Source organism: Nuphar pumila, chromosome 2 (genome assembly GCF_984573655.1).
Source record: "Nuphar pumila chromosome 2, dmNupPumi1.hap1.1, whole genome shotgun sequence".
Classification (NCBI taxonomy): domain Eukaryota; kingdom Viridiplantae; phylum Streptophyta; class Magnoliopsida; order Nymphaeales; family Nymphaeaceae; genus Nuphar; species Nuphar pumila.
Genome location: NC_143250.1, coordinates 61,739,023 through 61,799,970, shown reverse-complemented (window position 1 = coordinate 61,799,970; position 60,948 = coordinate 61,739,023). Strand labels below are relative to the sequence as shown.

Sequence of the window (60,948 nt, the reverse complement as noted above, 5' to 3'; positions counted from 1 at the left end):
CCCGCCTGTTATACAATGTACCATTGGGATTCAAACTTGTAACGTCTCAACACAATGTGACATGCACTAATTTGTCCTGCCACTCAAGCTGAGCCCCAATTGGTCTTTCCTAGGGGTGGCAAAACCTGACCCGACCTGTCAACCCGACCCAACCCATTTATTAAACGGGTTGGCGGGTTGTGTCGGGTTACCCGTTTAATAAACGGGTCGGGTTCGTATTTGCCACAGCCGACCCATTTAATAAACGGGTCGGGTTTGGGTTGAGGTATGCTGACCCACCAACCCGACCCGATTCCCACCCCTAGTCTTTCCTTCCAAGCTTTGCATTAATCTTCCTCATTAAGTGTTATTTTATATATTTTTTGTTAACCTCACCTCTTATATTTGTTAAAAATTTATCCTCCTTCTATAAGCGGTGTGCTCTTTCTTTTCACCTTTTAACCATGGCAGCCTGACAGATATGCTATTTTTTATGCTTCTTTTGTTAGCTTTTAACAGTAGTAAAGTTTACTAGTTTTTTTTATCACATTAAATAAATGGATAAGGTGTAGTTTTTCGCATATTTACCTTGGTAAGCCTGCTCCTTTTAATTAACCTTTTTTTTCCTCCTTAGATGAATGCATAAAAAAAATGAGATTAATATTATTTTTTTACCAAGGGTCTCCGCTTGTCTGGCAGGAGCATTTAGTGCATGCCACCTTGTGTTGGGACGCTGCAAGTTCCAATCCCACTGGAATAATTGTATAACTGGTAGTAGGGGTCTGCCTAACCCCAGCTTTCTCTGTTGAAAAATTCCTTGTCAAAAAAGATGAGATAAATTTTTGTATTATTTTTCTCAAACTGCCATTTGATTTTTTGGTTGCTTGTTTTAACTTGAAAATAGATTATGATGAGTTAATGATGTTGTATTCTATGCCATTGTTCACTTTATTTGTCACCAAAAAGCAATTAAGAATTATTATTTTGAGATGCATGTTTTTAGTAAAAAGAGTAAAATATTTTATTTTCAATTTGCATATATACAATTTTTTTTTTGGGTTGTCAACCAATATAAATGTTGACTCCAACACTTTATAGTCACCAAATTGACTTGTCCAAAATGATATTGTTTGCTCAGATGTGAACTTGAAGTATCATCCGTATAAGACCCAATGTCTTCTAGTCATGAGAGAGGAAAAACCTTTTTCATAAAACCCTTCAAGCATACAAATATATTTCAAAACTTACTTTGGGCAAAACTCAGTTCTTACCGTACTTGATTTTCAAAATAACATATTCTGAGCATTTTCATGAAAACTAGAGGTTTCGAGCTCTCCCACAAAAAAAAAATGATTTAAGTTATAAGTGAAACAAGTTTGAGTTTAAGAAAATAGTTTTGAAAAGTAAGGTCCACTTTCAACTTATTTTTTTTTTACCTAACCAAAGTAAGGCCGTCAGACTATTCTAGTTTTATTATAAAGAACTTTTTGCAAAGGGATGCAACAATCCTTGCTCCTCAAACTTAGCAAGATACATGTTTTGCTATGATATAAAGGCCCACTGAACCGCACTTGATGGCAAATATAGGACCAACCAGAATATTTGTACTGAAAATGCAGGACCATTGGATCAGACCACTCTGGCCATACTATCAAGCCACGGTAGGTCTGGTCAAGGGCGAGCCCCACACTCCCCGGGCCACACCACCCAACATGGACACATGCCATATGCCAATGCACATGACCAAAACAAAGGGGAAGAGATCACCATTTTGTGGGGTAACAGATTGGGGGCACATGTAAACGGGTCGGATTTAGCCATTACCAAGTCCGACTTAATCAGACCTAACATAATTGAAATTGGATTTAGATTTGAATTCAGATGAAATCAGAAAAATTGAATCCAGACCCGACTAGCTTAAAATCCAACATTTACACATAATCAGATTCGGATTTTAACGGAATCGGATCCAGAGTCCGATGCAATACCCAATACTGAACTCGGATCCGATTTTGGTTACGGAATCCTACTAATCGGATCCGGGTTCGGTCCGGATGTAGGATTACATCCGACTCGTTGTCATCCCTTATATTGAGACGCTTGTAGAGAGAGAATCACAGGGGGAGCAAAGCAAAGACAGAAACGCGCACAGAAGGGACTCCTGCAGAGATGGCAGAGATCTCTCTTCTCCATCGTCCTCCTCTCAAGGTGGTCAATACCACCTTCAGAAGCCCAATACCCATCTCGGTTTCTTCCTTCATTATTCCTAACAAATCTCTCTGGCACTCTTCTGCTTCTTCTTCCCGTTGCTGTTTAACGGGGTTGAAGAGGCACGATGGAACCCGAACGTTTAGAGCGTCGGCCGAGACGACGTCGTCCTCATCCTTCGGTTCTCGACTCGAAGAGACCGTCAAGAAGACCATTGCAGAGAACCCCGTCGTCATTTACTCCAAGACTTGGTGCTCGTGAGTATGGAGGGATACCCACCTTGTTTTTATATCAATTTACCATTTCCCATCCGTCCTTTCATTGTATTCAGATGCATTTCTTTTCTTTTTGGTAGTTTACCTATCGTTTTACGAGGAAAATCCATATTGGGTATCTGGAATTTATGCGTAATTAGGATTATTTGATATAGTATTCACCTGCATAGCCATTTTATCTGATTTATGATTGCATTCACCCCCTTTTTTTGGCTGTTTTAATCTTAGTTATTCGATGGAGGTGAAGGCATTGTTTAAGCGGCTCGTGGTGGAACCACTTGTAATCGAATTGGACGAGTTGGGTAGGCCTTTTTCTTCTTATTTGCCTTCTAATTCAATTAAAGAGATGATGGGCAAATATTTCGATGAAATTTCAGACCATCTTTCATTGTATACACGTTCTGTATTCTCATCTGATAGTAATTATGCATGTGGGCGCGTTGAGATAGAGCATTCGTGTTTTTTTGTTTCCACAGAAATACTAACTTTGCTGATTGCTGGTACTGAACACTGAAGGATCGAGGTAGAAGGAGTCGACTGAGAGATCTTGATAACTTTGGTGTTTATGTCCTTCTTCAAGGGGGGTTTAGCTCACTTAGATGTCTGTTTGGTGAGTGAGCCCTCTCTTCTATTTATATTTATAGTAGAAGAGAACTACCTCTCCTTGGGGAGCCGTTTACCTTAGCATGGATGATGTTATGCAGTTTCACTTAGAGCTTATCCTGGATAAGGCCCTCAAGCAGGGTGGTTTGACTCGTTAGAGGGAGGGTGGGCCCACCTCTCTTTAATGGGTGAGATCCTCTGTGAAACATGGCTACGGTGATTTTTAACTTATCAAGATCTTCCAGTTGGCCATGTGAAACAAACTAGATGTAGGATTTAGCCTCCTACTATTGGAGTATTTTCCTTTATGCCCTTTGTTAAATGATGAACAATCATATTAGATGTAGGTAAATAGCTGACTTTGATTTCATTCATTTCAATCATATTATAAATATAATGGTACTTTACCATTATATATTTATTTTTTGAATTATCAGCTCCACTCTTCATAAGAGAGATGACAACCTGATAAATCTGGACTGACCCATTGGTTATTTCCTGCTTCAAATCATTAATAAACGGCTTATCCAAATGACATACGTTGCAGTTGCATTGCATGCAATATATTGAGCTTCTTGAGTATGTTGTGCTATGCAACCTTGTTTCTTACAAGACCAGGAAACTGCTCCTCTTTCGAGAAGGAAAACATATTCAGAAGTTGATTTAGTATCATCTCTGCTGCCAGCAAAGTCAAAATCAAAATATCAAGTTAATTCTAAAGGATCAACTTGAAAACATAGTTTCAAGTTTATAGTCTTTTTCAAATATCGAAATATTCTTTTTAATGCTTGAGAGTGTGGCCAACCAAGATTACTCTGGTAGCGATTAACGAGGCCAACAACAAAGCTTATATCAGGCCTAGTGCATACTATAACATACATCAAGCTTCCAAGAGCTTGAACATAAGAGACATGTAGTCTTTCCTGTCCATCATCTGGACTATTATTCTTACTCAACTTGACACTTTTTACTATAGGTGTTATAACTGACTTACAATCACTCATTTTAAATTTCTTGAGTATCTGATTTAGATACATTTATTTGCTCAGGCTTAAAAGTTTAGAGTTTCTGTCTTGAGTGATTTTAATTCCAAGAACATAGGATGCTTCTCTCATGTCTTTGATTTCGAACTGAGAATTTAACCATGACTTGGTTTTGACAATCATATCGTTGTCGTTTTCAGTTAGAAGAATGTCATCTATATACATCTACATACAGTGAGAGAATAACAAATTTACTCTCACTTTTTCAGACATAAACACAGTGGCCAAATATATTTGACACAAAGCCTAAAGATGTGATAGCCTTATGAAACTTCGAGTACCATTGACGTGGTGATTGTTTGAGTCCGTATAGGAATTTTTTCAACCTATATACTTTATCTTCTTTGCCTTTAATTACGTACCCTTCAGGTTGTTTCATAAATATTGTTTAAATTAGCCCACTATTAAGAAAATCAGTTTTAACATCCATTTGATGAAGATCTAGGTCGTAGTGAGCTACAATTGCAAGAATTATCCTTATCCAGACGAATTTTGCAACAGGTGGAATATGCGTCAACATAATCTAATCCTTCTTTCTGAGAAAAACCCTTAGCAACTAGTTTTGCTTTAAATTTGTCAATGCTACCATTGAACTTGAATTTATTCTTTAATATTCATTTACATCCAATGGTTTTTCTTTTTTCAGGTAACTCAGTCAATTCTTAGACCTGATTTTTCTCAATAGACTCAATTTCTTCGTCCATGGCTTTTACCTAGTCTCTTGACTCACGTGAGCTTATTGCCTCACTATATAACAGGTTATCTACCATGTCATCCATATCTAAAGCATAACAAAGTTCCTCCGATAGGTAGACGTAATAGTCATCTAAGTAAGACGAAGGAGCTCTAGACCTTTTATGCCCAACCTGAGACTGTTGAGATAATGTGGAAGAAAAGATTTCAAAAGATTCGTCGTTAATTATAGGTTCTTGCATATCATCAGAGTCATACTGCAGATCAAGAGGATCGTTTCCATTTATTTCTGGAATAACCTCTTCCATGTTTTGATCTTTTAAGAAGATTACATCTCTACTTTCAATTAAACCCTTATTTGGGTGGTAAAATTTATAGCCTTTAGATCCTTTGGGGTATCCAATAAATATACACCTTATAGATTTGATATCGAGTTTATCTTTTGACCGCTCTATAACTTTTATATGAGCTACAAAATCTTATTTGCGAAGGTGACTTAAATTTTTTTTTCCTTCCACAATTCATACGGTGTAGAGACAATAGCCTTACATGAAACTCTATTTAGAACATGTGTTGTTGTATGTATAGCCTCTCTCCAAAATACTTTGGGTAATGAAGCGTTAGATAACATACATCTAACCATATCAACAAGAGTCCTATTAAATCTTTCAGCCACACCATTTTGTTGAGGTGTGCGAGTAGTAGTAGTTTGTAGTATGATCTCATTGGCTTTGCAATATTCAGATAATTCATTTAAGGTATATTCTCCTCTCCGATCAGATCGTAAAACTTTAATTTTCCTACCAAGTTGATTCTAAACCTCTTGGTGATATTCCTTAAATTTATCTAATGCTTGATACTTATAAGTGATAAGATATATGTAACTGTATCTAAAAAAGTCATCAATAAATGATATAAAATATTGCATTCCTTCAGTGTTTTAAAACTCGCCGAGTCAACTCGTTGACTCGGCTCGGCTCGCCCCTCCAGCGAGTCAACCCGGCAAGGCAAACTCGGTTTGCCAAAACTCGGGCTTGACCCGGCCTGACTCGGCTTGACTCGGGCGAGTTTTGGGATGTTTGAAATTTGTTTTTTGAGTTTCAAATTACAGTTTCGAAATATATAAGTACATATATTTTAACAAGGGTTACCCCCAGATTTTGTATAAAAAAGAAAATAAAAATCATTTAAAGATAAAAAAACATTTAAATCCATAGAATAAAATCACCATGTTGTTCGAACTACTGTTCACCCTGTGTTATCAACTTATTCTAGCAAAATATTTTAAAGAAATGATTCTCACTATATATGGCGGGTCAACTGTGCCTATGGGAAGTCACATTTAGGTTTCATCATCCATTTGTTATGTGAACAAGCATTGTACATATTCAAATATTAGTAGTCTTTTTATAGTTGTGCCATTAATATATTTCCTGCATAGTTTTATACATGAGAAAATTGCTTATTTATGTTGATATTGGGCATTCTGTAAACTTTCAATATGCACATATATCCCTGTTTTACATTTATGGATTTGTTAGAGAGGGAATTAAAACTTTTAAAACAAGCTAGCATATATGATTGGCCATTTTAGGAACCTTAGGTAGTAGCAGACTGAACTCATGGTGACCAAATCCTCTAATTCAAGTCATGAATTAGTCAAAGTGTTTGTATAGATATCAAATTCAATTATTCAAGCAAACCTCTATAGCTCTTTGCAGTTGTTTTTATATTCTTACAGACATTTGGAGACTATGTTTACTCAAAAACATGGTTTTAGACAAATTATATATTGTTTTTCTTTTAAAATCAAAAGTTAACAAAACCCGGTCCGAGTCATCGAGTTGACCCGCCGAGTCACGAGTCAATAAAAAACGAGTCGAGTTCCGAGTCACGGGTTTTAAAACCTTGCATTCCTTTATGAATTGGAGTCCTGAAGGGACCATAAATGTAAGTATGTATGATTTCTAATAATTCTGATGCTCTAGTAACATTTTGTGAAAAGAGTTTCCTTGTCGTTTTTCTATAGATACAAGGTTCACATATATGAAATGAAGACTCATTAAATTCAGGGATTAATTTTAAATCAACAAGTTTCTTCATCTTTTTTTAAGTTAATGTGTCTAAGTCTTTGATGCCAGACATTTACATTCACATGGAAGACAATATCAACATAAGCAGAAAGAGATGAATCTTTATTTATATAAGAATCATTGATTTTATACCGTCCATGATTTTTTGTCAAAGATGCCATCAAATAGAACGCGTCCATGTTTTCTCATGGTGACTTTCTTGGGGTGAAATCTAACCTCAAAACCTTTGGCAACTAGGTCCAGGATAGACACTAAATTCCGCCTCATGGACGGTACAAAAAAAATATTGGAGAATAATGTATTATTTCTGAAAGTCTCAATCCTGTAAGTCCTGATACCCATAACATCTGAGTAAGTGTTGTTGCCTATGTACACTCGATGTTTACCAGACTGGTACTTGATCATGTCCACAATTTCCTCCTTAGTCATTGCTATATATCGTGTTGCTCCAGAGTCCACCCACCAACCGAAAAGAGCTTAGTCCACATACGAGCATTCTGATATCACACAGATTATATCTCGCCTCTCCTTTTGCTGGTTATTTTTGTTGTTCCTGCCAGTGTTGTTGTTTGACCGACTTCTGCAATCTTTCTTGAAGTGTCCAGGTTTTTTACACTTGAAGCACTTCACTTGTGAGGCGGTTGCCTACAACTTGCAAAATGTTTGTCCTATTTTCTTATCAAATTTGTCATTTCCTTTAAAGTATTTCTTCTTAAATTGTGGGCTTCTAGAAGGGCTATAGCCTCGACAAGGACCATCATTAGCGAAGTATAATTCACTCTTCCGTTCTTGTTGAATATGTTGCTGCTCAAATTTTAATTGAGCAGAAAGTTTTTTCAAGGTTAGGTTTTTAGAGTTTAACATAAGAGCGGTTTGTACCATTTTCCAAGAGGATGGTAGACTATGTAGAATGATAGATATCTGCATCCGGTCAGGAATTACATTCTAAAAAATCATCAGGTCCTTGCCCATAACTAGCATTTTGCTAACATGGTCAACAACATTATCATTTTCTTGCATACGACATGTATTGTATTGTTCTAGCAAAAGTTGAATGTAGGTTTCAGAAGTTGTGTCATATTTCCTAGAGATGACTTCAAACATGGACTTAGCTGTAGGGTAATCGTCAAATACCCTCATAAGATCATCATCCATATAAGTTAACATGATGTTCTTGCCAACATGTTGTCCCTTTTGTATTTAGTATACGAGGCTTTGTCCTTGTCAAAGGCTGCAGTGCTAGGATCTCTCATTTCAGTAGTGAGGGCATTCTCGATGCCCTCTAATGTTAGAACAAGAGGAATCCTCTTCTTCCAAATGTGAAAGTTTGTGTCGTTAAGCTTATCGGTTTTGGCTATTTCAGTGGCACACACCCTATTTGTCATTTTTCTATTTTTGATTATTTTAAAATGACAAGATATGATAAGAGTAGATTCACATTCAACAAGTAGATAATCTAAATAACATTAGCCAAAAAATACATTATATATGACTTTCACATTTAAAAACTATAAGTCAATAAGTGCCAATGCTAATATGACAATTAAATACTTAATTTCAGAATAAATGATGTAATCTGCACTTTTAAACCCTTTTCTGAAATTTCAGAAAGGTTTATCTGCAGGTAAACTGATTTTTAAAGTAAAACATGTCTTTTTTGGGAAAATGACCGTGTTTCAAAAAAATTGACCCTGTTTCAAAAAAGTTTTTTTGAATGCAGGTTTTTTTCGAGAGTTTCTACAATAAACAGGGATTGCCGCTGAAATTTAGGGATGCAGAGGTAAATTTCATCAAAGATTAAGGACTCTACAATAATTTTATAATACTCGGATAGAACATGTAATTAAAGTAATAGGGGTAAATCAGTAAACAAATAATGGGGAATATGGCTATAAATTTCTGAAAAGACCAGAGGCAACCGGTAAATTTACCCGTCTGGGGATAGGATTGGAATTCTCATTAAAGAATAAGGTCAAAACTGTATTTTTGACTGAAACCGGGTATAAATACCTTGATCTCAAGAAAATCGAAAGCTTCTAGATGAAGCTTTCGTCGGTTTTCCCCTTTTGTTTTGTTTCTCGATCAGCGAAAAATCGCTGATTTGATTTTTTTTTGTTCGCCTAAGAAGGGATAGAGGTTGTCAGCACTCAGTCGGTTCTGTGCCTGTGTTTGCTTGTGTTCTCCCGTGTTCTTTTGCCTATTTTTGCAAAAAAAAGATATGCAGAGCTAGTTTGGGTCTCCTGAAAAGTAGCAGCGACCGACACTCTGCCTGCGTTCGGTTGTGTTCTCCTGTTCTCAGCAGGAAAATGGTGGATTCAGAGCCAGTTGGTGCTCTACGTGTGTTTGCTAGAAAAGATAGCAGGCAACCAGTGTTCTGCCTGTGTTTTTGTTCTCAGTCGGCCAAAAGAAATGTTGATGTTCTCTGGCGTGCTAAATCCGGCCTGGTCGTCCGATAAAAAAAAAGAAAATGCGATGAAGAAAAAAAATGATGATTAACCCCTTTTTATTTTTGTGTTTTGTTTTTCTCTCTGAGGTTCGATCTTGCGGGTGGGTGGGGTGGGGGGGTAGGCAGACGACCACCAGTTTTTCATTGGGGTGGTCACCAATGTCAGAAAATGGGTAGTCAGTCGAGCAAAGGGCCAACATCTGATGAGAAAAAAAACCAAGGTAATGCTATTGTCCCTTGTTTTTGATATATTGTCCCCTTTGCCGAAAATGATGAGATGATCGAATTCTGAAATAGAGATCGATCGAAAAAAAAGATTGTTTGTTTACCGTGTGTGCCCCTTTGTACGATAAACCATCCAGTTTAAACCTTTAGCCGGATGGATTGCCGGGCAAAAAATAAAAATTCTTCCACTAGGGCAATAAAATAAAAAATGATTTCTTCTGCTCCTCCCCTTCCCTTTTATTTATTTTAAAAAAATGTTGCACTTCGGTTCGATTCCTCTTGCTATAAACCATCCGGTTCTCTATGCCAGATGGGTGACAAAAAAAAGCTTGCTATACAGGGTTCGCCGAAATGAAAATGCGATACAGGGTGTCGCCAAAAAATAAGGTTTGCCGATTACTGGTGACCCCCCGCCCCCCCCCCCCCCCCCCCCACCAAAAAAAAAGGGAAAAAAAGAAAGAAAAGGAAACCTCCCCTTTGTGGAAGGCGTCTGCAATTGGGAAGCAACAAACCCTGTACTGGGTCTGTGTCCTCCTGAGAAGAATCAATGAAAGTAGAGGTCTTCGGAATCCGACAACCTCCTAAGAAGGGCTCACCTCTCTTTTGTCGCTGTGCCCCTTGGATGCTGAGTTCGACTGTCGATGGCGCTGCAGAGGAGCTTCTGTCTGCAACTTGCCTCTGATACCACTGAAGGATCGAGATAGATGGAGTCGACGAAGAGATTGGGATAACTTTGGTGTTTATGGCCTTCTTCAAGGGGGGTTTAGCTCACTTCGATGTCTGTTTGGTGAGTGAGCCCTCTTCTATTTATAGTAGAAGCGAGAGTTATCTGCTTGGAGTTTTACCTCCCCTTCGGTAGTCGTTTATCCCAGCATGGATGTTACGTAGTTTCACTTAGCGATTATCCAGAATGAAAAGCTTAATTCTGGATAAGGCCCTCAAGTAGCACGGTTTCACTCGTTAGAGGGAGAGTGGGCCTACCTCTCTCTTTAACATGTGAGATCCTTCGTAAAACATGGCCACAATGATCTCTAACGGATCAACAAACACCCACTAAGGCTTGGATCCATCGGACTCTAGCTTGTTTCTTGCTACACGACGTGTTTGAAATAATGCTCTGGACCTTAGCGAGTATGAGTGTTACTTAGGTACCAACCGATATATTCTCACTTATTTATCTATTTTTGGTATGAACTGTTAAAATGTATTCTAAATATATATATATATATACACATATATATATATATATATATATATATTATATATACACATATATTATATATATATATATATATAGATATATATTATATATAAATTTTATAATACCTTTAAGGGTAAAACTGTCACTTTTACATTTTATGCATATTCCACTTGGAATATGATTATACTTTTTCTTCTATTTTCTATTCTTTCTTTTCTTTCTTTTTCTTTTTTATTTATTTTCTTTCTAGCCTGGGGCCCCACATGTAGACGTTGGAGCCCCTCCAACGGTCACCATTGGAGGGGCTCCAACGTCTATATGAAGCCCCTCTAAGGTCTCCTTTTTGTGTATTATAAATAGGGGTTAAACCCCATTGTATTCTTTAAGCTTTTAGTAAAAGCTCTCTCATTTCTGCAATAAAGTTTCATATTTTTGTGACTTTGTGCATTTGTGTTCTCTTGAATGTATTGTGCCTTTGTGCACATTTATTCCAAGTGTTTTTATTGTGCTTTTGTGAAGGTATATCTCCTTAAGAACTTAGTGTTCTTATGTATGTTGTCTCTTTGAACACATTTTCACATAATATCAAAGCTTGGTCTTTAGAAGAAGAGCTCAGGTATTACGTTATATTGGTGGTCGTCTTGAAGAACATGCCCATATCTCCTCAATATTTTGGCACAAAAAGCTCTTGCAAATCATTTCAAGAAAAGCACAATACATCAAGTAAGCTCAAAGAAGACCCGTTGTGGTAAGATTTCATCTCTTCTTTCTCATAAAGGCACTTCCACGAGGGAAAAGGATTTTCATTTTTTTTTTCGGATTTAAACTCAATGGGTCCAACTATCACGTTTGGACCGGCAATATGGAATCCCACATTAAGGGAAAAGGCCTTTGGAGCTATGTCAAAGGCACTATTCTCCAACCCGAACCTAAAATCACCACTATTAAAAAAGGTTAAATTAAGGTTCTTGATGGGGAAGAAAGAGAGAAGGCTTTTGAAGAATATAATAAGAAGCATGAGGAGTGGGAAATGAAGAATTACAAAATCCTTTCATGGATTTTTTCTTCCATTGAGACCCGAATCAATGCAAATATTTTAAAATTTAAGAAGGCGTCTCAAGTATGGGAATACCTTGAGAGGATGTATACCTCAAGGGATTTGTCACACAAATATTATCTTCAAAAAATGGCTTTGATCCTTCAACAAGGCAAATTAACTATTAGAGAATATTTTGCCGAATTATCCTCCATTTGGGATGAGTTTGCTATGCTTGAACCAAAATGGAGTGGAGAAGTCATTGAGTTTTGACACAAGCAATTGGAAGATGGTCGATTTTTTAATTTTTTGAACAGGCTTAGACCCGAGTTCGAACAAATAAGATCCTCTCTTCTATCTTCTTTCACTTCTTCACCACTTTAAGATATTCTTACTAAGTTAAGTGAAGAAGAAACTCGTGTGAGATTGAGCAAGATCAATCCAAGTGTGCCCTCAACTAAAGAAGAAAATGAAGGAACATATGCCATTTCTAGACCGGAGAATAACTTGAAAACATACAACCCCCCTCATTTTAAAAATCAAAATCAAGGAGCGAGAGAAAATGGTGGTCAAAATGGAAGAAACGACTATAGTAAAATTATATGTTACTTTTGCAAAGAACTGGGACACATTGAATCGGTGTGTCCAAAATGGAAGAAAATGGTGGCTATGTCTACTACATTTCAACTGCATGTGGAAGAAGGTTCATCTACTTTCACTCTTTGTCACAGGGACTCGACAAAGCAGATGCCGCACCCGCGTCGACGCGACGCGGCTGCGCGTGCGGTCAACACGACCCTGGGTGCGGTCAACGCACCCAGGGTCATTTTTGTCCATTGTTTGGGCGTTAAAAAAAAAATTCCCCGATGAAAAGGAGGATTAGGGCAATTTTTTTTTTGCCCTAATCTCTCCTCTCCTCTCCCCTTGAGCTCGAGCTCTCTCCCATCGCCACCTCCCAGGCTCGTCCTCTCCTCGCAGGTATGTACCCTCTCTCACTCTCTTCTTGGGTCAGCAGGGGAGGGGCCGACCACCCCCTTCCCTTCTCGCTCTCTTGTTGGGTCGACAGGGAAGGGGCCAAGCCCCCCCCCCTCTCGGTCTCTTGTTGGGTCGGCAGGGGAGGGGCTGAGCCCCCCTTGCTCCCTCGTTTTTCGGCACAGGAGGGGTCGAGCCCCTCTGGCTCTTTTTTTGGGTCGACAGGAGAGGGGCCGAGCCCCTCCCCCATCTGGCTCTCTTTTTGGGTCGACAGGGGAGGGGTCGAGCCCCCCCTACTCCCTCGTTTTTTGGCACAGGAGGGGCCAAGCCTCCCCCCCTCTGGCTCTTTTTTTGGGTCGACAGGAGAGGGGCCGAGCCCCTCCCCCCTCTGGCTCTCTTTTTGGGTCGACAGGGGAGGGGTCGAGCCCCTTCCCCCTCTGGCTCTCTTTTTGGGTCGGCAGGGGAGGGGCTGAGCCCCCCCCCTGCTCCCTTTTTTTTCGGCAGGGGAGGGGCCGAGCCCCCCCTCTCGCTCTCTTGTTGGTTCGACAGGGGATGGGCTGAGCACCCCCTGCTCCTTCTGTTTTCGGTAGGGAAGGGGCTGAGCCCCTCCCTGTTTTTGGCAGGGGAGGGGCCGAGCCCCCCGCCCTGCTCCCTTTGATTTCAGGGGAGGGGCCGAGCCCCCCTCACTCTCGCTCTCTTGTTGGGTTGGCACGGGAGGGGCTGAGCCCCCTCTTCTCCCTGTGTTTTCGACAGGGGGAGAGAGTCGAGTATAATTGATTTGAAAATTTTAATGTATTTTTTGTGTGCGTTTTTAGGATAAAAATGACGGATAAAGGGAAAGGACTTGCGTCATCCTCATCCCCACATGTGAGTTCTGTTGCTAGTTTTGCTGATAGTTGCAGTGAGATTGATGATGTGGGGCCACTATGGGTACATGTAGATAAACTTGCAAAAACTGGAGAAGGAGGTGGTGGAAACAAGAGATTTCGATGCAAGCTCTGCGAGAGAGATTTTGTTGGGTCTTACAGAAGAGTGAATGCTCATTTGTTGAAGATACCAGGACATGACATTTCAGCTTGCAGAAAAGTTGATAAGGCAATGCGAAGACAATACAAGAAGAATATGAGAAGAGAAAGGCAATGGCTGATTCTTCTGCAGTTAGTGTGCCATTTGCAAGCCACCAAGAAGATGCTGAAAAAAAAAAGAAAAGTCAATGTAGGAGGTAGAGGAACGATACAAGCAACATTCAATACATATGGAAGAGAAGAATTAGATAGAAAAGTTGGGAGGTATTTTTATTCTGGTTCACTCCCATTTAATGCGGCTAGAAATCCTTATTGGAATGATTTAGTAACATCCTTGGCAAATTGTAATTTGAGTGGTTATGTGCCTTCAAGTTCAGAAAAAATACGAACCACACTTCTTGCAGAAGAGAGGGCAAATGTGGAGAGATTGCTAGAGATTAAAAAATATTCATGGGAGCAAAATGGAGTTTCTATTGTGTCTGATGGATGAACAAATATTCAAAGGCGTCCATTAATCAATTTCATTGCTTGTTCGCTTAGTGACCCAATATTCTTGAAAGCAATTGATGCATTTGGGGAATATAAAAATGCAGAGTATTTGAAAGGATTGTTTATAGAAGTGATAAAAGAAGTGAGTGATTAGAAAGTGGTACAAATCATTACAGACAACGCTCCAGTTTGTAAAAGTGCAGCGTTGAGTTTGGAGAGTGAGTACCCTCATATTTTTTGGACTCCCTGTGTAGCACACAACTTAAATCTAGCCCTAAAGAGCATCTGCAACCCCAAAGAAGAAGAAAATTCACAGGCATATGCTTTATGTTCATGGATTGAAGATTTAGAAAGAAATGTCAAAAGCATTAGAAATTTTGTTGTTAACCACCATTGTGCTAATGCTATATTTAATAGGCATTCTGATTTGAAATTGTTGAAGGTCGCTGAAACACGTTTTGCGTCCATCATTGTGATGATGAAGATGATTAAAAGAGTGAAGAATGCTTTGATTAACATGGTGACTGATGAAAATTGGACATTCTATCGTGCTGATGATGATATCAAGGCTCAAAAAATTAAGAAATTCATTCTTGATGATGAGTTTTGGGACAGAGTGATATACTTCCTTCAATTTACGCAACCTATTGGGAAATGTTAAGACAAGTTGATAAGGATGAGCCCATGCTTCACAAAGTTTATGAAATGTGGGATAATATGATTGAAAAAATACAAGCTATAGTTTTCATGCATGAAGAAAAAAATCCTGCATTGGATGATTCAGATTTTTTTAATCATATTCATTCAATTTTAGTCAGAAGATGGGATAAGAGCAACACTCCTTTGCATTGCATGGCACATTCTCTTAATTCAAAATATTATGCAAATAAGTGGCGGGCTGGTGGTATTGGTCGTGTCTCTCCAAATTTAGACCCAGAGCTATCAAGACATAGAAATATGTGTATGACAAAACTTTTTCCAGAAGCATATCTTCTACATCAAGTCACACAAGAGTTTGGAAAATTTTCATCTTCGAGATTATATGGACCGACATTATTCGCTAGAGAAGATAATATAGATCCTATCACATGGTGGTCAACATTTGGATCAGAAACACCCCTTCTCCAACGTCTTGCATTAAGATTGCTATCGCAGCCTGCTAGTTCATCTTGTTGTGAAAGAAATTGGAGCACGTATTCTCAAATCCACAACATGAAGAGAAACAAACTCACCAGCAAACGTGCAGAGGATTTAGTATATGTTCATTCAAATCTTCGATTACTTTCGCGAAGCAATGATGAATACAGTTACTAATTTGCTCTCTTAGTTATTTAATTATTTCTTAGTTTTCATTTAAATATACTTGTATTGTATTTATCATTTTCAAATTGGGTTTATAACGCAGACAAGGAACATCCAAATTTTGGGATGTAAACCCAGAAGAGTGTGACTTCGAGGGAGAACATGATTTCAACATAACAAACATGGATTTAGCTGAGCCCAGTATTCCTTCTAATGATGCATTTGATGATGAAGAAGAAAATTATTAACATCCATTACTTCATCGTGATATACTTTGGTATGTAATTTAGTTCTTTTATACTTATTTGATTGATATTTAGGTCGATTTATGTAATTGCTTTACTTATTTGATTGATAATTTGATATTTAGGTTGATATACTGCATGCATGATGAATCATATTATGACAATGTTTACTGTTAAATGTTAAACTGTTAAAACTTCAAATATATATATATATATAATTTTTTTTTTACATTTTTGCCCCTGCCGCACCCCCGCACCTGGGTTTTTTGGAAGTGCCGCATCCCCGCACCCGCACCCGCACCCGCACCCGCACCCGCACCCGCACCCGCACCCATGTGACATAGCTTTCACTAATAAAGCTCTATCTCTAATTCAAATCGTGGAAGCGCTTCAACTTCTTCTCAAAAGAGCAATTTTCGGGGCCACCATGTCAACCTTCTCTCCTCTCGGTAAGACTTTTTGTCTTTTAGATTCGGGTGCCTCCTTTCATATGACTCCAAATATTTTCTCTCTTTTCGAATATTCAAAAAATGTATCTTCATCTTTTGTTTCAACCGTGGATGACACTTCTCTTGAAATCAAAGGAATTAAAATTTTTTAAAATCAAAGACTTTTTATTCCTAAAAATAGATTTATACTAAAACTAAATTTAAATTTGTTTTCGGTCTCTCAACTCTCGGATCATGGGTGTGATATAAAATTTTCATCTAACAAATGTTGGATACATGATCGCCGGTCCGGAGAGTTGACTGAGAAAGACTCTAGGAAGGGAGATCTATACTACGTGGATTTCCTTCAAATACCAAAGAACTCTTTTTGTAATATTGCCCAACATAAAGATATAAATGTTTAGCACAAAAGACTTGGGCATCCTAATGTCATCAAGCTTTCTTATTTACATTTTGTCAAAGATCTTTGTAAAAGTGATTTCACTTTTAATGAATGTATTCTTGGGAAAATGAGAAGCTTGCCTTTTGAACAAAGATCTATGTTTACAATTAAATCATTTGAACTTGTTCATTCGGATGTATGGGGACCGACACCCATTATATCAAAAGGAGGGTTTGCATATAATGTTATTTTTGTTGATGATTACTCTAGATATTGTTGGATATACTTTCTTAAACATAAACATTTGGTTTTTATATCATTTAAGATTAAAAATTAATTTAATGGAAACTTGAAGATTCTAAGAACCGACTTCAGAGGTGAGTATCTCTCAAGAGAATTAAAAAATTATCTTGAAAATTACAGAATTGTTCATCAAAAGTCTTGTCCTAAAACACCTCAACAACAAAATGGTTTAGCCGAAAGAATACATCTATTATTGAAACCACTAGAACCTTACTTATTTCTCAAAACATTCCAAAAAGATTTTGGGCCGAGGCGGCCCTTGCATCCATTTATCTTATAAATCTACTTCCATCCAAAAATTTAAATAAAATTTTACCTTTTGAAACGTTATATAAAAAAGAACCCGACTACAATAGATTGAGAAATTTTGGATGCAAATGTTTTGTTCTTACCGATAAAATGACAAACTCTCACAAACAACTATTCCTTGTGCATTTCTTGGATATTCTGAAACTCAAAAAGAGTTTCGATGTTATGATGTTAAGAATGACAAATTATATGTGTCTAGAAATGTAACCTTCTTGAAAAATATTAGTGGTTTTGAAAAATGTGAGCCTAATGAAGAGAATGTAGACTATTCTTTCTTGTTTGAATTATTGTCTAGAAATGATGATGTTTTTAGTGATGATGAATTCACATGTAATGATCTTGGTGATAATAAAGTAGAAGAAAATCACAACTCTCCTCATTAATCTATCGATCATCATAGTGAAAAGAGCATCTATTGATCACTTATACCCATAGAGATAAAAGCAATTTTAGAAGTGCAATTCAAAAATATAGTGAACTTAGTGAATCTACCTCTTCACAAAAGATAAATCCTCGAAGAACCGAAAGAACTAGAAAAGTTCCTTCTAGGTTTATATCCTATGATTCATTTTCACCTAGATATAGAGCTTGTCTTAGCGCTAATCACTCGTATGTGGAACCTAAAATCTTTGAAGAAGCCAAGAAGAGTGTTGAATGGAGAGAAACTATGGATAATGGACTTAAAGCTCTTAGGAAAGCTAAGACATGGGAATTTCAAAAACTTCCTAGTGGTAAGAAAACTATAGGGTGTAGATGAGTTTTCAATGTCAATACCATGAGTGATGGATCTCTTGAAAGATACAAAGCACGCTTAGTTGCCAAAGAGTATAGTAAAGAGTATGGAATAGACTATGATGAGACATTCACCCTCGTTGTGCGTATGGTTACAGTTAGATGTCTCATTGTTATTGCTTCAATTAAAAAATAGAACATTTATCAAATGGATGTCAAAAACACCTTTTTGAATGATGACCTTAACAAAGAAATGTATATGGATGCCCCTCCAGGTATGGAGATTTTTAAAGATAAAGTGCTTCGCCTACGAAAAACTTTTTATGGTTTGAAATAAGCTCCCAAAGCTTGGTATGATCGATTTACCATCATAATGATAGAAAATGGTTTTGTCTCATGCTACACTAATACTGCATTATTTGTCAAGAACTCTGATGCAGGTATTTTTATTTTTTTATTATATGTTGATCACAGGTAATGATGTAGTAAGAATCAAGAGTATTAAGTCTACTCTAACGGAAAAATTTGAAATGTCGAACTTAGGATTTCTTATATTTTTTGGGCATTGAAGTTGCTTATTCATAGAGGGGTTATTTTTTGTCCCAAACTAAGCTTACTTGTAAGGTCATTGTCAGGTCAGGTATTTCAGATGACAAAACCTGTGAAACTCTTGAAGTAGTAGGGACAAAGGTGAAGATTGGTGATGGAATTCCTCTAGAAAATCCTACTCCTTACAGACAACTGGTTGGTTCATTGATGTATCATAGCATCATTAAACCAGATATCTCTCATGCAGTGCATGTTGCAAGCCAATTTAAACATGCACCTACATCAGTTCATATGAGTACTGTTCTTCGGATTATCAGATATGTGAAAGAGTCTATAAATAAGGGAGTATTTTTATCTTCATTTTTTGAGTTAAATTTGATTGCTTATATTGACTCTGATTGGAGATGTGACCTAAATAACTGTCACTCCACCATTGATTTTTGTATTTTTTAGGTGAATCTTTGGTTTCATATAGATGTAAGAAACAACAGAAGGTGTCCCTATCTTCTACGGAGGCTGAGTACCGAGCCATGACAACTACAACCCATGGTTTTAAAACTCGCCGAGTCAACTCGTTGACTCGGCTGACTCGGCTCGGCTCTCCAGCGAGTTAACCCAACAAGGCTAACTCGGTTTGCCAAGACTCGGGCTTGACTCATGCGAGTTCTGGGATGTTTGAAATTTGATTTTTGAGTTTCAAGTTACAGTTTCGAAATATATAAGTACATATATTTTAACAAGGGTTACCCCCAGATTTTGTATAAAAAATAAAATAAAATTCATTTAAAGATAAAAAATCATTTAAATCCATAGAATAAAATCGCCATGTTGTTCGAACTACTGTTAACCCTGTGCTATCAACTTATTCTAGCAAAATATTTTAAAGAAATGTTTCTCACTATATATGGAGGGTCAAATGTGCCTATAGGAAGTCATATTTAGGTTTCATCATCCATTTGTTATATGAACAAGCATTGTACATATTCAAATATTAGTAGTCTTTTTATAGTTGTGCCATTAATATATTTCTTGCATAGTTTTCATACATAAGAAAATTGCTTATTTATGTTGATATTGGGCATTCTGTAAACTTTCAATATGCACATATATCCCTATTTTACATTTATGGATTTGTTAGAGAGGGAATTGAAACTTTTAAAACAAGCTAGCATATATGATTGACCATTTTAGGAACCGTAGGTAGTAGCATACTGAACTCATGGTGACCACATCTTCTAATTCAAGTCATGAATTAGTCAAAGTGCTTGTATAGATATCAAATTCAAGCAAACCTCTATAGCTCTTTGCACTTAAAGACATTTGGAGACTATATGTTTACTGAAAAACATGGTTTGAGACAAATTATATATTGTTTTTCTTTTAAAATCAAAAGTTAACAAAACCCGGTCCGAGTCACCGAGTTGACCCGCCGAGTCACGAGTCAATAAAGAACGAGTCGAGTTCTGAGTCACGGGTTTTAAAACCTTGCTACAACCATGAAAATTGTTTGGATTCAGCGGTTATTGAAAGATATGGGAGTTCGTGTTCAAGGGCCTACCAAACTATGCTGTGACAACAAAAGTGCAATATATATTGCAAAAAATCACACTTTTCATGAACGCACGAAGCATATCGAGATGGACTTTCACTATGTTAAAGAAGAATATCTAAAGAATGTCATTGATCTACCTTATGGAACATGAGAATACCAACTGACAAACTTTTTCACTAAGACGCTCTGTTCTCCTAGATTCAATTTTCTTCTTGGCAAACTTTTGGTCATCACACCTTAAGTTTGAGGGAGGATGTTAAAATGTATTATATATATATATATTATAAATTTTGTAATACCCTTTAAGGGTAAAATTGTCACTTCTACATTTTATGCATATTCCACTTGGAATATGATTGTACTTTTTTTTCTTCTATTTTTTCTTCTTTCTTTTCTTTCTTTTTTATTTTCTTTTATTTATTTATTTTCTTTCTAGCCTTGGGGAGCCCACATATAGACGTTGGAATTGTGACTGTTGGAGGGGCTCCAACGTCTATATGGAGCCCCTACAAGGTCTCCTTTTTGTGTATTATAAATAAGGGTTAAACCCCATTGTATTCTTTAAGCTTTTAGTAAAAGCTCTCTCATTTCTTCAATAAAGTTTCATATTTTTATGCCTTTGTGTTCTCTTGAATGTATTGTGCCTTTGTGCACTTATATCTCTTTAAGAACTTAGTGTTCTTATGGATGTTGTCTCTTTGAAGACATTTTCACATGAACACTTTTGATAAAGGCACATTCTCGAGACTCACGGTTTTGATGAATCAATGTGGTGGAAATACAATAAAACATTGTCTCATAAATAAATAAATGGTTGTGTATTTAGAGAGATCGAAAATGGATGGCTCATATTGCACCAAAACTTGGTGAAATAGAAATCAAGGTTTCTCATCGAATTAATTCAACCCAAAGCAAGGTTTCTCAATGATGAACACATCTGCAAGTTGGAATTAAACAAAAACACATACAACTATGTATTCTAGAAGCATTTAGGACATAAACTGTTTAGGAGCTACCCATCATTATATATCATAGTCACCTACATTTTGAAAATACCGTGATATTATCGTCATTTTCAGCTTGGCTGATAATATCTGAAAAATATTGTGATAGTGTTGCAGTATTATCCCGATATTTTGAGAATTAAAAAAATCTTATCTTTGTATATTTTAAGTGCAGTTTTTTTATTTTTTGGTTTCTTTTGTATTTTAAAAACTTCAAAACTTATTTCTTTACATTTATTGCAAGAAAAATAATAGGAAACCTATTATTTTCCTATCTTTCTTATTATTATTTATATTTTTTCAATTTTTAAAGCTTCTAAGATTTTCCCAAGAACAATCACTTTTTTGAAAATATCTCCAACAAAAACCCTCACCGAGAAATTATTTTGAACAATACAGGTGACTATGCTATATATATATATATATATAGTCCCTTATTTAAAGTTTCATATTAAAAATTCCAGGATAGAATAAATTGATTTCCTGTACTTGTTGGAACCAAAGGGTAGGTTTTTTACTGGATTGATAGCTTGGCTATTCAACCTGATTTGACAGCGAATCCAAGCACCCACATCCGGAATAATATTAACTGCTTGATAGGCTACGTTGCTGACTTAGTCTGGGAACAAGAAAATAAAACTGTCAGATTCCTATATTAAGTTATTTTCAGTTGTGTAATGACTCAACTATGTCATTCAATGTTGTCATTTTCTCCAGTTTGAAGCAAATCATTCAGGTTGATCTTTTCAAGTCTAGAAGTCCTTGAACTAAGCAATTGGCAAACTTTCACACTAGAAGTTGACTTAGTGCTTTTGGAGCAAAGCAAAGTGACAAAAAATATTTAGCAAACAAAATTGTGGCATATATGTGCAATAATATTGACATTTTGTTGTTTATGTATTCTATTTCTGTAGGTCCACAAGGCCCCCAGCTGCAGAAAATATTAGAACGGCTTACTGGACAGCATACAGTTCCAAATGTTTTCATCGGTAACTGATACTTTTGAAATATGTGGATATATCATGCTTAAGAGAGTTTTATTCAAAATGATGGTTTCTTGTGCTCAACTTTTAACCCCATGAAGGCTTTCATTGTGTGAGTATGTAGTCATTTGCTGTCCAAAGTAATGTGTAAAAAGTATAGGGAGTTTCATCTGTTATTGATCCATGAATGGAATTAACAGTACAAGGACCTGTATGTAAAAGTAGTATCTATTTACACGTGTAAGCAACCCATTCTCATAACAGTATGTGAGTGTACATTGTTAAATTATGTATATATAAATATATATACATATACTTATATATATATACATACGTGTATATATATATATAAGTATATATATACATATATGTATATATATACATATTTCTTTTTTGTTTTTTTTGTCTTATTTCTCCAAATACCCAATAGGGGTATTTTGGTAAATCCCCATGTAAACTCTTCCGTTTTCCTTTTCTCTCCCTTTTTTTACTTTTTCTTTTTTTCTTTTGCTTTTTGTAAGACCACGCCCCACTCATCTTGTCGTTGGGGCCCCAACGGTCATATTTATGACCGTTGGGGCTCCCAACGACTAGATGGGAGCCCCCTTGTGGTCCCTCTCTCTTGCATTTGATCCTCTATAAATAGAGGGCTTTCCCTCTTGTAATGTATTGGGTTTTTCACCCTCTTCTTTCTTTCTTCAATAATATCCAACTTATGACTTTAAGTCATTTTTCCTTTAGTTGGTTTTTTGTATACACTTTTAGTGTTTGTGTTCTTGGCTCTTGAGGTCACTCTTAAAGAGTGGTTTGCTTTATCGGTGCTTCCGCCCCTCCTTATTACATGGTATGAGAGCAAGGTTGGTGATCGGGCTTCTCTTTTTTGTTATCTTGGGACGTGTGCCTCTCAAGCTTTTGAAGAAAGGAAGACTATTCGACACCTATGAAACACGATTCTAAAGTTGAGCTTTCTTTTAAGCTCAATGGATCCAATTACCTTATGTGGGCCTCCGCTATGGAAAATCATCTAAGAGGTAAGAAACTTTGGGGTTTTGTTATGAGAACTACTCTCGAACCCTCTCTTGTTCTCACTAAAATTGAAAATGGGGTTGAAAAAGCTTTAGATGACGATAAGCACATCAAAGCTATCAATGACCATCAATCCAAAGTTGATGATTGAGGAAGTAACCATGCCAAAATTTTGGCATGATTTATGAACAATGTGAACCTCAAAAATTGTGCAAACATTGCAAAATTTAGAAGAGCCAATGAGGCATGGTTCTTTCTTAAGGGTATGTATACCCAAAAGGATCTAGCTAGACAATTTTTTTGTCAAGAAAAAATCCGTTCCACTAGACAAGCGGATATGAGTGTCCGTGACTACTTTAGCTCTTTAACCCCTCTTTGGGATGAGCTTGTTCTTCTTGAGTCCTAATGGGTGGCTCTGGAAGATATTGAGTTGAGAAGAGAACAAATTGAAAATGAGCATTTTTTCCAATTTCTCCATGGCCTTCGACTGGAATTTGAACAAGTTAGAGCATCCCTTCTCCATAGAAGTAAAGCCTTACCCATGGAAGACGCCATTGCCGAAGTATGCCAAGAAGAAACTCGACTTGGCCTAAGTATTAAGAGTGATGAAGTTTTGGCCGTTACTAGGCCCGGATCAAATGTAAAAGCATATAGACCTCCCCACTTTAACAAAAATAATGGATATAGAAAGGGAGTGATTTGTCACTATTGTAATGAACCGGGACACATTAAACCAGTTGAAGAAAATTCTCCAAAGAAGGAAGAGGAAAGTGTCAAAGATGGAGATATTAAAGAAACTCTTAATCATATCTCTGAAGTTCTCCAACATCTTCTCAAGACTTCTTCATCTTCAACATCCGGAGCCGCCATCGCTTATTCTTCATCACCTCCAAGTATGTGGATACTAGACTCCGGTGCTTCTTTTCATATGACATCTTATAAAAACTCTCTTTCTAATATTTTTTTCGAACCCATATCTTCTTATGTTTCAACGGCCGATGGGACATCTTTAAAAATTGAAAGTATTGGAACACTTGATTTTAAATCTTCTCAAAACTTTTTCGTTCCTAAAGTGAGAGTCGTTCCAAAAATTAATCTAAATTTTTTTTCTGTTTCCCAAATCACCGATCATGGATGCCAAGTCTCTTTCTCACCTAAAGATTGCACCGTGCAGGATCTCCAGTCAGGGAAGTTGATTGGGCAAGACCATAGAAGGGGTGATCTTTATTTTATGGACTTTTTGACTCTTCCACCAAAGTCATTTTACAATCTTATAAAGGACAAAAGTATTGAAATTTGGCATGAGAGACTTGGTCATCCAAATTTTGTAAAGATGTCTCTTTTTCCTTTTTTGAACAATACTTATAAAGATTGCATTTTTGGGAAATCTAAAGCTATTCCATTTCCTCAAAGAAATTATTTCACCACTCGGCCTTTTGAACTTGTTCATTCCGATGTATGGGGACCTTCTCCTATTTTATCCAAAGGAGGATTTTTGTACTATGTGGTCTTTTTTGATGACTTCACTCGATTTACATGGATTTACTTCTTAAGTCGCAAATTCGAAGTTTTCTTCTTCTTTAAAGAATTCCATGCAATGGTTAAAAATCAATTTCTAGGAAATCTATCAATTCTTAGATCTGATTCGGAAGGCGAATACATGTCCAATGAATTTCAAATCTATTTGAAAGAAAATGGAATTTGCCATCACCGTTCTTGTCCAAATACTCCGCAACAAAATGGTTTTGCGGAAAGAAAGCATAGACACGTAATAGAAACCACAAGAACTTTATTAATCTCAAAAAATATTCCAAAATCTTTTTGGGCCGAAGCGGTTCTAACCTCAACATATCTTATCAATAGAACCCCTTCATCTTTTTGAAAAATCTTTCTCCATTTGAGAAACTTTACAATATGTCTCCCGATTATAAATGACTAAGAATTTTCGGATGTAAATGCTTTATTCTTACTCACAAAAATGATAAACTTTCTTCTAGGGCAATTGAATGTATTTTCTTAGGATATGGCGAAAAACAAAAAGATTATCGATGTTTTGACATATTAAAAAACAAACTTTATATTTCAAAAGATGTCACATTCTTAGAAGAAGAAAATGGTTTTTCGCATATACCAAATGAAAATATTGATTATTCTTTTTTATTTGACTTGTTACCTCAATAAAACGTCATAGATGATCATGTTGAATCTAGTGAATCTCTCATAGAGGATCATTTTGAACCTCCAAATGATGACCGAAATTTAGAAGAAAATGTACCAAGGCAAACACAAGTCTATTCTAGAAGAAATGAAAGTAATCCTCCTTGTGCAAATGAGTCGATTGAAGAATCCTCTCAAAGAAGATCAAATTGTATTTCCAAAATACCAAATAGATTTGTATCTTATGATTTTTTTTCTTCAAATTTTCGAGCATGTCTGCTAGCTCTTCACTCAATTCATGAACTGACTCATTATAATGATGCTAAACAATATGCTCATTGGAATGAAGCAATGAAACTGAAACTTAATGCACTTAAAAGGGCACAAACTTAGGAAATCATTGATCCACCCAATGACAAGAAACCCATTGGATGTAGATGAGTTTTTAAAGTAAAAACTAAGAGTGATATCTTTAGAAAGATGTAAGGCTAGGTTAGTGGCCAAAGAATATGCCCAAGAGTATGGGGTAGATTATGATGAAACTTTTGCCCCAGTTGCTCGAATGACTAGTGTTCGAGCTCTTATTGCAATAGCCTCTATTAAAAAATGACCAATTTTTCAACTTGATGTCAAAAATGCTTTTTTAAATGGAAATTTAAATGAAGAAGTTTATATGGAACCACTTCCGGGTATGAATTTAAATGGTAAAATTTTAAAATTAAAAAAGGCCTTATATGGACTTAAGCAAGCTCCTAAAGCTTGGTATGACAAGTTTAGTAATGTATTGATCAATTTAGGATTTACTTCTTGCTATACTGACACTGCTCTTTTTGTTAAGAAGACATGTGATTTCATTGCTATTCTTCTGTTATATGTTGATGATATGATCATCACTGAGAGTGACAAAAAGGGGATAAATGATGTGAAGTCTATGTTAAAAGAAACTTTTGATATGTCTGACCTTGGATTTTTGAGATATTTTTTAGGAATTGAAGTGGCTTACGAGGATACATTCTATCTCAAATGAAATTAGCAGCAGACATTTGTACCAAGTCAGGAATATCCGATGAAAAGAAAGTTGAGACTCCCGAAGTTATCAATGCAAAACTGAGACTTGAGGATGATGTTCTTCTTGAGGATCACCTACTTCAGTTCATATGGCGGCCGTAATGAGAATTGTGCGATACATCAAAAATACCATCTCCAAGGGACTCTTCTTATCCTCTTCCTCGTCTCTTGAATTAACTGCTTTTATTGATGCTGACTGGGGAGAAAATCCCAATGATCGTATCTCAACTACTGGTCTTTACATTTTTTTAGGTGAATCTCTTATTTCGTGGAGATGCAAGAAGCAACAAAAGGTCTCACTATCATCCACTGAAGCTGAATATCGGGCCATGACAATGACAACTATGGAAATCGTATGGCTCAGAAGTCTCCTTGGTGACATGGGCGTCCTCATTTCCTCTCCCACCAAGCTCTGCTGTGATAACAAAAGTGCGATCTACATTGCAAGCAATTATACTTTTCACGAGCGGACCAAGCATATCGAAATGGATTGCCATTATGTTCGAGACGAATACCTCAGAGGAACTATCACATTACCATACGTTACTTCAGAATATCAACTGACTGACTTTTTCACCAAAGCGCTCCCAACTCCACGATTTATGTTTCTTCTTAGCAAACTTTCAGTTTTCTCTCCGTAAAGTTTGAGGGGGCATGTTAAATTATATATATATATATATATATATATACATATACTTGTATATATATATACATACGTATATATATATAAGTATATATATATACATATATGTATATATATACATATTTCTTTTTTGTTTTTTTGTTTTCTTATTTCTCCAAATACCCAATAGGGGTATTTTGGTAAATCCCCATGTAAACTCTCCCCTTTTCCTTTTCTCTCCCTTTTTTTACTTTTTCTTTTTTTCTTTTGCTTTTTGTAAGACCACAAGGGGCCCCACTCATCTTGTCGTTGGGGCCCCAACGGTCATATTTATGACTGTTGGGGCTCCCAACGACTAGATGGGAGCCCCCTTGTGGTCCCTCTCTCTTGCATTTGATCCTCTATAAATGGAGGGCTTTCCCTCTTGTAATGTATTGGGTTTTTCACCCTCTTCTTTCTTTCTTCAATAATATCCAACTTATGACTTTAAGTCATTTTTCCTTTAGTTGGTTTTTTGTATACACTTTTAGTGTTTGTGTTCTTGGCTCTTGAGATCACTCTTAAAGAGTGGTTTGCTTTATCGGTGCTTCCGCCCCTCATTACATACATAACCCTATTTGGTTAACATGGAATAAGTTTCTAATCCGGCGGCAACAAATGCTAGGCTTTGTGTCCAACATGATTTCCTCTCTCTTGGGATTGACGATTCTTTTTTCTATTGCAAACTTTTGTGACCATCAAGCTTCCTATGTGTAGCACTTTAATATTTGCTGAAGGGAATTTTTATGCACTCATATAATACCTGCTTTTGTGTGACCAGGTGGAAGGCACATTGGTGGTTGCACTGGTATCTTTCCCTTTGCTTTTGAAGCTACTAAATGATTGAAGAGAATTCCGGGCATCTTATATATTTTTACTCAAGATTGAAGGGGCCTTGAATTGAAAGAATGTGACAATTAGCCTTTTTCTCGAATGTCTTAAATGTTTGATGTGGTTATTGATCACAAATTTGTAAGATTAACAAGGGGACAAACTTAGTGGGAATTTGTGCAATTGCAAAAAAGGCTCTATCTCACTTTTCTCAAAATTCATGTTTTTTCTGTTTAATCATTCTTGTTGCATAAAACTGTTAAAATTTTTATTTATTTTTCTGTGCAGATACTGTAAAGCTACACCGGAAAGGTGAACTTGTATCTTTACTGGCAGAAGCTGGCGTTGAGAGCACCCAAGGCTTGCAACCTTGAGTGGAAGTGGATAAAAACTAGTAATGGTAAAGAAGGGGAATCTAAAGGGTCAACACTTCTGGTACCTCCATGGACCGATTCTTTGGTTCATTCCACCCTACTTATGATCTGCTGTTGTTATATGCCTTTATTGCCAATTACTCTGTTCTTTTGTAAGGACATAATGTCTTTGATTTTCAAACTTACTATTGAAATGTTCCATACATAAAAAACTATAATTTATTAAAGTTTTCAAGAAACTTTGATCTTGTTTATGTTGATCTTATGAGAGGTGCTTTTAGCACCCTCCTATCCAGGACTGCATTTTGGAACACAATGCAATTTCCCAACTTATCCTACTTTTTTGGATGAACATCAGCCAACAACTCCCATAAATTTCCATTAAATTTCTGTGTAATGTCCCAATGTGCATGTGTTGGTAGCACTGAGCTATTTGGTAAATGGGACGTTCCATTGCCTGTATCTTTGCCAACGGACTTTGTGTTCAAATTCTGCACTAGCTGAAGAAATTTATCATAGAAGTTCATCCTTGCCATGAAATCAACAGTGTAATGGTTTTTAAGTCAAGATGAGGGATGGTTCTTTGGGAATTGAAAAGGAGAACAAAGACAATGTTGTTTGGTAGAAACTGCATATTTTCCTCCATTGTTGTGAACGAAAATGGTCCATGTGTTCATTTTTTGGATAATCCAAGGGAAACCACCCTTGAGGTCCCCCATGCCCACTGGGGAGCACACCCAGTTTTGACCTTGCAGCAAGGGATGCCACCTGTGGGTTTCGAATTTGTGATGCCATGTCAACTTGGTGACATTCACAGTTCGCCCTCACAGTTCGCCCCTATAAGATGAATGGTGTAATATCATGTATTTTCATACTTAGTTATTTTATGATTTTTTCAAAAATTTGGTTAAGTATAGAAGAAAGATCGTTTTGACATTGTTATTAGACCAATATTTTTGAGTTTGAGTTTGACCTCGGTCTCATCGATAAGGTCGATACAAACCAATCGAAGCGTAAGAAATAGTTTTATTTTTTATCTTTAAATTCAAGCGAAATTTATGTTATTTTCAGGCAAAATTCAGAATTTGATATTCGTGTAATATGTCGTTAGATTCGTCTTGAAATGTCGAGCGCAATGGTATGTTACATTTTCAAATTCGAGTTTCGGTTGCTTCGAAAATTATATTTTTTTGAAAAAAAAAGCAATTTGGTGGTTTAGATTCGAATTTGGGTTAGACTGGATCCAATAGTTTTGATTTGAATTAATATGGATTTGGACTCTATCTAAGACCCACATTAATCTGGATTTGGCTTAGTCTAAAATCTATTTGAATTTTTGGAGATGGATTTAGATCTTGGATCTGGATCCAGATTCAAATCCATGCCTAACAAATTTTCAAGTTTTAAATTCATTAAAAAACTTTAATTTGGAGTTAATTAAGGTTAGGAAGTCTCAAATTAATTTAGCTATTTTTGGAAACTTTTAGATAATTATTAAGTATTTAATACTAATTAATTAATTAATTTTTATTAATTCTGAAATTTTATTGTTAGAGTTGCTTAGGACTTCCTAATGAAGTCCTTATACATACCTAAAGAGACCTAAGAGAGAATTTAGAAAGGACTTCTAAAGAAAATTGAAAACTTTCAAAAAGGTCAAAATAAGAAAATTTTGAAAAGTTAGGAAAGGGTGAGAGGGAGACCCTCATTCTCCGGCCCATCTAGACATGGCTGGAGAAGGGGGGGGGGGTGGGGGGTAGATGAGCTGGAGAAGGGGGGGCGTCACATTCTTGTCACTCTATGTAAGAAAAAATAAGAGGAAGGAAAGAAAGAAAGAGAAAAGAGAGAAGAAAGAGAGAATGAGAGAAAAAGAGGGGGAATAAGGAAGAAAAGGAGATTGGATCTTCTTTAGCCATCCACCCACGTTTTTCAACTTTCACCATTGTTTTTCTTCATTTTATATTCACGGTACGAGTCTCCTCTTTTGAATCAAGTGAGAAAACAAATTTCAATTAGATTTTCATTCAATATTTTGATGAAAATTCATACAAAAAAATGTTTATATGAATGTGTTTTTGATTTTTTCATTATTTCAAAAATAAAATTTCTGTACATGTTGATCTATGTTAAAACAAAAATTATATTCATGGTAGAAATAGCTTAATATGTGTTTTCTCTTACGCTAGGTTGGATCTCCATGAATGGTACATGAAATGTAACGGTTGACATGATCATGCTAAGGATGAATACATGGTTGAATATGTGTTTGCTTTCATGAAAGTATGTTGAGTTTGAATTCCTGTGATTATACATCATGCTCATGCGTATGCATACCTAAGTAGGAATGCATATGAGATACATATATTGCTTTATGCTTAAGTCATAATCTGTCCAACCCTTACAGAGGAAAAAAAAAGTTAATTACATATGACTGTAATGTTGATGTAGTCTTATCTCAGATGTTATTAGAGATGATTCATAAAATTTAAAACAAAGATCTGGAAGTATATAAGTATTTTTAACCCTTGTGGCTGGTATAATTTTAGTACTCTTTTATTGATTATTATTATTTTAGCTTATGAGTATCAACATGCTATCAGACATGGTTCAAACTTCAGACAATGTAACAATATGGTAGGTCATTTTACTCCTGTTTGACCCTAGCCGAGTGGGCTCGGTTGGGGCTGCACTCTGCCTTTAAAAAAAAAGACATTTTTTTTTAAAATTGAAATTCAATTTTTTTAAACAAGGTGATTTGTGCTGGCTGACAGCTAGCTGAGTGGAGCTCGACTGACTGTCAAACCTTGGCAGCCGTGACCTGTGGTGCACATGCCTAGCTAGGGGTGGCAATCGTGTCAGGTTGGTGGGTCAGAACACCTCAACATGAATCCGACCCATTTATTAAACAGGCCAGATGTGGCAAACATGAACATGACCCATTTATTAAACGGGTAACCCGACCTGACACAGTTAACCTGTTTAATAAACGGGTCGGGTCGACCCGACACGCTTACACGACATGGCGACCCGTTTATTAAACGGGTTGACCCGATAACACGGGTTGCGGGTTGATGGGTTACGGGTTCGTGTAAACGGGTTGACCCGCCCGCTTAACCTGTTTATTAAATGGGTCAAACGGGTTGGCGGGTTGGCATACCCCTAACACGAACCCGAACCGTTTAATAAACGGGTTAGGCGGGTCGACCCATTTACGACATGAACCTCTTTAAGCCAATCCCGAACCAGGCTAAGAAGCGGGTTGGCAGGTCGTGTAAGATTTTGCCACCCCTAGGCCTAGCAGGGCCGAGTGTCACCCATGTCAGGCCCAGCCGACTCGATCGGCTAGGTGATGGCCTATTCAAGTTACATTTTTTTTTTATTTCCATGGTGCTAGTCTATGAAAGTGCAGTAGGATCGAGGCAACGAGCACTAGAGGGGGGGGGTGAATAGTGCTTTTAAAAATTGTCTGCGGAATTATTGACGGATTTTGCAATTCACAAAGCAAACACACAAAGAACACAATAATTTATCCTGGTTCAGTCTTTTCCGACCTACATCCAGTCCCCAAGCAAAACCCACTTGAGATTTCCACTATCAACCTTGTGTAACTACAAGATCATACAGACCAAATCCGGTCCCACTTTCAGTAACACACCTACTGAAAGCAAACAACTCCTTTAAACCAAGGAGTCTTTCCTTTTACAGAAAATTAAAACAAGTAACAACTTACAATACAACCTATGAGCTCTTCTTATGAATGTAAATGAGATGCAATTGGCTTTTGAGGTTGTTGAAATACTCTATTCACGAATTCACTATCTCTCAAAGGAATTTGAGTGAAAAACTGAAGTGAAAAATATCACGTGAGTGAGAAAATGAATATGAGTGAAAAGCAAATAGTAATTGATTCAAATTGATTGAATTGCAGTGCTTTTGAGTGTAAAATGCACTCATATTTATAGTTGAAACATTTAATACGTTGAGGGTATGAAAGGGTGTCAAAACAGTCCATTTTGAACGATCAAAACGTTTGAAAAATGAAAAGACACGCCTTTTTAAAGTTTCAGGAAAAACGACAAAATTAGTCGACTGAAACAGTAGTTAGTCGACTAATAATTAGTTATTAGTAGATTGACAGTTATCGTCAGTCGACTGATCTGTTTATCGAGCCGTTTGAAAATCTGAACTTTTGAAACTTAGTCGACTAGAGAAAAGTTAGTCGACTGATAATATCATCAGTAGACTGAAAAACCTTTCAGTCGACTGCTGCTAAAATATCCTGAAAAACATACGTTCTGTCCGATGGACTGATAAAAGCATTAGTCGACTGCTGCTAAAATTTCCAGAAAACAGATGTTCTGTCCGGTCGACTAATAAAACCTTCGGTCGACTAATTTGATAAAAATGACATTTTGGAAAATATGGCGCTAAAGGGTTAGTCGACTTGTGAGTCTATTGGTCGACTAATAAACACGAAAATTTAAGAAAAGAGTTTTCTAAAAAGATTTTCATGAAGGGTTCTTTTAGAAAAGTTTTTCTAAAGACTTTTTAGCCGAAATGCAACCGAAATATGCACTCTAAGGCTCTTACAAGAATCTAAGACTTTTAATAAATTTAACATTTACACACTAGTCTTCAAAGATGCTTCATCGAATTCTTCAATTTCTTCATTGCCTTAGCTGAAATGTAGTTGATTCACTTGCTCATCATTAAAACCTTGTACTTGAAGTATTATGTACGGCTTTATTGTCGTAACAATCTCCCCCTTTTTGATGATGACAAACTTAATCAAAGATGAAGCATTTAGATGCATAGATGGAGATTTTACTCCCCCTATCAATATGCTGCAAAACATTAAAAGTTAGTACATTTAAAGCACATATATCACATATTGATTGGTTTGCATTTTCATCATTACTTCATGCATTTTTAAAACTTTTTCAAGAATGCAATTTTCAATGCTTTCTCATGATGTAATTTCCATGTCATAATGCAATATTCAATTTCTATTTTTTTCTCTTAATTTCGCATTTTTCATGCAAGGTCTATCTTTTTCTCTTGCAATTTCTATCATGTGTCTACCAAGAGACACCAAGTACTATCTTTTTCTCCCCCTTTGTCATAATAAAAAAAGAGTAAGGGCAGAAATAGCATAAGCAAAATGTAAATTCAAGTTCAAAATATTACAACCCTTAAAATATCAAAGTTCAGTAAAGACAGAAAACAAAGATCAGAAAAGTGAGTTAAGCAAGTCCTTGATTGCAGTAATATCTTTTTGAATCGAAGAAAGTTGTTGAGTCACATCTTCACGAAAAGTGTGTTGATGCAGCTCCAAAGCTTCCAGTCACTGCAAAACTTCATCATTGTCTTGACTAGTAGAAAATTTCTTTCGTTTTGCTTAAGATGGTGTCACAGAAGATGGTGAGGGTTCAGAAATTGATGGTTTAGTAGGATCAAATGGTTCAGTTTGATCAAAGTTTAAAGAAGACAGATATTTGATTTTCATTTGTTTAAAAATAGTTTGATCAAAGAACTCCTTTTGCTTAATATATTTTTCATTGGTTAAGGGAACTTTGAAATGTCTGAAAATATGAGTAAGAAGACATCCATACCGAAGAAATGGTTTTTGTTTCCACAAATTAGTAAAATACACGTTAGCCCAATTTACAAAAATATTTCCAAATAAGACATAAAGAGCTGTAGAAAGATCTGTGGAATAATAATCAAAAGAACAAGTTTTAGGTAGAACATTGTGGGCAAGAATTCGTCCAGCAATGCGTGCACGAGTTTGAAGATTGGTATTTTTGAAAGGAGAACAATGAGGTGCATCGGGAAGAAGAATTTGTTCAAAAATTCTTTCATCATTAAGTTCAATAGTATTGAAAAGAGTGTCTGAGGGTGGAATTTCTAGGATTTGTCCAAGTAGTTTAGAATCAAACTCAATTTCAACATCACGAACAAGAGAGGAAAGAACTCCAGTTTCATGATCAATTTATAAATTTGTATAAAACAAGTGGATCAGAAAAGGATAATGAAGGGTGTCTGCACAGGCATCAAAAAGATGTGAAATACCTGAAAATAATTCTCTGATTTTGTAACGAGAAAACAAATGAAAGAGGACATTTCGACCTGGTAAAATAGGAAGTGCAGAAACCGATCCAAAAGTATCATATAAAAGAGGATTTCGGAGTAATCTGAGAGAAAATCTGTATTTTGCTAAAGGTGTAGGAGGAGGAGAACCTTTTGCAGATACAGTCTTCTGATGAGGCATGGTTGAAACAAATTCACCCAAAAAAAATTTTCAGTTGCAGAGAATGATTGATCAACACAGTTGTTGAGAAGAACAGTTGATGTCGGCTTCCAAATGACGTTCGACGGGAGGAAAATGTTGTCGTGCAACAGAAATAGAGGAGGATACGGTGGTTGATGACGAGTGAGAAGGCTGCCACAAGGGGATTCCAAGAACTGAAGATGCACTGATCACGACAAGAGGATTCCAGCAACTCCCTGTCACGGCCAGAAGATTCCGGCGAGGAGGGGTTCGAACGGCACTCCGAGGGTTTTTTCGGAAGAGAGAGAGAGTTTCATTTTTCAAACAAACGAAAAGGTGCGAAAAAATGAAACAATGCCCTTTTTTAAAAAAAACGGGTGTTAAAAAAAATCCAAGGGGTATCGGGTCCCTTCAGTTGAAATTTTAATTTTTTTTAGTCGACTAAAATTTTATCGGTCGACTAATAAGGTGCGACTCATTCTAAAAATTTTAAAGCATCAGTCGACTATAAATTTATCGGTCGACTAATATGGTGCGATTTTGAGATTTTTTTTAAAAAATCAATATTTTATAAATCCAAAAACGAGCAAATGCCTAGTTCTCTCCTAATTCTCATAAAATCTTCATTTTTAAGTGGTTTAGTGAAGATATCGGCATGTTGTTCATTAGTGAAAATAAAATTTAACAAAATATTTTCTTTTAACACATGATCTCTTAAGAAATGATGTCTAACTTCAATATGCTTAGTTCTTGAGTGCTGAACAAGATTTTTCGAAAGATTTATAGCACTAGTGTTATCACAATAAATAGTTGTTGTGGAGTAATTCAAACCAAAATCTTTTAAGGTCTGTTTTATCCATAGTACTTGTGAACACGCTAAACTAGCTCCTATATATTCTGCTTCAGTTGTTGAGAGTGACACTGAATTTTGCTTTTTACTAAACCAAGAGACTAAGGAATTTCCTAAGAAATGACAAGTTCCGCTAGTACTCTTGCGATCAGATTTACTTCCTGCAAAATCTGCATCACTATATGAAACTAAATCAAAGGAAGATGATTTTGGGTAAAACAAACCAAAATCTGAAGTATCTTTCAAATAACGAAGAATTTGTTTTACTGCAGTTAAATGAGATTTTTTTAGATTAGCTTGAAATCTTGCACACATACAAACACTAAACATTATATCAGGTCGACTAGCAGTTAAGTATAATAGAGATCCGATCATACCTCTGTAGAGCTTAGTATCTACATTTTTACCATTTTCATCTTTATCAAGAGAAGTAGTTGTACTCATAGGATTTCTTCTTGATTTCGATGAGTCCATCCCAAATCTCTTAAGAAGTTCTTTTGTATACTTAGCCTGATTGATGAAGATTCCTTCTTCAGTTTGCTTTATTTGAAGTCCAAGGAAGTAGTTTAATTCGCCCATCAAGCTCATTTCAAACTTTTCCTGCATAGCTTTAGCAAATTCTTTAGAAAGAGAATCATTAGTAGAACCAGATATTATGTCATCAACATAAATTTGCATAATAAGAATATCTGAATTAAGATTTTTAATAAATAAAGTGGAGTCTACCCGACCAATGGAAAAACCAGATTGTTCTAGAAAATTTCGTAGTCTTTCATACCACGCTCTTGGTGCTTGTTTAAGTCCGTACAAAACGCTTTTTAATTTATAGACTTTTTCTGGATATTCTCATTTTCAAAGCCTGGAGGTTGCTCTACATAAACTTCTTCATTGATGTGTCCATTTAAGAATGCACTCTTAACATCAATTTGATATAACTTAAAATTCATGTAGCTAGCAAAAGCAAGCATCATTCAAATTGACTCCAATCGAGCCACTGGTGCATAGGTTTCATCAAAATCTATGCCTTCTTATTGATTATAGCCTTGTGCTACTAGCCTTGCTTTGTTTCGAATGACTTCGCCTTTTTCGTCCAGCTTATTTTGGAAGACCCATCTTGTTCCAATTACTGGATGATCATTTGGTCTATCAACTAGATCCCATACATCATTCCTAGTAAATTGGTTAAGTTCTTCAGACATGGCCAAAAGCCAAAATTTATCATCACAAGCCTCATTGATATTCTTTGGTTCTATTTTAGATATGAAAGCAATATTTGCAATATATTGCAATTGCCTTCTAGTTTGGACACCACTCTTTATATCTCCAATAACTTGTTCATGTGGATGATTGAGAATTTCTTTCCAAACCGGTTGAAGAAGAACATTTTCTTGAGAAGTATTCTCTATCAAAGGTTCTTCTTGAAGTATTACTTCTTCTCCTTCACTTAGAGGTATAACCTGCTCACAATTTTCATCAAATGCAATATGTAAAGATTCTTCAATGCAAGATGTTCTTTTAATAAAAACACGATAAGCTTTACTTCTACAAGAATATCCAAGAAATATTAATTCATCTGATTTTGAATCCAAATTATCAAGATTATCTTTGGTATTTAACAAGAAGCATTTACTACAAAAAATTTTGAAATATGAGATCTTTGGTATATGACCATAATACAATTCAAAACATGTTTGATGTAAGATTGATCAAATAAGAACACGGTTTAAAACATAACATGCTGTATTTATTGCTTCAACCCAAAAGTATTTTGGTAAATTTTTATCTTGAAACATGGTTCTAGCACATTCTTGCAAAGTTCTATTCTTTCTTTCAACAACTCCATTTTGTGGAGCCGCTCTAGGAAAAGCAAAGTTGTGAGATATACCATGTAAATCACAATACTTTAGAAAAGATTCATTTTCAAATTCACCACCATGATCACTACGAATTTTAATTATAGATGTAGATTTTTCATTTGTAATTCTTCTACAAAGTTTGAAAATTTAAAAAAAAAACATCATTTTTGCTTTTTAGAAAAATCACCCATGTAAATCGAGAATAATCATCTACTATAACAAAAGCATACTTGCTACCATTTAAACTTTGAATTCTAGATGGTCCAAATAGATCTAAATGTAAGAGTTCAAGAGGACGTTTTGTTGAAACTATATCTTTTGCTTTAAAAGAACTCTTGATTTGTTTACCCCTTTGGCAAGCATCACATAAGTGATCCTTCTTATATGGTATTCTAGGTAGGCCTCTAACAAGATCATTCTTGGATAACTTGGAAATAATTTTAAAGTTAACATGTCCAAGTCTCTTGTGCCATAACCATTGAATTTCATTTGAAACAATAATACATTTTTCATTAAAAGTGGGTAACTCATCTAGATAAAGTTCATACACATTGTTCCTTCTTTTACCTTTAAAAATGATATTTTTAGATTGAAAATCAGAAATTAAGCATAAATCATGTTAAAAAAAAACAAGAAAACCTTTATCATATAATTGACTAATGGATAATAAATTATGCATTAAACCATCTACTAAAAGAACATTTTCTATCAAGGAAAATTTTGGATTACCAATATTACCAATACCTACTACTTTTCCCTTGTTATTGTCACCAAAGGTGACGGTTCCTCCATCCTTATTTTGGAGGGTGGAAAATAACTCCGGCCTTCCAGTCATATGTTTGGAACAACCGCTGTCCAATATCCATTTGCTCCTTATTTTGTGTACCTACAACAAAATTAGAAGACAAAGCATTTGACCCCTTTCTATTTTTGGGTCCATGAGAGTTAGTCTTAGGAACCCATATCCATTTGGATTTTGGTTTCCTTGTATAATAAATATTCTTTCTATAAAAAGATTTAGCATTTCTAGAGTAATCATGTCTAGGCTTATAAGCATTATAAGTTTCATGATTAGATGCATTTCTATTAGAACTAGAAAAATTAGTTCTATGAACAAATGGTTGAGAATATTGTCTTTGATTCTTCACCACATAGTTTGGTCTATTTTGAGTATCAAAGAAGCTATATCCCAATCCAGTTTTATTAACCGAGCATCTTTGAGAACCAAGAAATCTTTCTAGATTCTCTTGACCATTTGTGAATTTGGTCACTATAGAAAGAAGATCATTTGATTTTTCTTTTACACTAGTTATTTCTTTTTGTAAGAGATTGGTTCTAATTCCAGTTTCTTTTATCTAAAATGCTTGAGAAGAGTTTTCCTTCTTGAGATCTTCTATCTCTTGAAGTAACACTCTATTTTGAGAGTCAAGAGTTGAATTTTCAGTTTTTAACTCTTTGTTTTTAGAACTTAGACTTTTAAATTTAACATATAAGTCATTAAATGCTTCTAATAAATCATCATATTCAAATTGACTTACTGAATCTTCTTGTGCTACAAAGCACATGTTGGCGACTTCTTCATTTGATTTTTCATCGAAAGAGGAGTCACTATCATCCCAACATGCTTGAAATGCCTTTTTCTTCTTGAATTGGTCCTTGGGCTTGATTTTGAGAAGAGGACAATCTTTCTTGATATGTCCTGCCTTTTTGCAGTTAAAGCACTTGACTTCATTGAGATTTGAAGAATCCGCTTTCTTTACCTTTCTTTGAAATCTTCCCTTTTTGATGAATCTTCTGAATTGCCTTGTGATGAGGGCAATATCTTCATCTTCATCTTTTTCTGAATTTTCAGAGTCAGAAGTAGCCTTAAAAGCAAGAGATTTCTTCTTGGGTTCTTCTTCTTGTCTGTCTTGAAGTTGAACTTCATATGCCATTAAGTTACCAACCAAATCTTCAAGAGTGAGAGTGTTTAAATCATTTGCTTCCTCAATAGCTATATTTTTTCTCTCCCATTCAGGAGTTAAAAACCTTAGGATTTTTCTGACTAAATCCACTTGTGGATATTCTTTTCTAAGGGATTTCAGAGTGTTAGTGATATCAGTCATTCTTGTTACTATGTCCGATATAGATTCATTTTGCTTCATTTTAAACAATTCAAATTTATGAACTAAAGAAGAAATTTTAGATTCCTTTACCTTTGACGTACCTTCGTGAGTCACGAGAAGAGTATGCCAGATTTCATTTGCTGTAGAGCATTGAGAGATGCGATTGAACTCTACTTTGTCAACGACACAATACAATGCATTCATAACCTTGGCATTAAGTGAAGCAGTCTTCTTTTCTTCATCAGTCCATCGACTGAAATCAGTTGATGGCATTTGGTACTTTTCTGAAACGACTCTCCAAATTTCGAGATCCATGTATTGTAAGAATATTGTCATTCTCACTTTTCAGTATCCATAGTTTGTTCCATCGAAGAGAGGAAGACAAACAGAGGAGCATCCTTCTTTGTGCTGCGATGTTGTAGTTGCCATGCTAGATGATGGTCAAATAAAAATAATAGCAAACCTGCTCTGATACCAAATGAAAGTGCAGTAGGATCGAGGCAACGAGCACTAGAGGGGGGGTGAATAGTGCTTTTAAAAATTGTCTGCGGAATTATTGACGGATTTTGCAATTCACAAAGCAAACACACAAAGAACACAATAATTTATCCTGGTTCAGTCTTTTCCGACCTACATCCAGTCCCCAAGCAAAACCCACTTGAGATTTCCACTATCAACCTTGTGTAACTACAAGATCATACAGACCAAATCCGGTCCCACTTTCAGTAACACACCTACTGAAAGCAAACAACTCCTTTAAACCAAGGAGTCCTTCCTTTTACAGAAAATTAAAACAAGTAACAACTTACAATACAACCTATGAGCTCTTCTTATGAATGCAAATGAGATGCAATTGGCTTTTGAGGTTGTTGAAATACTCTATTCACGAATTCACTATCTCTCAAAGGAATTTGAGTGAAAAACTGAAGTGAAAAATATCACGTGAGTGAAAAAATGAATATTAGTGAAAAGCAAATAGTAATTGATTCAAATTGATTGAATTGCAGTGCTTTTGAGTGTAAAATGCACTCATATTTATAGTTGAAACATTTAATACGTTGAGGGTATGAAAGGGTGTCAAAACAGTCCATTTTGAACGATCAAAACGTTTGAAAATGAAAAGACACGCCTTTTTAAAGTTTCAGGAAAAACGACAAAATTAGTCGACTGAAAGAGTAGTTAGTCGACTAATAATTAGTTATTAGTAGATTGACAGTTATCGTCGGTCGACTGATCTGTTTATCGAGCCGTTTGAAAATCTGAACTTTTGAAACTTAGTCGACTAGAGAAAAGTTAGTCGACTGATAATATCATCAGTAGACTGAAAAACCTTTCAGTCGACTGCTGCTAAAATATCCTGAAAAACATACATTCTGTCCGGTGGACTGATAAAAGCATTAGTCGACTGCTGCTAAAATTTCCAGAAAACAGATGTTCTGTCCGGTCAACTAATAAAACCTTCGGTTGACTAATTTGATAAAAATAACATTTTGGAAAATATGGCGCGAAAGGGTTAGTCGATTGGTGAGTCTATTGGTCGACTAATAAACAAAAAAATTTAAGAAAAGAGTTTTCTAAAAAGTTTTTCATGAAGGGTTCTTTTAGAAAAGTTTTTCTAAAGACTTTTTAGCTGAAATGCAACCAAAATATGCACTCTAAGTAAGACTCTTACAAGAATCTAAGACTTTTAATGAATTTAACATTTACACACTAGTTTTCAAAGATTCTTCATCGAATTCTTCAATTTCTTCATTGCCTTAGCTGAAATGTAGTTGATTCACTTGCTCATAATCAAAACCTTGTACTTGAAGTATTATGTACGACTTTATTGTCATAACAGTCTAGTTTACAAAAATAAATGTATATAGATTATATTCATGTCGTGGCTTGTTTGGGGTTTTCGAAACATATTATGAATGAAAGAGTTTCATGTGCCTAAATCGACGTGTTATCATTGAGCATTTGGCCATATGCAACTTGTTTTAAGTACATGTGTGTACAAGAAATGATATATGTTTTGCAGATGTATAAATGTTCACATTTTTAAACTGAGGTCTCATGAAGAATGCATATATGTGAATGGTTACACATAAACACATGCACATGAATGTTGTGAACATATGCATATGAATGTTTTAACTCATGCACATTGTTATTCGACATATGTGAGCGTGCATCTTAAAAGCATGTCGATATCATTGTATTTATATTAGGATTGTTATGGTTTTTACATATGATGCATCGATGATCAATAGATCATCGCAGGCCTGGTGAGCCCTGAACTTGGATTGCTCATTTAATTATTTTTATGCATCGCAAAAATCATATTTTGACATTTTTCTCTATATTGTACTGTTTTACATTTTTCACAGGCCGGGGCCCCGTGATGAGCCTCGCATTTGGAAATACAAATTTATGGTATTAATTTGGTATGCTGAATTGCAAATTAATGAAATAACTATTAATAATAAGATAAAAAAATATAACAATGTAACATACCTTCTGAGTTGTCTTATCGGGAGTATGAGACTCTTGGAGTTGCAGTTTTGCGAAATCTGATAGGATACTAAAACTTTATGTGTATTGTTGTTGCCCCTAACCTGATATTGAAGTTCTTTCTCCTGACCACAATTTTAGGGAGTTTCTGCCACTTTGCTGGGGGTGGTATGTAGACACAACTGTTGTTTTGGTATACCAAGAAAACTGACACTTGTGGATGGGTGATCCCTGGTGTCCCGACATTAAATGGATGATCTAATATTTCGAAGACTGTTTCGGTCGAGGGTTGAGTTTGAAACCTAGTAATAAAATACAACTTGTGTGCTAAGTTACCCTGAGAACCTTACTTGACCTCAAAAATTCTTATCTGTTTTGAGTATCTGCGGAGAATGATAATAATAAAAAATGAAACTTAAATGTGTATGCTTTTTAATAAGGACATGCATACGAATGATAACTTGATTAAAGATAATAAATTACTCATGCATGTGCACTAAGATCATGCATTTTCTGTTATGCATTAGATCATGCATATTTACTTGCTTCTTTACTTGTCTTGTATATTAATTGAATGATATTGCATCTTGTTTCATGTTGAATATTCTTACTGCTTGTCATTGTGCAATTATTCTAGTAGCATATCTCTTAATTATTGCATGAATCTTATATATATATTTTATGCTTATTTGTTTCATTAGAGGAATTCATACACAAGATTTTTTGGATTCTGATACCCTACTTTTAGTGTTTTTCGCAGTCGCAGATGCCCGGTGATGCGACTTGCTCATGAGAAGAGTTATGAGGGGTTCACATGACTGTTTGACAAACTTCTATGTACAATGAAGCTCTTTCTATTTATTTTCTTTTATGTACTTTGATGTTTTTATTTAATTGTCTCGTGACTCTATCATTTCTGAATTAATAAATGTTGGTTTGTTATGGTTTGGATGATGGGTGTAAGATCCCTTGTGGTTTGTTGAGTTTTCTAGTTGTATAGAATTGTAAAGGCCCTAGGTTTCTGGAAAGATTTCCGTAATTGATTAAAAAAAATTTCTATATTTTTTCTTGTGTATAAGTGGGGTCGTTAAAATTGGAGCCCTTGTGGGTTGGTCCATGTGTTCATGCAGATGTAGTCTAGCATGATCGAGGTTAGGTGGGCTGGGTTCAAGCCCAACTTCTAGGGTCAATGAGCAGGCTGGGCTCTAACAATTTGGCTTGTTTAGCTAATGCAGTCTGCATGGTCAAATGTGAATCCGATGAGTTCTCTTGCAATTTCACGACTGGCATGAGCAAACCGGACCATAAAGATTGGCCTGATCAGCCTAATTGGTGAACCAGCCGAATGATACAGTTGGATGGTAAAGCCTCACCGTCATAACCCAAAGGTCTAGGGTTTGAATCCCGTAGATGCTGCCTTGTTCCACTAATAGATCCAAGTGGGTTGCAAACTTGAATCTTGGCATTGCAGCACCAAAGTAAAACAGGCTTAAATGCAAGGTTTTTGAATCTCAAAGAAGAAAAGAAAGTTGGTCGGATCTGATCCATGCAATCTGAATCCATTGAATATGCCAACTCGATTCTAAATTCAGATCCACATGGCCCATCGATGATCTCAATGGATTCCGAAAAAGAACACCATGAAATATGAAAAACACCTCAGCACCAAGGAACTTGAACTGCTAAATCTGTTTGGGATTAGGTAATGGGGAGCCAGAATTAGGTGCCATCACATGGCACACTTTGAAGTGTGCCGCTGCATCTGATGTCCTCCATCTTTCGCTGACAGTCTGTCTGTTGTGGGGCCCAAAACTAGATGAAGGACAACCCGATGCAGAGGCACACTCAAAGTGTGCCATGTGATGGCACCTCATCCTCGCTCGGTAACACGAGGGAGATGGGGAACCTTTACATGGTGGTTTTGGAGACTTGGAGTTGGTTCACAGAGTTGCCATCACCATATGCCGTTTGGGTGCACTTATATCTGCCAAATCCGGGAGATGGGATGACAGTTTGTCCCCTCATCTCCCAAATTCAACTAAATCCTAGAGGTTGTTGTTGCCAAATAAGGAGGCACAACTATTTAAATATCTTCATTTTCTCATCTCTCAAGCTCCTCCTAATATTGTCAAATCAGAAGTTCCTAATATGCCAAAGGGGGGGGAGGGGGGGGGGGTGGTGGTGTTCTGCGTGGTTGGTAGGAGCTGTGAGTGCACGTCTCCTTGTGGTGGGATGCTGCAGGTTCAAACCCCAACGTTACATTGAATAATAACTGGTGGGGGTCTGCCTAACCCGAGTTTGCCTTTAAATTTTTTTTTTTTTGAAAATTATCTCATAATATACTTTTCTATATGAATTTTTGAAAATTATATCTCATAATTTACTTTTCCATGATGTATAAAATTAAGACTAAGAATTAGAAACTATGAGTAGCTATCTATTGGCATATGTTTCAATGTCTACAACCACTAAAAGAATAAATGCATCTCTATGATTGCACATCTAATATTCATATGTCGGATCATAATTTTAAAATCTTTTGTGAAGAAAGAAATTAGTTTCCTAAGAATTAGGAACTCAACCAAGCAGACACTAAGGCTGCTATGACTTCTCAAGGTTAAATGTGAACCCCAAAAGATTGACCCAGGTTTCTCACTCAAGTTTCTAAAAAAATCAAGTTAACATGCTTAAATGTGTTCACCAAAACATTTAGAGAGAGAGAGAGACCATTTCAATTGAGAGGTGAAACATGTTTCCTGCTTAACTAGAGACACATAAAAGGTGACACAGGAACACGTTTCTCACCCTTTTGAGACGTTAAATAGCAGTACCCGATACTGGTTTCGTACCAGTACTTGGTACGGGTATGCCTAAAACGGGAAAGCGAAGGGGTAAGTGGTGTTTTGGGCGAGCAGGTTATATGTTACCCCCCGAACAGGACATGTAGATACATCTCATGTTCGGGGGTCCCAATGAGCGCCACGTATAAGATCTAGCCCGGCTAGTATCCCCATGTGTGTCCGCATCACATAGCATCGGAATTTGGTGCCGTCACAAAGACTTAAGTACCCTTTACCGCCATTTTCTTCCACTTCCTGGAATGGACATAAATGCCCTCCATCTAGAAAACTGAATCGACGGTTCGTGAAAAGGATAAAACTGCCCTCCATCGTGATCGCGCCAAAATTTTCAGCAAAGTTTGCATATGTAGCAAGCTTTATCTGTAGGATTTAATTAGTTCAAACAATCTATTTTCGCCCTAAGCAGAAAAGTCTACCGGAGCATACTTTGCCTTCATCTGTTGTCGCCGGATTATCTATTGCCTTCTTCTGTTGCCGCTAGATCATCCTTTCCTTTCTTCTGCTACCGCCAGAGCATCCTTTTCCGTCTTATGCGCAGTTGCAACATCGTTGCCACCATCTGTTGCGTATACCTTTTAAGTGTTTCTTACTCTACAGTTGGATTACCCAAACTCCTATTGTTTCAGTGAGTTTCATGTAAGGTTTCGTTATGTAATTTGAAGGTTGCGATTTATACAACGATTTATAAGTTTGAATCTGTGACGATTTATACATTCAAAGCAATAGCGATGTGTATTTATGAAGATACCTCGATTTTTACATAAGTTTGCTAAATCTTACAATGATGTGTACTTATAAAGCCAAATATTGTGACGATTTGTAATCATGATGATCGTTTAACAAATGGGATAATTTGTATTATTAATGTGTTGTGCAGGTTAGCAATGTCTGCGGCTCATCAGAGCAGAAATATACCCCATCATTCTATGGGTTGTGTATTAGAGAAGTGATCCGCCAGTCCCATCTATCTGAGTTTTTTGAAAGGTATCAAAATATACTTAAGATTGAGAATGATAAAGACAGGGAAAAAGCGTTGGAATTGTATTATGCGGATGATTATCCATCAGATATTGAGGCTGTGGACCAAAGGAAGAATGCTGAAGAACTAAAGATGCAGAAGAAGGATGACCAAGAGAAGGCAAAGCAAAGAAATAAGGAGGAGAATGAAAAGAAAAGACAAAGGAAGAAGGAAGAGGAGAGGAAAAGGCAAAAAAAAAAATGAGGAGGAGAGCGAAAGGCAATTGAACAATCTAAAGGAGGAGGCTAGGAGGGAAATGCCAAAGATGTTCATGGAGCATAAAGCTATGCGAATGAGGGTAAAGCAAATGAAGGAGGCGGAGGAGAGGCGAAGGCAATTGAATAAGGAGGAGGAAGAGAGAGAACAAAATAAGCTTCAGGATGAGGAAGAAAAGGAAAGGCGAAGGAGGGAGAAGGAGTTTGAGGAAGAGAAGGAAAGGCAAAGAAAGGAGAAGGAGTTTGAGGAAGAGAAGGAAAGGCAAAAGAAGGAGAAGAAGGATGAGGAAAAGAAGGAAAGATAAATGAAGCAGAAGGAGGAGGAGGAAAAAAAGGAAAGAGAAAGAAAGAAGCAAGAGGAGGAAGCGGATGAAAGTAGGAAACAATATGAGGAAGAGAAGAAAATGCGATAGAAGGAGAAGGAGGATGAGGAAAAGAAGGAAAGAGAAAGAAAGAAGGAGGAGGAGGAGGAAGAAAAGAAAAGAGAAAGGAAAAAGCAGGATGAGAAAGTGGAGGAAAGAAGGAAACAACATGAGGAAGAGAAAGAAAGGTGGCAGAAGGAGGAGGACGAAGAAAAGAAGGAAAGAGAAAGGAAGGAGAAGGAGGAGGAGGAAAAGAAGAAAAGGGAAAGGAAGAAAACAATTGAAAATCAGATGATATTGGTGATGAAGCTAGGGACGGTAGAAGTGGAAAAGTAGTGGGAGGCAGTGGACCAACCAGAAAGGCCTAGGTTGGAGGGATTGATTGAACATGAGAAAAGTGCGACCAAGGTAAATAAATCCGTCTTGTCTGTGAAGATTTAATACTATGTTTAGCGAGTTTTGTATAGCAATTACTGTGATAGGTATTAATATGTTTAGCGATTACTGTGATAGTGTGTGTGCAACCAATATTATTTATAGCGATTAGTAGAATATTATTTATAAGTACAAATGAGACTAATTTATAATTGGTACGAATAATATGTTATTGTGTGTTACAGGGAGGTCAGAAGAGAAGTAGAGCACCAGGTGAAAAGCTCGGAGGTCGGTGTCAGTGGCCTGTAGTTTTGTCATGGTATGGTCAGCTAAGTGTATATCAGAAGGACCGATTACGAAGTATGCACTTCGATGGCCTTTTGGACTAACAATATTTTGAAACTTGCTGGAAGACCATGACCCACCTGGTAAATAAGTGGAATGATAAGACGAACACATTCCAATTTGATTCTTTTGAGATCACCATGACCCTAGAAGATGTGGCGCGGATAACTGGCCTTAATTGAGTTGGTAGTGCTGTCCTATTACGGAATTCAAACTATAACGCAAGGGAAAAATGCATGGCCCTTTTAGGAATGTCGATGGACGAATAAAGTCAATGTATTTTTTGTGAAATCAATTCCACATCAATGAAAGTCTCATCTTTTCGTAATAAATGAGAAGGTCGCTTCGCTACTTGTGCATCTGAAAGAGCTGACCAAGAGTTGCGTGGCTTCCTTCTTTATTTTTTTTGTCTTACTTTATTTTCTGATTGTTCTGGTTCGAGAATAAGTTACATGTGGCTGTAGTACTTGGAAGACTTAGACGCAGTCGACAACTATGCATGGGGTGCCGCTATGCTCGCACACTTATACAGTCAACTCTACCGTGCAAGTAAGAGTACGAAAACAGTCGGGAGATTTTGGCCATTTGTTCAGGTATTTATTTATTATATACTTAGTACTTGTAGACTAAGCTCATTGAAGGTTGTAGTGTTACTAATATATTATTTTTGTTAGGCTTGGGCGTGAGAACATATTATCCCATTGCGTCCTCATTTTAGCCCTGCGATTTATGGTTTTCCAAAGATCGGTCGCTGGGCTAGAATAAACGTCACAATTCATAATGCTAAGTCCATTTTAGATGAGCTGCAACTAAATGAGGTAAACGTTCTAAAATTGTTTACAATTGGTTCAACATTTATCATTCAGTATTATAAATCGTTGAAATGTTAGCATTTTTAAGTAATCATCATTGCAGGATTTTGTCTTCCTTAGTAAAATCGTTGTCGCCATAGTATTCTTAAGTAAATTGTAATATGTTTTTCACTCGTTGTTGAAAAGAATTACCAATGTACAGGTTTTGCGGAGACCGTATGGAGATGGGGAGGACGATGACCAAGACATTGTTGCCGAGGCTGCTAGATTGTCTGACCACGATATGTGGCTGTTTTGTAATTATGAAGCCGAGTTGCAGCATAGTAGCCGAGTTCTCCTACAATCTGGCTTGGGGTAGTCTATCCCAAATAAGCCTTTGGAAGTGAGAAGGAAGATGAATAATGGTGGGGGCAGAAACATGAATTGGCATGAACGCTACAGAGACAAATTATTAATTTGGAACACAGGAGGTGTCCATGCCGTAGTGTATGATTATAAAGGGCGACAATTTGAACCCTTCTATTTCCAAAGGTATTGGGAACCTATGCGGCGAAATCTGGAGATTGAGAAAATTGGGAACCCATGCCTCCCAACTGCCCCCTTTCATGTTGCATCCTAGCATCTACAACCCGTCCGTCGTCCCCCTCCGGCTACAACAACGATTTCCTCAGTAACAAATCGCGATGAAGAGCGAACACATCTTACAAAAGAGAACGTTGTCTCTGCCGCAAGGTTCAAACTGATGAAGAGGGAGAATAAGAAATTACAGACGGATGTAAGCAATACGGGTAGACAATTGAACTCACTGGTAGATATGATGACCATTTTTTTTAATCAGATGGACGAAACCAAGAGGCCACCGAGGATAGACAGTCCACCAAGAAAAAGAAAGAGACGAGTTCTCTATCATATTTCATCTGATTCGTCAAGTGCCACGGAATAAACCCTAGCTATTTTTTTATCACGATAATTATTTGTTGTAATTCTATAAGTAATTGTCGTAACGTGACATTCTTTAATTGTTTAATTCTTTTTTATTACATCTAACAGACATGTTTCGTCTATAGATCTCGTTGTAACACAAGATCCATAGATTATAAGGAAATGAACGACGCGATCCATCGAGGATTAATATGATGTACATAGATTTCTAACAGATTTTTTATAGTGTGTAAACCAATTTTTGTATGAAAAATTTATAAAACTATACAAAAGATTTAAATCTTGAAAACTGTAGTAGACCAAAACCTATGTAAATTTAAATCGCAGTTTGGAATATCGATGTTCGCGGTGAACAAATGCGTTGATTGTTCGCCCCTCGTAAATAAATAAACTTTAATCGATAATAGATGTTTGTTGTTCAGAAATTGTGGCATTGCTTAACCTCCTTGATTGAAAATCACAAAATGAGGTTTGCGATTCATCCGGACAACAAAGGCTTTTAATGGTCGTTGTACGTAAGCGATTAAAGTCGTCAGCTATAAGATTTTTTTGATATTCAGTGATCGCTGTATTGCTTTCCCTCCTTGAAAGAAAATCACACATGAGATTTTTGATGTATGCGGTCAACAACGGCTGAACAAGTTCGCCAGTCTTAAATGATAATAGTAAACATCGAAAATAAATGTTTGTTGTTCACAAATCGTAATCTAACTCGTCGTTATTGAATGAAAATCGCAGAACACATATGCAATTTATGCGGTCAACAAGGGCCCGTAATCGACATTAGAAAATGATTAAGGTCAACATCGATATAAGAGATCATTGCTGTTCAACAATCACTGTATTTCTCTCCGTCTTGAAAAAAAATTGCAAAAAGGATTTGCGATGTATGCGGTAAACAATGGTTGAACAAGTTCTGACGTCTTAAATGATAACAGTCAACAACGATAAGAAAAGTTTGCTGCTCAACAATCGCTATTGATGATCATCAGTAAATTCAAATCGCGCAATAGGTTGGCGGCCAACAATGACTTGTAATATTCGCCCTTCAAAACTGCCGTCATCGTTAAAAAAAATTTGATGTCCCCAAATCGCCGTATTTCTCAACCTCCGCGAATGAAAATCGTAAAATAGTTTTGCGATGTACGCGTTCAACAATGGCTGGCCAATTCTCCAGTCATAATATGGTCAACAAAGGCTGTATTAGATTTGCGATGTATGTGGTAAACAAAAGGCTGTTAATGTTCGACCGTCTTAAATGATAAAGGTCAAAAGCGGTAAGATATGTTTCCTACTCAGAAATCGCTCATTTGCTGGGACACCTTAAATGCAAACCGCAAAATAGGATTGCAATTCATGAGGTCAACAACGGCTTATAATATTCAGTTTTTGTAAACGACATCATCGATAAGAAAATTTTGATGATCGTAAATTGCTGTATTGCTCAACAACGTGCACAAAGCACTAATCGAGGTCATAAGACATTCTCATCCAATCGTCGTACTACTGACATGCCTCGCATGTTTGAGAGTATACTAAGTGGGAAGGGATATAGGTCATCAATATGTTGGCCATGTAGGAAATGAAACGTTTGTTGTTTAGAAATCGCAATTTTCCTCGTCGCCAATGAATAAAAATTGCAAAACTCATATGCGATTCATGGGGCTAAAAATGGTTGTTATAGCTCAACCTCCGTGAATGCGATGTATATTGTCAACAATCGCTGTACATGTTTGCCCGTCTTAAATGATAATATTCAGCAGCGTTAAGGAACATTTGTGGTTCAAAAATCACAATGTTACTCATTGTCTTTGAATGAAAATCGCAAAACACATAGGCGATTTATGCGGTAAACAATTGCTTATTTGCTGCTCCGAAATCGGTCATTTATTGATCTACCATAACTGCAAATCGCATAATAATTTTGTGATTCATGCGGTGAAGAAAGGCTTGTAATATTGGCCCTTTGAAACACATTCACTTACCAAGAGTATTAAGTTACAATACATAATGACCAATGGTTTGGCTTAGATACAATACATTAACATCATCATCAACAACATCAACGACGGTTTGGCTTAGATACAATTAATTTGGCGCGGTTTTTGTAAAAGGGCGGTATGTAAAATGATGTTTCCTTTATATATGACTGACACGTCGATTTCGTAGATGCGTCGCAAAGGGGTCATCAATATCTTCGTAGTAGACGATGAGAGCTATACGACCAGGGATGGCGCCGAAGAAGAAGATGACAGATAGACAGTCATCGTCGACGAAGAAGAAAACTACCAGATCTACAGGACCAACAATAGCGCTTAAGGCATATATTTTTTGAACCTGGTGATCGGTTTAGGCAACATTTGCCTTTTTATGTCGTATATTCGATTTGTGTTGTTTACTGTAGAAAATAATTACAATGTCAAATTCTGAATACTCTGCTCATGTCAGTGCAACATCCACAAAAAAGGGTGGGCGACAGCGCTCTAAAGAGTTCGAAGAGAACATCAATAAGATGCAAGATGAATTTGCAGAAGGGAACACTATCAGTAATTTTGTACGTATGTAACAACTATCATTTTCTAGGTCATCGGTTTGTATGTTAACAAGTTCGTAAATTTTTGCAACCAGACAATGTCTGATTTCGTCAATTATATTCAAAGCAACGCAACAAGCAATATCGTACGCATCATCACCCCTTATTTCATGGTATATCGGTTTTGCTATTGTTTTATTTGCTTTTATGACTTACTCATGTTTTTTGGTGGTTAAACCTTACTATTTCGTTCAACAGACGTACGTCCGACGAAAGCCATACAACAGTGGATTCCTAGATGCACTACCATGTTGGAATAACGATGATCACTGCAGAGACTTTTGAAATTTTGAAAAGGTAAGTGAACAAACCTATTCTCCAAGGTTTAGTCTTAACATCCCCATCACGATATGTCTATCGATTTATAAAATATTGTATCGATTCACAAATTTTACTTCCTACACTCTGGCAAAATCCCGAACATTGGGTCTTATATGAGATGAATTTACGGGGAAGATAACTATGGTGCTGCAACTCATTGGACTGTCACAGTGGTGTAGAACGTGACGTTATGCATTTGGTATGCTTCTGTCCATAGGTGTATCATATCTTTTTGCGTTGGACCGGATTTTACTATATTCTCTATTTATCACAGGCAGGATTCCTAAACGACGTTTTGGGTGTCGACATTGCCGAGTGGATGTTGCTCTGTGCTGACGATGCTCTTTTACAAAGTAATGGGGTCGATTGTGGCATATTCGTAATGAAGCATATTGAAACAATATACAATGGAGACGAACCTTGTTTCGACGCTGTATGATCTTTGTATCCACTGTTATTAGGGAATCCTTTTATATATTGGTTTCACATTACATTTTTTGTTGCAGGAAGATATACCAGAATTACGCAACAAACTATGTCAAAATTTAATTGAGTTTAAAAAGTCGGCAGCCATAAGTAATCAACCAACAAGACTACTTACAAGGAAACAAACGACACGATCCAAACAAGATTAAAAGGATGTAAATAGATTTCTAACAGATTTTGGAGACTGTCTACAATAATTTTCGTAGGCAAATTTTATAAGACTATACAAATTTTGTAAATCTGTCTCGGTTGAAATAAAATTTGAACTTTACTAAACACGCTTGTAAATCATTGTACTGCTTCATCTACGAAAATTAAATCAGAACGAAAAATAGTTTTGTGTTGTATGCGGTAAATCAAGGCTAGTAATGGTGCTCTTCAGTAATTAAAAATACTGCACAACGATAAGAATTGTATGCTGTTCTGAAATCTTTGTATAACTCACACTCCGTGAATGAAAATCGCAGAAATAGATTTCCGCTTTATGTGGTCAACAAAGGCATGTAATGTTCGCCCTTAACAAATGACTAACTAATTATCGATAAGAAAGGTTTGTTCATCAGAAATCGCTGTATTGCTGAGCTTACGAGAATAAAAATCGGAATATATATGGCCATTTTATGCTGCAGACAAGGCAATGTTATGTTCGCCCATCGTGAATGAAAATAGTGCATAGCTAGAAGAGATGCTTAGAAATCGTTCTATTGCTCAATCTCTATGAATTAAAATCGCAAATACCGAAGCAGTCTGAACAATGCCTCATTTTTTGTGATGGGTTTAGTTGGGAGAGTGACACAGGCCGACCCATTGCCGAGGTGTAAATCCCTAATCTAGACCTAAGGCGATTTGTTGGGACGAGGGTGGACGAAGTTATGGATTTATAAAAGACTAAAAAAGATTTCTATAATCAAACCCACACGATACTTGCTACCGTGATTTGAACTACTATGTCCAATTGCTTTGATTAGTTTTGTATACAGCTATATGAAATGACATTGTTTAATTTCATTAATGGGGAGTGTATTTTATTGAGATTTGCTCGTTGTTTTTGAAAACTGTCGTATTTATTTGAAAACTAGCGTAGGGTGATAGGACGTTTCATTTATATATGAATGACACATCACACACGTTAAAGATGTGTTCCACTTTGCTTCGTGAATAAGGAATCAACAAACCGACAATTCCTGCATAAACGACTTGTTTGTGAATTGATCGTATAACCGGTTTCGTCGCAATTGAACAACAAACGTGTCTTATCGCTGTGTACTATTTCTAATTACGAAAGCGACATTAATGACTGTTGTTGACCGCATTCATCGCGAATCTCTTTTGCGATTTTCATTCAGGGAGTGTGAGCAATAAAGCGATGTATAAACATCAAGCATTTCTTATCGATGTTGACTTTTATCATTTTGAACATTACAAGCCTTTGTTGATTGCATACATCACAATCTAATTTTGCGATTGTCAATCACGCGGGTTGAGCACACATCTTTTATCAATTAAAAGATTTCATTACTTGCGCATGCTGACCGTATAAATCACATATTTTCCTTGCAATTTGCATTCAATGACGACGAAGAATATTGCGATTTCTGAACAACAAACGTTCCTTATCGCTGTTGAGTATTATTATTTTAGGGCGAACATTTCCATGTTTTTTGAGAGCATGCATCGCTAATCGAGTTTGTGATTTTCAGTCCAGGAGAGAGAGAAATACAACGATTTATGAACAACAATCATTTTATATCGATGTTTACTTTCTTCATTTCCGAACATCGATTACGTGCCTGTGTTGACCGCATAAATCGCATACGCGTTCTGCGATGTTCATTCAATGACGATAGGAATATTGCGATTTTGGAATAACAAATATTCCTTATCGCTGTTGACTATTATCATTTAAGACGGGCGAACGTGGCCAACCATTTTTTGACGCATACATTGCCTACCTCTTTTATTTATTGTTGAGCAATACAACGATATCTAACGCAATTTTCTTATCGATGTTGATTTTTATGGTTTATGGTTTAGGGTTTAGGTTTGTGGGTTTCAGATATATGGTTTAGGGTTTACGGTTTAATGTTCGCCCTCAATCGATGTTGACTTAATGTTCCATATCACTCATGTTGACCTAAATCAATGTCTTTGTATTCACTAGATAGCGATTTATAGAAGTCCTCATCAGCTGAATTACGATTCAGGTGTTCAGAAGTTTGTGGATCAATGATTTGTCGCTAATGATTTGTGGTCCGTTTGGTCTTTTAGCATTTATTGCAGATCTTGTCCTCTAATTAAGGGATGGATGAGCGGGAATAAAAAAAGGCAGCAAGTGCTGCTACACTTCTAGGGCATCAAAAGGGTGCGGAAATCGCAACAGCAAGAAATGCTGCTACAATTCGTTCCGACCAGCTTCATCAAGCTGGTTATTCAAATCATTTGTTCCTTCTTCGACGTTCGGAAATGATAAAAGTAAAGAAAAATAAGAAATGATTGACGTTCAGAAATCACTGTAACTCACTCCCTCCTGGTTTAAAAATCGAAAAATAAATTTGCGATGTATGCTGTAAAAAAAACATGGTAATGTTACCCCTTGAATGATAATAGTCAACATCGATAAGGTACGTTTGTCGTTCAGAATTCGCAATTTTCCTCGTCTTTATTGAAAGCAAATCGCAAAACACATATGCGATTTATGCGGTCAACAAATGAATGTATTCAAATATTTTAATTGCTAAAAGATGTGTGCTGTTCAGAAATCGTGGTATTGCTCAACCTTCGTGGTTGAAAATTGCAGAATTAGATTTGGGTTGTGTGGTCAATAACGGGTGTTAATGTTCAACCGTCTTAAATGATAAAGGTCAAAAGCGGTAAGATATGTTTGCTGCTCAGAAATCGCTCTTTTGCTGAGACACTTTAAATGCAAATCGCGAAATAGGATTGCGATTCATGCGGTCAACAACGACTTGTAATATTCGGTCGAAATAGGATTGATTACACACAAGTTGGTGGTATCGTCTATAAAATCTACTTGAAATAGACGAACATGAAATTACTCTGGCGTGGTGGGTCCCGCTGTTCATTGCCTTTTAGATCCTCGTGCCGGCTGAGTTATTTTCTCTTCCGCTATTAGAAAGGCCGTCAATTTTTTGCAGAGTTCTTCGCAGAATCCAGGTATATCAACCTGCAAAAAAATTATAATGTGGCACCAATAGACATACATTGAATCCCCAATAACAGAGGACAAGAAATGACATACAACGTCGAAACAAAGTTCTGCACCATTGTATATCGCTTCAATGTACTTCATTACAAATACGCCATAATCAACGCCATTATTTTGTAAAGGAGCATGGTCTGCCGTGCGATTGATCTACTCGCTAACGTCGACTCCCAAAATGCGTTTGACGAAACCGATCTGAGAATAATGCGGACGAAAGTAAATTCATGACCCCAGTACATGACACAATACTCCTATAGATGGAATCTTACGAGATGAGAAATGTCAAGCCGTAAACCATTGTCAACATCAAACGAATTGTAACACCATAGTTGTTTTTCATGTAAATCCATCACGTATAAGACCCAATGCTTTTCAGATTGCCAGAGTGTAGGAATCAATATCTGCAAATGGATCGTACAAATGCTGTTAGCACTGTTATGTTGTAACCTTGCACTCGATGTTTGTTTACTTACTTTTTCACTTAACAAAAGGTCTCTACAATGATTACCGTTAACTCAGTAAGGTAGGCCATCTTGAAATCCACTGAAGTATGACAAACTACGTACGATAGTCTGTAAACTGAAACATTGTTAACAACAATGTTAAAATACGAATCAACTGGAGTAAATCAATAAAGAAAAAACATAAAATAGAACCGATATACCATGAAATAAGGGTTGCCGATGCTTATAGTTTTGCTTATTGTGTTGCTTTTAATATAACTGACGAAATCAGATATAGTCTATTTGCAACAAATATGATGTTGTTAACGTACATACACATGACTAACGTATATAAATAATTCCTACTGGTTTCATATGAACAAAATTACTGATCATGTTGCATTGTGCGAATTCATCGTGCATCCATTTGATGTCCTCCAGGAGTGATTGACTGAGTTTTTGCCCAACTTCTTCGGTGGATGCTGTACTAAAATGAGCAAAATTTTCAATCAACGATATTGAAATTACATTATACAGTACACAACACAAATCGCATAAACGACATAAAAGAGACAGATTTTGATGAAAATGAAGACGATGTGTAGACAATATACGTCTGATTCATCATTGTTGGTCGTGTAGCTGTCTTCGTTTGCCTCATCGACCACAATTTGCTATGTAGTTGGTTACATGTTCGACTGACGAACTTGAGGTTTATAAAGGAATCGTCGGTTTATCTGTTGCTCGTTCACGAAGCAGAAGATAATCACACCATCCAGTACTTGTGCGATGTGTCATTCTTATATGACGACAATGTCTTTTCACAGGCCGCCAGTAATCAAACAAATAACGCCAGTTTTTATATACGAGCGCCAATAAATTGCTGCTGCTGCTGATGATGACGATAATGTTGATAATGTCTGTTTCGAAGCACATCAATATATGGACGTCAGTTGATGTTGTTGATGATGATGCTAATGTATTGTATCTAAGACAAACTATTGGTCATTATGTATTGTAACTAAATACTCTTTGTAACTGAATGTGTTTCGATGGACGAATATTATAAGTCATTCTTCACTGCACGAATCACAAAACTATTATGCGATTTGCATTTACGGACGATCAGTAAATGAGCGATTTCTAAGCAGCAAACAAGCAATTGTTGACTGCATAAATCGCAAATTCGTTTTGCGATTTTCATTCAATGAAGACGAGTAATATTACGATTTCTGAACAACAATCGTTCCTTATCGCTGCTGACTATTATCATTTAAGACCGGTGAACGTGTTTAGCCATTGTTGACAACATACATCGCATTCACGTTGGTTGCGCCATAACAACCATTTTGGCCCCATGAATTGCATATGAGTTCTGCGATTTTTATTCATTGAGTAAGACGAAATTTGCGATTTCTAAACACCAAACGTTCCATTTCGTACAAGGTCATGTAATGAATGAATATTTATGAGCTAAAAGATGTGTGAACTTCAGAAATCGTTGTATTGCTCAACCACCATGAATGCGATGTATGTTGTCCACAATATTTATGCGCTAAAAGTCATTGAACGTTTGTTGTTTAGAATTTGCAATTTTCCTAGGCGTCAATAAATATAAGTCGCTGAACTCATAAGCGATTCAAGGGACCAAAAATGGTGTTATGGCTCAACCTCCGTGAATGCGATGTATGTTGTCAACAATCGCTTTACACGTTTGCCCACCTTAAATGATAATAGTCAGCAGCGTTAAGGAACATTTTTTGTTCAGAAATCACAATATTACTCTTTGTCATTAAATGAAAATCGCAAAACAAATTGCTTGTTTGCTGCTCAGAAATGAGTCACTTACTGATCAACCGTAACTTCAAATCGCATAATACTTATGCGATTCATGTGGTGCAGAAAGGCTTGTAATATTTGCCCTTTGAAACACATTCAGCTACCAAGAGTATTTAGTTACAATACATTAGCATCATCATCAACAACATCAACCAACGTCCATATATTAATGTGCTTCAAAACATACATCATCAACATTATCGTCATCATCATCATCATCATCATCAGCACTTTCAGTTTACTCATTGGCAATATAACTCGTCGTTATTTAATGACAATCGCAGAACACATATACGATTTATGTGGTCAACAAAGGCCTGTAATCGATGCTCGGAAATGATACCAGTCAGCATCGATAAGAAATGATTGTGGTTTAACAATCGCTGAATTTGTCTCCCTCCTTAAAAGAAAATCGCAAAATAGATTTGTGATGTATGCAATTAACAATGAGTGAGCACGTTCTCTCATCTTAAATGATAACAGTCAACACCGATAAGAAAAGTTTGTTGCTCAAAAATCACTGTTGATGATCATCGTTAAATTCAAATCGCGCAATATGTTCGCGGCCAACAACGACTTCTAATATTTGCCCTTCCAAATTGACATCATCGATAAGGAAATTTTGACGTTCCCAAATCGCCGTATTTCTCAACCTCCACGAATGAAAATCGTAAGATACTTTTGCGAAGTAAGCGTTCAACAATGGCTGACCAATTCTTCAGTCACAAACGATAATAGTCATAAGCGATAAGGAACATATGTTTTTCATCAATCCGCACTTTCCTCGTCGACATTGATTGCAAATCGCAAAACTCATATTCGACGTATGCGGTCAACACATGCATGTAATCGACGTTCAGAAATGATAGGTTAGCGATTCATGCATCCAAAAATGGCTTGTTAAAAAATTGCAATTCGCCTCATCGTCATTGAATGCAAATCGGATAACACATGCGATTTATTCGCTCAACAAAGACTTGTTTGATGCTCGAAAATCACTCTTTTAATGATATACTGTAAATTCAAATCGTGAAATAGGTTTGCGGTTCATGCAGTAAAAAAGGCTTGTAATATTCGCCCTTCGTAAATGATATAACTCAGCATCGATAAGAAATTTTTTGATGTTCGTAAATCACTGTAAAGGCTTTTTTATACGAGATCACGATTTTATTGCAATCAGGTTTATATAATAGACAACGTTTTGTTTTTCATAGTGGCTGCTCTATCGCGATAGAGCATAATGACATTCATTTACAGGAGTATTTAGTTACAATACATACTGACCAATGGTCTATGGTTTATGGTATACTTTACGAATGGTGAACATTAAAAGCCCTTTTCCACCGGAAACTTCTAAAATCACTTATTGTGATGTTCATACCTGGAAGGTGAGTGATACCATGATCCCGTACATTAAACATCTCTTAGATCTGTGGATTTTTTTTAAAGGGCGAAGATTATAAGGCTTGTTCAGCACATAAATCGCAAATCCGTTGGTGCGATTTTCAGTTACGGTTTGTGTAAAAGACCATGATTTCTGAACAACAAACGTGTCTTATCGCTATGTACTATTTCTAATTACGAAAGCAACATTAATGGCTCTTGTTGATCGCATTCATCGCGAATCTCTTTTGCGATTTTCATTCAGGGAGTATGAGCAATAAAGCGATGTGTAAACATCAAGCATTTCTTATCGATGTTGACTTTTATCATTTCAAACATTACAAGCCTTTGTTGATTGCGTACATCACAATCTAATTTTGCGATTGTTAATCACGCAGGTTGAGCGCACATCTTTTATCAATTAGAAGATTTCATTACTTTCGTATGCTGACCGTATTAATCGCATATGTTCCTTGCGATTTGCATTCAATGACGACGAAGAATATTGCGATTTGCATTCAATGACAATGAAGAATAGTGTCGAGAAAGAATTCCGCTGTTATATAGAACATATCAAATCTTTCATATGTTCTCCCCGAATATTACTAGCCGTTGTTGTCTGCATGAATCATAATCCTATTTCACGGTTTGCATTTATGGTGTCCCAGAAAAACATCGATTTTTGAGCAGGAAACATATCTTACCGCTTTTGACCTTTATGATTTAAGACGACCGAACCTTAACAACGTTTGTTGATCACATACATCGCAAATCTAATTCTGCGATTTTCAACTACGGAGGTTGAGCAATACCATGATTTCTGAGCAGCACACATCTTTTAGCAATTAAAATTTGTCAATACATCCTTTGCTGTCCGTATGAATCACATATGTGTCCTGCGATTTACATTCAATGCCGACAAAAAAAATTGTGATTTCTGAACGACAAACGTACCTTATCGCTGCTGACTATTATCATTCAACGAGAAACATTATCATGTTTTTTTTACAACATACATCGCAAATTTATTTTACAATTTTGAGAGAATTACAGCGATTTCTGAACGTCAATCATTTTTTATCGATCTTTACTTTTATCATTTCTGAACGTCGATTACATGCCTGTGTTGACCGAATAAATCTCAAATGTGTTCTGCAATGTTCATTCAGTTTAGGGTATAAGGTTTATGTTAGAGGGAATCAGGTTGAGGCTTCATGCTCAATTTTTGTCTCGATTTGTACTATATTATGCTATATGTACATCGATTTCTGTATTGAAATCGTTACTTTGTTATAAATTTTTCATAAAATTGATGCACAATATTTGAACTATGAATCGTTGTAAATATGTATTATGTGTATACGGATGACTGTTATAGATTTCTTATACAAATCGCAGTCGGATGACTGCACAAATCGCTATACAACGAATACAAAATCGATTCACGCACCACCAAGCACGTACCACAAATCATCACTAACAAATCAAAATCCAGCGAATACGAAAGACATCCTCGGCAAGATCAGTGGACGTCCTTGGAGTTCTGCTGCGGTCCGAATAAGAAGGGAAACCCAACAATTTCTCAGTAAACGAGCTCTGTTGTAAACCCTAAACTCTTAACAAATCCGACAATGTGGAAATCGGGTCATACAAAGAGGCATGACAACTTAATTAATAGCCCAAATGAGATTTTTGTGTCCCAGTTTTCTCTTTCGAATTCATCAGAGCCTGTCATGAAATAGAAAATATAAGACACTGCATTAAGTTTCACAAGAAATGCAAACCTCCTCCCAACATTGATTACATACCAAAAGACTTGTAAAACTGAAGCTATCGTTGCCGGAAATCTGGTTGGGAGGAATGAAGGTTAGCACGTTGGGTATTACATCTTTAGGGTATTGCTGCATGTTGGACATTACACGAGTTAGATATTGACA

At 36.4% G+C, this 60,948-nt stretch overlaps 1 protein-coding gene across 2 annotated transcripts; it reads left to right on the top strand.

Annotated features, from left to right (window-relative positions):
• The first annotated feature begins 2,094 nt into the window (after positions 1 to 2,094).
• On the top strand, positions 2,095 to 28,454 carry LOC149845548 (monothiol glutaredoxin-S10-like). 2 transcript variants are annotated; one of them, XM_089995818.1, is made up of 5 exons: positions 2,095 to 2,444; positions 2,691 to 2,764; positions 22,030 to 22,104; positions 27,792 to 27,818; positions 28,130 to 28,454. In XM_089995818.1, exons 1-5 carry the CDS (start codon positions 2,149 to 2,151, stop codon positions 28,213 to 28,215), a joined length of 558 nt encoding a protein of 185 aa, XP_089851944.1. In that variant the 5' UTR covers positions 2,095 to 2,148; the 3' UTR covers positions 28,216 to 28,454. The 2 variants fall into 2 exon arrangements, with proteins under 2 accessions (XP_089851944.1, XP_089851945.1); XM_089995819.1 differs by lacking the exon at positions 22,030 to 22,104.
• The last annotated feature ends 32,494 nt before the right edge of the window (positions 28,455 to 60,948 follow it).

Coding starts and splice junctions, on each gene's coding strand:
- LOC149845548 (XM_089995818.1), top strand. CDS start 2,149: ATGGCAGAGATCTCTCTTCTCCATCGTCCTCCTCTCAAGGTGGTCAAT. Junction 2,445..2,690: donor TACTCCAAGACTTGGTGCTC/GTGAGTATGGAG, acceptor TTTTAATCTTAG/TTATTCGATGGAGGTGAAGG. Junction 22,105..27,791: donor AGTTCCAAATGTTTTCATCG/GTAACTGATACT, acceptor TTGTGTGACCAG/GTGGAAGGCACATTGGTGGT.